The sequence below is a fragment of the Equus przewalskii genome, chromosome 6 (genome assembly GCF_037783145.1).
Source record: "Equus przewalskii isolate Varuska chromosome 6, EquPr2, whole genome shotgun sequence".
Lineage (NCBI taxonomy): Eukaryota > Metazoa > Chordata > Mammalia > Perissodactyla > Equidae > Equus > Equus przewalskii.
The window spans coordinates 69,531,603-69,591,341 of NC_091836.1; the positions used below are offsets into that span (position 1 = coordinate 69,531,603).

A 59,739-nucleotide genomic window follows, 5' to 3' on the forward strand; every position below is an offset into this window, starting at 1 on the left:
ATAGCAAGTACTTGAATAGTGGTAGCTGTTATTAGCCCCACTGGAGACTGGATTTGTTAAAGGGATGTTAGAGGACTGAAAAAGGGGACAGGGAGATAAAAGAGAATAATGAAGCAGAGCTACCTCCCTAGGGATGGGGGACAAAGGAAAGAGGATGGGGTCATCAAAATCTAGAAGTTCAGAGATTGGGCTTGTTCCCCAAATCTGGAAACTGGTACCAACTGCTGCTGTCAAGGTGAATGGCCTTTGCTAGGGTGACACTCACCAGAACAGGAAATAAACAGGAAGGAGCAAGTCCCATCTCCCTCCTCCAGTGTTCCAGTTTTCCTCCCGTGCCCCTTGTAGGGAGAGGTTGATAGAGGACCAGACTGGCAAAGCAGAAATGTGATTTGCAGAGTCCCTGCTCATCGCAGAGTTTGGAAGAGTAAATTTGCAGCTAAGAGATACTAGCACGCTTTCTTCAAACCAGCTGTCTTTAACTACTGTTCTACAATTAGTTAGAGGACAGTTGAGAGCGGTAAAGGGGAAGGGCAGGTGGGAGGAGCAGAGGTGGTAGTGCTAACCCTCACCTTTACTGTCCAGGAATTCAGCTAAGACCCAGACTTGCATACTCCATTCCACAAACAAAAGCCCTCTGTTTGTCTAACCCAGCCTCTTCAGGAAGCTGTTGAGGGACCGTTCACTGTTACTCATCCCCATCAAATTCCTAATCAAAGTATCCCTTACAACGATTAGAGTACTCTGCCCCAGAGTTCTCATATACACAATTCTTCCTAGCTTGTTAAATTTCCTGCGGTATTTTGGTACCCAGAGGTGTGTTGGCACCCCTTAGAAACGGGAGTCTTTGGCAGCTGCTCAGGTCCTTATTCCAGGTGACATCGCCAGCAGGTCACTTTTTGTCTTTCGTCCTCAGTTTCCTCTGGTATAAAATGAGAAGTTTAGGCTAGATTATCCCTAAAATATCTCACAATTCCAGCATCCTATAATTTTGCCTATGTTAAAAACAAAATGAGTCATGGCTCTTCTTTTTTTAAATAATAAACTGAAAAAGGGTTTTTTTAAAAGCTAGATTTTTGATGGCTCTGAGGCTAAGTTTAGGGTTTATTATTATTATTACATTTGGGTTAAAACTGCACCTTGACATTAAAGACTTTGATACTTTGGCCCAATCTAGACATCAAATGCAAATTAAGATTTATTAACGGCTCGTTATGGGCCAAGTTCTCTACCAGAGACCCATAAGAAAGATAAAATACCAACAAGCTTCAACTCTGAGGAGCCTATAACCTTAATAATTAACTAATAAGATGACAAAGCAAGTGAACAATACTTGAGTAATGTACCAACTTTCTGTTCCGAACTGAAATTGACTGAGTGCATTGTAACGGTTTGCTGGCTGGTGGTACAGAGGTAAGGAGGTTTCCCAAAGGGAGTGAGCTGAGTTCTTTAGAATTCCATATATACCTTGTTTATTTAAAAAGAGGGGGAAAACCTCTGGCTATTAACAGGGCAATGAAACATGAGGATTGGCCCAAAGAGACATTAAATGTGGTGGAGGCAGTGAAGAAAAACAAGAAAGGTCCCGCTCAGGGCTGACCTACCACACTGAAATGCTGCGTGGAGTTTTACTGAGTACTTCCATAACGTATCAAATAGTGCTTGGAGCTGACTGAGAGAGCAGATTACTCTCCCCACTCCCACTCTGTGCTTCTAGTGCTATGTTCTAAGTGCTACAAATGTATTTTGGAAGTCACCAGGACACCCAAGAAAAAGTAGCTCTAATTTTCTTTACTTTTGCCACTAGCCCAGCCTGAATGCCCTTCTCATGGCTTGTCTGAATACTTCTCATCTACTGTCATCCTCCAGGACCTACACAGTCTAGCTCAAGCCCCAGCTCCTATCTGAAACCTCCCCAGTGTGTGAAACATTGGCATAGAGCCATCTGTCCTCTCTACTGAAAGGACAGGGCTGACTTTAACAATATCTGACTCTCTGTATCCCATCTCCTATTGTCTGCAATTACAGCCACCCACAGGAACAAGTCACCATCACCTCAAAAGAATAAATATAATGCCTATAATATCTGGGAAGAGGTATGAATACAGATCAGTACCAGGAAACATTTTACCATTGGCATTCTCTCCCTCTGTCACTCTGTCTCTCTCTCTCGTTTTCCTCCCTCTTCTCCTTCCTGACCATTTGCTTGGTCTCTTTAGTCTTCTGTCTCCTTGTGGGGTGGCCCATCATGGAAGAGAGAGCATCAGATCCTTGAAGAGCTATACATCAGTGGAATAATCTCACGTCCTTCAGCTCCTGCTGAATGAGAAACTCACAAGACAAACAAAACCTTCTTTCAAAATACTGGCTATCACTCCAAACATAACTTCATTGTGTTACCATGTAAACAAAGTCTCTGTCTCCTTCCTCCTTGCCAAAGACCACTCTTCTCTGTTGAAACAAGAGAGGAGTAAAATCCAGATTTTCCCCTGTAGTAGGCTGAATAATGGCCCCTACAGATATCAGGTCCTAATTCGTGAAATCTGTAAATGATACCTAATATGGAAACAAGATCGTTGCATGCCTACCTAAATTAAAGATCCTGTGAGGGAGAGATTATCCTGGATCACCAAGGTGAGCCCTAAAGGCGATCACATGTATCCTTATAGGAGGGAGGTAGAGGGAGTTCTGATGATCCACAGACAAGCAGGAGGCAATGTGACCATGGAGGCAGAGATTGGAGTGATGTGGCCACAGGCAAGCAACGCTGGCAGCCGCCAGGAGCTAGAAGAGGCAATGAATGAATTCTTCCCTAGATCCTCCAGAAGGAGGCATGACCCTGCCCTGACACCTTTATTTTGGACCCGTAAAACTGATTTTGGGCTTCCAGCCTCCAGAACTGTGAGAAAATAAATTTCTGTTATTTTAAGTCAGCAAGTTTGTGGTAATTTGTTACAACAACAATAGGAAACCAATATAACCTCACTGAGATTGAAGTGTACCAACTAGTAAGGCACGTACTCAACTCTCTCTGCTGAACTATGGCCTTCAGAGCTGGTACTGCTCATATGGAAGATATCGGGATCATTGGATAGGAGAGAACTGATGCTTCTGTGATTCTTGCTGTTGCTGGCTGGGTTCTTCAGAAGCAGATGCTAAGATGGAGTCTGGTACGCTGGATATTTATTAGAGTCAACGCCTGTGGAGGGAAGGGAGGATTAATATAGCCCTGGGGCGAAACCATAAATGTATATTGTTGCACTGTCCATGTGAATGTGAACTGTTTCTGATGCTCTTCTCTGACTGGAATAGAAAAGGATACATTTGCCAAGTCAATGGTTGTGTATCCATGGACCTGAGGCCCTGTTAATCTATTCTAGCAAAGAAATCACAACTTGCCCAGAGCTCGTAATTGGAGCTACTAGTTGGTTAAGTTTGCTATAGTGTGCTATCACCCTTCAGGATCTACCTGGCATGCTGGCTACAACTAAGGTACTATCTGGTTGAGTTTGTGCAGTTTACTGGCATCCTCCAGTATCGTATTGTTTCTGGTGAATTAAATGGAAATATGATGTGGACCATCTCCCTTGCATCATTTGGATCCTTAAAGGTGGCACTAATTTCCACCATCCACCCCACCTCCAGGGTATGGTATTTTTCTGATTTATCTTGGCTGGATAGGAGGTAGTTTCAGAGACTTCCATTTGGCCTTTCTTCCTATGGTAGCTCTCATCCCACAGGCCAAGGACTCAATATAGGGTTGCATCAACTACCAGGTATGTCAATCTCAATTATACATTTGAGATCTGAGGAAATGAACTCTGAGTATGGCTGCAAACCTCCTGGACCCACTGTAAGTTGGCTTGTCTATTATCTGGTCTCTGCTCTAAGAGAGGAGCCATGATAATGTTTTAGGTATAAATGTCAACTTGGATCCTATAAACAACACTCCCTAAAATATTTTGGTATTCTCTTTTTACCAAAAAGAATTTGGTATTCCCTTTCCAGGGGGTGAAGTGGGGGAGGACTGAGAGAGAATCATTACCATCTATATTTGCCAGAATGTTCTTGAGTTCTTTCTCCTGGGGACCTAGCCTCTTCTTCAGTCATTGGGTTCTGGTCTGAGAAGTGGCTCTGAATCATCAAATTTTAATTGGGGCCATAATTCTCAACGGGTCAAGCCTCTTTGCTTGACACTTTGACACTGTTGCTCATTGTAATAACTGTATCTACCTAGTTTCTAGTCACTTCTATAATCTAGTGGATAAGTACTGCCAACTGGCTTCTATCACTTTGCAGTTCTAACATTCCCATTGCTATTTAGTGTGACTAGTTCTGTAACAGTTTCTCCTACCACTAGCCCTGGTGTACAGAGGAAAGCCACCATTCAATTTGTTAGTAATGCTGGTGCCCCTCTCACCAGCACATTCCTTGTAACTTTGGTAAATGGTGTAAACCTTCTTTGGAGCCTAGTTATCTGATGAGTCTTCTGGCCTCTCATAGTATATTCACTTCCCTGAGCCTTTTTTAACCCTTTCCTCCACCAAATGCTTTGGCGCTTCTGACCTTTTAACTTCATCTAGCGTGGGCCATCATTTCCCCATCTTCTAGAAGCCATCCTAAGAGCAATTTTGCCTATCTACTAAATCAAACGCCCCCCCATCCAGTCTTATGGTCTGGTTCCCTCAATCAAGCCTCCTCAGAGTCTAGCCCCATGTGCATGTCCTAGCTCATGCTAGTAAATGATGGCTGGGCTTTGTAGCTCCTTTGCAGCTCCTTTGGTGAATAGTCCTTTTCTTCCTTTAATAGGCCCAGCACATCCCCACCCGGATTATGCTATGTCTTAACCCTAATTAAAGGCTAGTGGCCAGGAGTACGGAAGGGCACAGATCGTGAGGGAGGCACATTTTGTCTTAAGGGTCTGAGTTCTCTGCATTGTCTTCAAGCAAGCAGGGTGTGCCACCTCTTAACAGGAGGGGGGGGGGCTACTTATGCATGCTCAGAGGATTTAGAGGAGTCTGGGTGTTCAAAATATACTCAGATGTTCCCATCCCATTAACCTTGGCATATCAGACCTGCCTTGGTTGGTCATTTAATCTTCTCTGAAACTTGACTGCTCTGTGAAGTCCCAGTCCAGGTCTTCAGCTTTCTCTGCCCTCCTGTTGCAGGAGATGAGAACCTCTTTGTAAGCTTTCATACTTAGATTTGATTACCTGTTAATTGCTCCAGCTTTTCATGATCTTTTTTCTAGAATATCCATGGATTTGGCAATAGTCACTCAATTCCATTATCCTTGTAGTTACTATTTCTCCTATACTTCTCAAATGATGAATATACTGCACCAGCTAGTGCATTTCCCTCCCTGGGCATACCACCCTAATTCATCGCCAGTGAGAAGTGGACCACCGTCTTGTGCCACAAGTTGTTTTTGCTCCACCTATCACCAGTGATGAGGTCCTCCTTGCCAACCAGGTGATTAGTGATCTAGCTTTAAAATTCCATGTTACCACCAGCTTTTTTGGACCATTCCTGACTCCAATTTCCACAGGTTGGGTTCTCCAGATGTAGCTGCTGATATCTGTATGTGTATGACCTACAAAATATTTATCAGGGGTCCATATGTGTGGAAAGGAGAGGAAGGAAGAAAAACCAGGCAAAGGGAAAAGGCCAAATGCCATGCAGGTCTGACAAAGCTTCAGCCAACCCATGGGAACCTCTGGAACATTTATAACTTATCAGAGTTGTCCCATGGTGGGCCAAAATGACCCAGTCTTTATACCCCTGCCTCACTCAGTCACCTAACTTGGGCTGCCCCAGGAAGAGCAAGACCTTAGGGGAGGTAGCTCTCCAGATGGCTGAGGCACATCCTGAAGGAACTGACAGCTGTAAATTGTCTGCTAGTAGCACTTCTAGCAATTGGGGTGAGTCCTCCTTGAAGGGAGATCTAAGGCAGCAGATTTGTGATGTTAAATTAGGCTGAAGATCAATTTATGCCCAGGGCATTGTTGAAAATAATAGAGCAATCAGCCAGCAATTAGTGGAGCCCAGCATCTGGGTGTGATACCAATGGGGCAGACAGCTTAACAGAGAGATTAGGGAAAGAGACAAAGAGAGCCCTGCTAAAACCACTGTTATCTCAGGGTTATTGTGCAAATGCTTAAGGCTATGTCCTCTGAGGAGTGACATCAGAAGCTTCACACTGTGGGGAAAATAGACTTCACTAAAATAGTTCAGTTCAGTCATTAAACAAAAAAACAAGCAAACAACAAAAACAAGCCCCAGAAAGGAGAGAAGGGAATCAGGATCCAAAGTGGCTTCAACATATTACCTAGTGTCCAGTTTTCAACAAAAAATTATGAGACATGTGAAGAAATAGGAAAGTGTGGCCCATACACTGGTTAAAAAAAAAGCAGGCCACAAAAACTTCCAATGAGAAGGTCTAGATGTCAATTTAACAGACAAAGACTACAAAGCAGCCGTTATGTTTCATGCATTCAATGTTCAGCATCCAAAATTCAAGGAATTCAAAGAAAGACAAGAAGTAAAGGAAGATGTGCTGACAATGTCTTATCAAATTGAAAATGTTAACAAAGAGATAGAAATTATAAAAAATAGGGGCCAGCCCAGAGGCTCAGCGGTTAAGTTTGCATGTTCTGTTTTGACAACCTGGGGTTTGCTGGTTCAGATCCCAGGTGTGGACCTACGCGCCACTTGTCAAGCTGTTCTATGGCAGGCATCCCACATATAAAGTAGAGGAAGATGGACACAGATGTTAGCTCAGGGCCAGTCTTCCTCAGCAAAAAGAGGAGGATTGGTGGCAGATGTTCACTCAGGGCTAATCCTCCACAAAAAAAAAAAAAAAGAAAGAAACTATAAAAAATAATCAAATGGAAATTCTGGAGCTGAAAAGTACAAGAACTGAAAGACAAAACTCACTAGAGTAGCTCAACAATAGATTTGAACTAGCAGAAGAATCAGTGAACTTGAAGCTAGATTGATAGGGATTATGCAACTTGAAGAACAGAGAGAAAGAAGAATAAGGAAAATGAACAGAGCTTCAGGAAAACGTGGGACACAATTAAGTACACCAACATATGTGTAAAAGGGGTACCAGAAGGAGAAGAGAGAGAAAAAGGAGCAGAAAAAATATTTGAAGATATAATGGCTGAAAACATCCAAAAATTTGAGGAAAATCATTGACCTACACACCCAAGTAGCTAAATGAACTATAAGTAGGATAAATACAAGAGATCCACACCCAGATATAGAAAAAATGCTGAAAGACAAAGAGAGCATTTTGAAAGCAGCAAAAGCAAATAACTTGTCATATACAAGAGAATGCCAGTAAGATTAACAGTTGACTTCTTGCAAGAAATAGTGGAAGCCAGAAGGCAGTAGGATGATGTATTCAAAGTGCTGAAAGTAAAAAACTGTCAACAAAGAATTTACATCCAGAAATACTATCTTTCAAAAGTGAAGGTGAAATAAAGACATTCTTAGATCAATAAAAGACCTACTTTATAAGAAATGCTAAAGGAAGTTCTTCAGCCAAAAAGCAACTCACTCCAGTGGTATTTCAAATCCACATGAAAAACCAAAGAGCACTGGCAAAAGCAATTATATTAACTTTTATAATTATAAAAGACAGTATCAATACATATTTCTTCTCCTTTATTCTATTAAGTGGATTTAAAACAATTGTATAAGGCAATATGTATATTCTTTATATATGACATGAAAAGCTAAAACAACAGAAGAAAAAATATATAAACTTGACATATCAAAATTAAAAACTTCTGTGCTTCGAAGTACACCATCAAGAAAGTGAAAGCATAGCACACAGAATGAAGGCATAAAATAGTTCCTTCCACTCTTATGATTCTCTAATTCAAGTTCTATTCTCATTTATTTATTTATTTATTTTAAAGATTGGCACCTGAGCTAACATCTGTTGCCAATCTTTCTTTTTTCCCTTCTTCTTCTCCCCAAAGCCCCCCAGCACATAGTTGTATATTCTAGTTGTAGGTCCTTCTGGTTGTGCTATGTGGGATGCCGCCTCAGCGTGGCTTGATGAGCAGTGCCATGTCCACACCCAGGATCCAAACTGGCAAAGCCCTGGGCTGCCGAAGCAGAGAACACGAATTTAACCACTCAGCCATAGGGCTGGCCCCTATTCTCATTTATTTTTGTTTTTATTTATTTTGTTTGTTTGTTTTGTGAGGAAGATTGGCCCTGAGCTAACATCCATTGCCAATCTTCCTCTTTATTTTTTGCTTGAGGGAGATTGTTGCTGAGCTAACATCTGTGCCAGTCTTCTTTTATTTTGATCTGGGATGCCACCACAGTATGACTTGATGAGCGGTGTGTAGGTTCGCACCCAGGATCCAAACGCACGAACCCTGGGTCACCGAAGCAGAGCATGTGAACTTAACCACTATGCCACAAGACCAAACCCTGTTTTTATTTTTTTATATATATTTATGAATAGGTCATGACTCTCCTTAAGGGCGGAAGTGTGCCTTAGTTACTTTCATATAGTTCAGTGGGTACTTTGATAATTAATTGTTGATAGTAAAGACAGTCTGAACATACCGCTGCAGGGAAAGGAAAATACGAATAGGAGAATGGTTGCAAGTGGACTTGGTAGCATACTTGATAAAGTTTGCCAACCCCTATTATAATCTCCTGTGGGAGCCAGACAGGAGGTACCCTGGAGCCAGCTATGACTCCATCAATGTTAACGGTTACTTTTTTAAAAAAAATCCCACAGCCTAAGGAATCTCTCGTGATAGCAATCTGTCTACTTTAGTTCCTGGTAAAACGCCCTACAAAGCCCAGACAGGAACAAGGGCACTGGCCCTGGCCTCCTGGGAGTATTTGACAGCAAGTGCCATGACTTCTTGGTTGTATCATATCTGCAGCACCAGCACAAGCGTGGCACCACGCAGGCAGGTTTGTGAAACGAATGAATGAATGAAACTCCAAGGGAAAATAATTCAAGGCCAGAAACAGAATCTGCAAGAGAAACTTTTATAATAGAAATATTTCAGCCTACAGGAAAGAACATCCGGAGAAGATAAAATAGTCACCTTCAGGTCTTTATAGCCTGGGGCCAGTTGTGCTGGTAAATGTTTAACCAATTTATGAGAAAAAAAAAAAAAGCCCTCATTTGTAGGTTTGCTGATTTCCATGGTGTAAAGACTTTTACAATGGCCAGTTTCAAACTACTGACATGCACACAATTAGCTCTGAGAGTCAGTATGCTACTGCTTGCACCATACAGTATTTCAACACTGGAGCACAGAGTGTGGCCATGTTATTTTTCTTTTCTTAGTTTATACCTCCCCAGACTCTCTCACTGCTTTGCACTTTGAGCTCCATGATCTCTTTAGCCTCTAGCCTTTTCCCAATGCTTAACTTCCCCTGTCTCTTAAGACTCAGTTCAGGATCACCTCCTTTGAAAGAAGCCATGTTGTGACTATCTCTGCTGAATTAGGTGCTTCCCCTTGCACTCCCACAGTCCCCTGTTGTTCCCATTGTCACTGCACTTACATATCTGTATTGTTTTGTTTGCTTGGTTCCCTTTCCCGCCTCTCCCTCCACGCCTACCACGTAGTCCTGGGTGGAGCCTCCTATTACAGCATACCTTTCCCCTTAGTTAGTCCAGGGGGCTACAACCCACGTCAGATGAATTTGAGTCCTGCCATAGGGGTGTGTGAACTGGAGCTGCAGAATTCAGGCTGTGACGTATGAAATGGGAATTTTGGCCATCAGGGGAAAGCTAATCTGAGAAAAGAAATCCAATATGCAAAGTAAAACAGAAATGGATGGACAGATATGTGATAAATTAAACAGAGCAAAATGGAACAGTTGTAAAATCTAAGCAGTGGTTGATGAATAAATGAAAAGCAAGAAGAAAAGTTAAAATATTGAGGCATATGAGGAAGCCATCTGGTTTAAAACTAATTCAGCCTGACCTTGTTTTTCCAGAAAGAAGTGATATGACCTGCCAAGTATTCACCGTACATCTGCTTTAAATGCTTATAATATCCCAAAGCAAAGAAGGATGCCTTTAAGGATAGGGATGTGTGCCTCCCTCCATATCAGAATTTCTTTAAAAATGAGCATTTCTTCCCAGAAACTAAGGGTCAAACTGACCTACTGTGTACATCTTGTGACCATTGACCTGCTGTGCTAGCACAACATTTTGTGATCGTAGTAAAAAGAGATATTGCTATCATACCTGATGCATGTCCCTTGTTCCAAGATAGTACATAACCACACTGTATACCTTGCTTCTTTGAGGTGCTTCCTTCCTTGGTGAAGGCGCTTTCCTGGGCTATTCAGTTCTCAGACTGGCTCATATAAACTCACCCCAATTTTGATTTATAGATTGATTATTGATTATTTGCATCAACATGGTATATATGTGTACAAATCTTTCACTTTTTCTGTATATAGAAATTTTTTACGATAAATTATTGAAGGAGGGAGGAAGAAACAGATAAGAATTAGAGAATAAGAGAATCCTGGGGAGATTCCAGCCTTTGGGTCCAGTTGTCCTAAGGGCCCAGCTGCTTTCTTGTCTGTCTCATGATTACCTGGGAAAAAATTCCCATTTTTACTATGTAGGTCAAACGGGAATTCTGTCACTTACAATCAAGAACGTCTTACTAAAAGAACAATACAAATGCAACTGTTTTCACACCTGTCTCCTCCACTAAACTATAAACTCTGAGAGGGCAGGGATCCTGTATTATCTGTTTTTGTCATTCTACTCTCCCAAACCAGACAATTTAGTGGAGTGGTAAATAGCATGGGTTTAGTGGTCAGACAGGTCTAGATGTGGTCTAGGTCTGCCATCTCACTGTGGGATAGCGGGCAAATACTTACTTAAATCTTTCTCAGCCTCAGTTTCCTCATTTGCAAAATGGAGATAATATTTGCTGAATAGAATAAGGGGTAAAATAGGCAGTGCGTGCAGAGCATTCAGCCAAATGTCTAGCCTGCAGCACGTGCTTGATAGATGTTAGCGAAACTTACTGTTATTAGGTGACTCATATGACCTCACATTCTCTTATCCTCTGTCCTCAGTGTTTAAAGTTACTAAATTTTCTGTATTCTAAACTGCCATTGATCATAAACCACACCACAGATTTAATAGTAGCTTATCACAAAAATAAGGAACTAATAACACATTAACTATATGTTCGATGGTTTAAAATGTCAGTGCCAGAGACAGAACACCTCTGTTTTAATGATCCTTGATAAATTGCTTAACTTCTCTAAACTCAGTTTCTTCATTCAGAAATTGCAAGTGTTCAATAAACGTTAATAAATATTCTTATTAATATATTCATTGATTTGTAGCATGCGGTCATTTTTCAAATTTTCAATAGGGAGGAATGGCTAGAGTTCACAAGGTACTTTACGGAGAGAAGAGAACGTCACACAGCAAGAACTCCAGAGAGCTACAAAATATCTTACTTGAGTCTTTCAGCTCAGTCATGATCAGTGCACGTTTGTGAAGAAACTACCAAGGCCAGGGAAAGAATCACCCTAACACGCTACAGGTAACAGTGGCCGCTATTGTCCAGGAATAGTGTCTCTTCCCACCAGCCAGACTGGAAAAACTTATATTTCATGGGGCACTGGGTGGAGTAATCAGAAACGTCTTGGCTCAGTAGTGGAAATAATTAGCCCTAGACTGAGCAATACTCTACATGTACCCAAAAATCATAAAGGCAAGACCCAAGAGGATCGAATAGCTTCTAAGTAACTTAACTGTATCCAAGAACAAAACAAGAATATTTATAGAAATACAAAAATATCCAGCATTCAATAAGGTAGAAGTCACTATATCTGACATCTAATCAAAGATTAGGAGGCATGCAAAGAGGCAGGAAAACGTGACTCATAATGAGAATAATATTAACTCATTGAAATTGACCCAGAACTGACGTAGATGTTAGAATTAGCAGAGAATGGCATTTAAACAGTTCTTATAATTGTATTCCATATGTTCAAAAAGTCAAATAGGAGCATGAAAGATATAAAAAAGACACAAATCAAACCTTTAGAGATGAAAACCTCAAACATCTGTGATGACAAATACACTGGATGGAGTTAATAGTAGATTAGACATAGTAGGAGCAAAGATTCGTGAATTTAAAGGCATAGCAATATCCTATACAAATGAAATACAAAGATAAAAGTGAATTAAGAATAGTGAAAAGAACACGAGTGAGCTGTGGGACAACTTCAATTAGTCTAATATACGTGTAATCGGTGTTCCCAAAGAAGAGAATAAAGAGTAGAACAGAAAAAATATTTGAAAAAAATAACAGTTGAATTTTTTTCAAATTTGGTTAAAACTATAAACCTATATATCAAAAATCTCAATGAATGCCAAGCACAAGAAACATGAAGAAAACTACAACGAGGCACAAATAGCCTAATCATTCAAAATCAGTGATAAGGAGAAAATATTGAAACTAGCCAGACAAAAAAAGCAAGTTACATACAAGGGAATAAAGATAAAAATGACAACAGACTTCTTGTTAGAAACAATGCCACTGAGAATATAATGCAGCAACATCTTTAAAGTACTGGAAAAATAACTGGAACCTAGAATTCTATTTCCAATGAAAGTATCAGGTTTTTTTTTAATATCGTTTTCAAAAATCAAAATAAAAATGTTTTCGGACAAAAAAACTGAAAGAATTAGTCACCAGGAAGCAAATACTGAAAGAAATGCCAAAGGATGTTCTTCAGAAGAAGAAAAATAATACCAGATGGAAATATAGATCTATACAGAGGAATGAAGAGGACAAAAAATGTGCTACATGGGAGAATAAATAAGAATTCTCATTATTTGTGTCTCTGTAAAAGAAAATTAACTGTTTAACAAAAAGAACAAGATAGTATAGAGTTTATAACGTATGTAAAAATAACATGTGTGACAGCAAGAGCACAAAGAGCAGGAGAAGAAAAATGGAAGTATGCTATTTTACAATTCTTACAATGTATTAGGAAAAACTCAGTTTTCCCCACCTTCTGTGTGGGAAAAAATCCAGTTCTTCCCTACAGTATTTCTCTCCTATGTGTCTCCTTTACTAGTCACACAGAACACTTCACTTCTGACACTTCTAGTCACTAAACGTGTGGAGGTTTTTCCTCACACCAATGAGCAATTCGTGGACACCAGAGTTGTATCCAAGAATTCAACCCAATTCTGACACTGTCTACCCAGAGGTAGCATCAGATTCCACAGGGTAATGGCTCAGTCACACAAGACTGCACCCTTCCCACTTCAGACACCAGTCACAAGTCCAGGCTGTTACCTGCACTTCTGACCAACTGGCTATAAATCAGAGGTTGCCTCAACTCCTTCTTCAGGTTTGATGAATTTGCTAGAGTGGCTCACAGAACTCAGGGAAACACTTACTTACATTCACCAGTTTAGTAAAGGATATGATAAAGGATACAGATGAACATCTAGATGGAAGAGATGCATAGGCAAGGTATGTGGGAAGGGGTATGGAGCTTCCATACCATCTCCAGGCACACCACTCTCCCAGCACCTCCATGTGTTTACCAACCCAAAAGTTCTTTGAACTTCATACTTTGGGGCTTTTATGGAGGCTCCATTGTGTAGATATGATCAACCATTAACTCCATTTTTAGCCCTTCTCCTTTCTCAAGAGAATGGGGAGCAGGGCTAAAAATTCCAAGCTTCTAATTGTGGCTTGGTCTTTCTAGTGACTAGCCCTCATCCAGGAGCCACCCAGGAGCCCACCCAGAGTCACTTTATTAGAACAAGACACTCCTATCACCCAAGAAATTACAAGGGTTTCAGGGGTACTGTGTCAGGAACGAAGGTCAAAGACCAAGATTGAAACAAGAGATGCTCCTAGTGTTCTTTTCACTTAGAATATTACAAGGGTTTTAGGAGGTCTGTTTCAGGCACTGAGGGCAGAGACCAATATATATTTTCTATTATCTCACATATACTATATGTGAAATGGCATAATATCACTTAAAGGTAGATGGAAATGTAAAAATGTATAGTCTAAACCCTAAAGCAATCATTATATAACAAAACAGAGTTGTAGCTAACAAGCAAACAAAGGAAATAAAATAGAATCACAAAAAATTTTAATTAGACCAAAAGAAGACAGAAGAAGAACAAAAGGAAACAAAGAACAGACAGGTAAGTAGAATACATAGAACAATTAATAATATCAGTGCCAAAGAGGATCACTTCATAATGATAAAGGGAGAGAAAGAGCCTACAGAAAGATGTCGTCAATGGGAAAAACCTCGTGATAGAGGATGGCTAATAAATTAGGGAAGTAACATCTAGAGGACATAACAGAAAACAAATTAGGGAAATAATCATCTAGGGGACATAACAATCCTAAACAGTAATTTACCTAATAACAGAGTTTCAAAATAGGAAGCAAAAACTGATAGATCTGCAAAGAGAAATGAGTAAATCCACAATTCTAGTTGGATTTCAATATCTCTCTCTAAACAATTGATTTAAAAAAAATAGAAGATCAGTAAAGATGTAGAAGATTTAAACAATAGTATTAAACACTTGACTTAATTGATATTTCTCGTACACTCCACCCGAAAACAGCAGAATACACATTTACTTCAAGTGCACGAGGAACATTTTCCAAGATAGATTACATTTGGGGCCATAAAACAAGTCTCAATAAATTTAAAACTATTGAGATCATACCAAGAACGTTCTCTGACCACAAGGCAATTAAATTAAAAATCAATAATAGAAAGATGTCTGGACAATGCCCAAGTATTTGAAAACAAGATACATACTTCTAAACAACCCTGGGTCAAAAGACAAATCAAAAGGGAAATTATAAATTATTTTGAATGAAAAAAAATGAAAACACACAGTATCAAGATTCATGGGATGTCACTGAAGCAGTAACCAGAATGGTATAACTCTAAATATCTATACTAGAAAAAGAAAAGAGGTCTTACATGAATTACATCCGTTTCCACCTAAAAGTAAGAAAAAAGAAGAGCAATTTAAACCCTTAGTAGGAAAAAATTAAAAACAGAAATCAATGAAGTCAAAAACAGAAAAATAGAGAAAGTCAACGAAACCAAAAGAAAGCTCTTCGAGAAGATCATAAAATTGATAAACTTCTAGCCACACTGATCAGGAAAAAAAAAAGATGACAAAATTACAAATATCAAGAATGAGACTTGTGATATCCTTAGATTCTACAGATATTAAAAGGAAAATAAAACAATATTACGAACAACTTTATGTCAACACATTTGACAATTTGGATGAAATGGACAATTTCCTTGAAGATGCAAACTACTAAGGTTCACTCAAAAAGATATAGACATTGAAAATGCAAACCAATCTATGGTGACAGAAAGTAGATTAGTGATTGCCTGGGAATGGGTGAAGGGGTTGGAGGAAGGGATTGCAAAGGAGAATAAGGAAACTTTTGGGGGTGATGGAAATGTTCATTATTGTGATAACGGTCTCTGACATACACGTCATATGTCAAAACTTACCAAACTATAAACTTTAAGTATGTGCAGTTCAGTGTATGTCAATTATATCTCAATAAAGTATTAAAGAACAAAAAGTAAAATGAGCCAGTTCTTCATGCCATATACTGCAGAAATTCAGAGCCCTCCTCCATATCTCTAGGGGCTTGGGAAGGCATGTTACCTTCTTCTCAGTCAGTCGGGGTTGCGCTAAATTGTTGCAGCAGCTCTGTGTCTTGCTTCTGATCATTGCCCTTGGCCCTCGCTTTACTCTGTCTGACCCCCTTTGTCCCACAGTGGACACCAACCTCCCACCTCCCATACTTCTTTCTCCCAAGGAGGTACTAACAAGTGTATTACTGAAGAGTTACAGGTGGTGGAGAGTAATTACATCACAGACAAGAAAGAAGCTGAACGTCAAATGTTACTTCCCTAATTTATTAGCCATCCTCTGTCATGAGGTTTTTCCCATTGGCATCTTTCTGTAGGCTCTTTCTCCCTCTTTAAAGTCCATATGTTTCTCCTCTCTCTGTTCTTAAGCATTTTACCTTTTAGTCTCTGAAGCTGTCCGTGAACAACAGCTAAACTTTCATCATTCTCTTATGCAGTGCAATGTGTACCTTTCTTTGTCTTGCCCTCCCCTTCCAGATCATACCCTGTTCAAGGGGTGAGGGAGAAAGACTCACCTTTCATATCCGAAAGGGCTGATCATGGCGTTTTTCTAGACAAATAAAATCTTATCTCTACTGATGAATGTGGCATTCTCTGGAAGGCAAACATGACTATGGTAACGTTTGTTTTCAATATCCATTTTTTTCCCCTTCTTGATACAGTTCATCAAGATATACTACAATAAACTTTATCTCAGGAAATGCCCTGCTCCAAGAAGCTTAAACTGGCCACTGGCCTCACGTCAATGCTCTGGCTAGAACTTTAGAAACATAGAATTTTGCAGATGGGTAGGACTTCACCAAGCATCCATTCCACACACACCCCCACCCCATTTTACAGAGTCTGAGGCCCAGAGAGTTCAAATGACTGGTCCAAACCAGACCCTGTAGCTGTGGGGCAGGGGCTGGAGCCCAAGTCTCCTGGCTCCATTCAGTCCCATTCAATATAACAAATGCCTAAGTGAGCCCCTGGGAACCGAGGCAAGGAAAAGGAGTGGTGGGGGCTTTCTGGGAAGGGGCTCTGGATGTAGTGACTTCACTGGGTGGGGGCTAAGAACCTGAGAACATCTGATTGTTCCCAGACTGCAGATATTGTGTCCCCATCCACCACTCCCCAGCAGGTAAACTGACTCTGTATGATACAAAGCTAGATTAAATTCTTGTAATCCATGAGGCCAAGCTAAAGGTAAGAGCACATAGGAGAGCTTAATTCTAGCTAAGAATTTTAAAAGGCAGGCAGGATATATCCACAGATGGAGCTGGTAGGGTGTGAGTACTTTAGGCAACGGTCAGAAGCAAAGGCCATTTCCACGTTTGCCAGTTAGATCTGAATCCCAGTTCAGCCATTTGAGCAAATTCGCTTTCCCTCTCTAAGCCTGTTTCTTGAGCTATACAATTGAGATAAACTATCTCCATGCAGAGTTGTTGGGAAGATTAAATAATATAAAGTGCAAAATGTGTTTAGCTAATGCTAAATGGTGGCTCTCACAACTATTATTACCATACGCCAGGCACTTGCCCAGTTAATCCTCAGAACAGCCCTAAGAGGTAAAGTTTTATTAGTATGACTGTTTTGCAGATTAGGGAAGTGGAGTTTGGAAGGATTAAGGACTTTGCCCAAGTTTCTTAGTAAAAACACTGCTAAGGTACCAAACTCTGAGGCATGGCTGCAGCAGAAAGTACATATTGGGGGCAGCAGAAAAAGATAAATTCAATCAGATGTGCCTAACCCTGGAAGACGGGTTGCCTCCTCGAGGCCCTGTACACCTTTTATTGAACTAAATGATGATAGGTCGTGGTTCATCTTTTTGGAGGCCATTTTGACCTTAGGTGGCAGCAGGAAAGACTCCCACTAGACTGAAAGAAGAAATTCTTTTTTTTTTTTTAAAGATTTTATTTTTTTCCTTTTTCTCCCCAAAGCCCCCTGGTACATAGTTGTATATTCTTCGTTGTGTGTTCTTCTAGTTGTGGCATGTGGGACGCTGCCTCAGTGTGGTTTGATGAGCAGTGCCATGTCCGCGCCCAGGATTCGAACCAACGAAACACTGGGCCGCCTGCAGTGGAGCGCGCGAACTTAACCACTTGGCCACGGGGCCAGCCCCCAGAAAGAAGAAATTCTTAACAATGAGAATTGTTCACGGAGCAGATAACAGAAATTTTCTCAAACTCAAGTAATGAATGGGCCCCTGTTTAAATTCTCACAGACTCACACCAAAGTTGACTTAAATAATTTTTATTTTTATACCACTTACATATTTATAAGCACAAAACTCAGTCTATATTCCTTGTGTTTATAACTCTTCTACAACTCTAAACTAAGACGAATGAAACATAAAACTACAAAACCTATACAATTCGAATAAACACTTCACTGTAAGGTGACAGAAGACGTTGTTTTGCTGAAATTAAATCGCCGTGTGGAACCTGACCACAGCACAGTTCTTTTGAGTCTGGGCACCCACGGCACTGTGTGCTGCAGACAGCCCCCGCCATGTTTCTCTCGTCAAGCTTGGGGAAACCGTTATTCTGACAGTGCACCAAGACCTCACTTGACTTTCACTTGGCACGGGCGCATCATTTACATTTAGTCCACCTCCCTATTTTCCTGGTCTGTCTATAACAACCAACATAGCACTATCGGGCATCAGAGGGATCACAAACACAAAGTAAATGCCAAAGTGGCATGGCAGCTGGTGGTCTTTCAAACAGTTCAGAACACGTTTATTTTAATTGTTTGGATCACCAAAGTAAAAGATAACATTTAAAAGATCTCATAGACATGTTTCAGCCTCCTGAAAACACATATATTAGCCTCGAGGGATCTACAGACTCGGGTTGGAGAAACTCTGGTCCAATCGTTTTTAAAGCTCTGTGATGTCTTTACCTTAGACCGCAAACTGTGAGGGTAGGAACTGAGTCCGATCCATTTCTGGTCCTCACTTCCCTACACAGGGCCAGGCACAGGGTATTTGATCAGGTAGGAATACTGAATGGATGAGCAAATGAATGAGTGAATGAGTGAGGTGATCTCTCTTCCAGCTCTGGGATATTCAGCTCTACCATCCAGCTCTGTATTTTCTTTCCTCTCTCCAACTCCCATTGTTCTCTTCAAGGGCTTGAGAAAAGTATATCTTAGACTCGTGGAATATTAGAAATGGAAGTGCCCTATGAGATGAACACAACTAAAGTGCAGAGGGAAAATGACCTGCCCCAGGGCACCCAGCTAGGATGTGAAAGCACCAGACCAGAGGCCATGTGCTCTGATTCCCATTTCTTCCAGGACATTATTTATTTATCATTTATTCATTTATTTATTTTTGGTCAGGCTCCCTTGGGGGAGAGCAATGTTCTCTTGTGACCTCACCTCTCTATGGCAGTGTTTTGGGAACAAACTGGATTCTCACGGTTCTCGAATGGTGGCAGGGTGCCCATGTCAGGCAAGGTATTTTTCATAACGAAAAAGAAACAAAGATAGCGTCAGATGTCGTTTGTAATTTTCCCATAGCAGCCGGAATCTAAAATCTCTTTGTTTTCCTTCTCAGCTTATTATGTTGCCCTCGTCCTTGGTAAAGTGGAACAAGAAAGTGGATTTGGGGGCTTTAAAAAAAATCTGTACTTATTTATTTACGTATGTATTTACTTCCAGAAGCATTTATTTTTGCAACATAGGCCAGTATGGACATCCTGCAGCTCCCTCCCGCCTTTCTTCCTTAATTTAGATAGCTCACTTTCCTCCCATGGCCAAAACCACTAGTGTCATCCCTCACCCCCGGACATCCTTCTTCCTTCCAGGCAGAGAGGCAGCCCGGCTCCTCATGCCTGGCTTTCCCAGGGGGTCGTCCTAGCTTTGACCCCACAACCACCAAATCCTTGTTCAATGTTTAATCACTTCCTCTCTCAACACGCATCCTGCTCTCCGTCATCCTGCCTCTTGGCCGTGGCCCTGGATCCCAGGTGAAGAGAAATCCAGACGGAAGGAAGAACAAAATGCAGATATACAGATCATCCACTGTGTACCTGGGACCAGGCTTCTTTTGTGTGGGGTGGAGGGGGTTTGGCTTCTTTCACTCAGGATATTTATTTATGTATTTTTATTGTGGTAAAATATATATAATATAAAATTTACTATTTTAGCCATTTTTTAAGTGTACAGTTCAGTGGCATTAAGTACATTTACACTGCTGTGCAACCGTGACCACTATCCATCTCCAAAACTTTTTCGTCATCCCAAACTGAACTCTGTACCCCTTAATAATAACTCCCCATTCCCCCTCGCCGAGCCCCTGGTAACCACTGGACGCTTTTATATACATTATTTCACTCAGTTCTCACATCCACCATATGAGGTAGATTCTGTCATCCCCACTCTTACACCTCAGACAAATCCTCAGCCTCAGCCTCTGAGAAATCTGAGGCTCAGAGAGGTGAAGTAACTTCCCCAGGGACACTCAGCTCCTAAGAGTCCAGGCTGAGATTCAACTCTGTCTGACCAGGCTCCTCCACTCTTCACATCTGTGTGCTCTTTCCCAGTCTGTGAGAGAGCGAGAAGTGATGTGGAAGACGTGGTCTCTGCCTTTAAAGAGCCGACTCTTTCAAGAAGATCAAGTTTAGTTTGTCTAAATGTGCGGCTCCACGCGCACAGAGGCTATCAAGTGAGAATAGGGCTGCGGTAAATACCGTCGGGACTCTCTATTACCATCCATTCCTTCAGTATTTACTGGAAAATTGCTCCACATCATCAGGGCCTCTGCTGGGCCCAGAGAGCCATCAGACCCCACCCCTCACCTGGAGGAGCTGACCGCCCAGTGCGGGAGGCGGGGATCTAAACAGAGGTGTACGAGGCAGGGTGCTGTCCTCTATGGAGAGGTCAGGGAAGGCTCTATCCCATATTAAAATGTTTCTATACCCCATATCAAATATTATTTCCTTGCTAAGAATATTTGAAAGGCTTTTTAAAATTTTACTTTGAAATCATTTGGCTATGTCTACTTAAATTATGATAAGATTTGATTTCTTGGCCATCACAGACCATACATGGAATGTTTGTAAAGTGAGAAAAGCAAACTTACAAATTACTTTTTAAATGTAATCAAATGTTTTCGAACACCAGTTCCAGCTTTGGCCTTAAGGTCTACATCGCAGCCAGGGGCAGGGCCACTGCATTGCTCAACGGCAGGGAGCGCCGTTCACATGTACTGCAACGTGAATGTGCCCCTGGAGTTGTCCAATGCAGCAGCCCCGGCCAGAGAATCAGGGGAAATATGAAGAAGAGCCCACATCCAGTGCACAACCAGAAGGAGCAGGTAGCACTCGTACTCACTTTCCACATCCCAAACTTAGTCATATGACCAGGTCTAGCTTCAAGAGGAGTTGGGAAGTGTATTCTTTTGCTGGGTGATCTTGTGCTTAGTTAAAACTCAGACACTCTATTAATAAAGGAAGAAGGGGATATGTGGCAGTCACTGTCACAATTAAATTGAACAACTAATTAAGCTGATAGTAGTTCACACTGGTAAACTTTTAAAAAATATTTATTGATTTAGATTTTCAGTTTTTGTATTTTCGATTCTGTAAAAAAAATGGGAAGGAGCGTGGTCTTAAACATTTTTATAAGTCTTTGAAAAACTTGTCAGGGGCTGGCCCCGTGGCTGAGTGGTTAAGTTCACGTGCTCTGCTTCGGTGGCCCAGGGTTTCGCCAGTTCAAATCCTGGGCTCAGACATGGCACCACTCATCAAGCCATGCTGAGGCGGCATCCTGCATGCCACAACTAGAAGCACCCACAACTAAAAATGCACAACTATGTACTGGGGGGCTTTGGGGAGAAAAAGGAAAAATTAAAAAAAAAAAAAAAAAGCTTGTCAGCTCCAGGTGCTGGGCCTGTGGTGCCTAACGGATACAAGATCTCTGAGGATGGTGAGGCCACTAACCCAGAGAGGGAACCTAGGGTGGGTGTGATCTCTCTCTGCCCCAGCTACCCTCTTAGACAAGAAGGGAGCCCTTCAAAGGGTGTGTGGCTAGATTCCGTAAGCAATTTTTGGGGCCAAGGAAGTGTAGACAATCAAACATAAATATCAACTAACCCTTATGTAGTTGGGGAACAGTCCACGGGAGTAGGGGAGGAGGAAGCAAGAACGGAGTCAGGGGACAGAATAACAACCAGAATGAGGTTCAGGGCCAAGAAATTGGGAAGGGAGACAAAATAACATGGACGGACACATACAATGGTAGGTTTCAGAGCAGATTTACAAAAGTCATTGTGAGTCATCAATGGCAGTGCTGTTGTTTAAAAATAAACACAGCATTTAGATAGCTCCAGGCTCCGAGGGAAAAACAGAGGTTGGGTTACGTAAAATCCTGTCCCAAGGTACCCATAATCTACAAATAAATCTGTGTGAGGTGGGGAAAGTAACTCAAGTGACTTGGTTCCTGTAGAAGAGGAGCCCAGGGCTCCAGCCTGAGGAAGGTCCTGGTGTGAATTGGAAGGAAATCTAGGCTGGGAGACTGGGGATCTGGGTTCATGTTCTGTGTCTAGCACTATTTATTTGAAAATGTGAGCTCCTTTGTGGCAGATAAGGCATAGTTTGATCCCTGGATCCCCACCTAGCCTAGTGCCAGGCACACAGTAAGTTCTTAGTAGATATTTGCATAATGAATGAATGATTTGTTAAATAAATAACCAGCTGTGTGTCCTTGAACTGGGACCTTTTACCAGGTGTCTTGACCATAAAAGGAAACAATGGGTCAAGGTGGCCTTCAGGTCTCTAGGGACCTTAAATTTTCAGGATTCAGGACTGATATTTGCCTGTCATTGCCCTAAAATGTGTGCACCCCATAGCATGCTGAATCGAATCTAAAGTCAACCCACAAGGCTCAGCTCCAAGAGCACCTCCTCCCCAATGCCTCCCCCATCCCTTCCCTCAACAAATTGTCTGGACCTCTGCTAATATGTAGTCAGCCTTGGTTATTGTAAGTTGGGTTCATCACCCTCTCACCCTCCCCACATTTGACCTGTGACCTGAGGATACAGAGTAAAGCTAACACTTATGTTGTGTGCCGGGCACTATAAAAGCTTTAAAATCATCAATGCTTTTAATATCTTAACAACCCGTGAAGGAAGCACTATTATTTTCCTCATTTCACAGATGAAGAAACTGAGTGACTAAATTGCTTACCATTAGGCTGCTAGTAAGTGGCAGAGACAAGATTCAAATCTGGGTAGTCAGGCTCCAGAATCCTTGCCCTTAACGAGGACCCTGTCTTATTCCTCTTAAAATCCCTCATAGTACACATCTCACAGTTTGGCACATAGCAGGTGCCCAGTAAAAATGTTTTCTGAATAAATAAATAAATAAAAGCAGTAAACTGGAAAGCTGGGTATTAGAAGGGTATGTGGTTCCCCTGAGTACCCATCTACATACTGAGCCCCAGCCTTTCCCCAACATATGGGGTTAGTGTGTTGTTCCATCTCTCCCTCTGTCTATCCATCCATCCACCCATCCATCCACCCATCCATCCATCTATCCATCCATCCAATGAATACTTACTGTCCTACCCCACCCCACAGTGGGTGCTCGTAATATAAAAATGAATTGGCACAGAAGTAGAAACAGACACGTCCACAGGTGATGGCAGTACAGCATGACAAGAGCTACAGAGAAGAGGGAGCCACTGACTCTGCCAGAGCACTTCTCATAGAAGAAGAAAACACTTCTTCTATGAGACGGAAATGTAATTGGATGTTTTTAAAATCTGCCCCCAGGTCCCTGTTGGGCCAGGGTCCTGCTTGATCCCAATCCATGTAGCTGGACGCGGAATAGCCTGTCTTCCCCAGCTGCTGGCTGCATTCTTGCTTTGGGGATCCACAGTTCTGTCTGTGGTCTGCATCCTGGTGTTCTTGCTGGCTACTATGCTCCTAGATTGAGCCACATCCCTTTGTACCCTGATTCTGACTGTGGATCCTGACCCTTCAGCACAAGGCCCATAGCCAATTATGGCCCCCTTGCCAGATCCCATCGGCTCCCTCTCCTTCCTCGTTAACAACAGCCTGGGGCCCAGCCTGTCCCTAGGCATGTGATAAGACATAAATGTGGGACCTCTCGGGTCCCTAATCTCTAGTATCACTAACCCTCTCCTCAGCTTCTAAGGAGGCACAGGTAAGACTAAGCAAGGACTCAGGCCAGAGCAGGCCCGTGAGGGCTTGGCCACCCTGTGTAGACTCTGATTGTCAGCGCTGTCTACCAGATCCCTGCCCACACCAAGATTCAAGAAAGGCAAGGGACTTACCGAAGGACATAGAGGGAAAGGGCATACGCTCAGGACTCCTGACTACCAGGCTGTTCTTTCCACTACACTAGGGGTTCTGAAATCCGTTTTTAGTAATGGAAACTTCTCCAATGAAATCTTACACAGATCCCCATTATATAAAGCAGAAAGCCTTTGCTTCTTGGCCTCTCCTTCCCTGTTTCAGCCTTTGTTACCTCTTATTTTTTTCATCATTAGCTCTCAAAAGTGGCAGTTGGTTGGTCCAGTGAGATCTTAAGCCCGTGCACAGGCAGCAGCCACCTCCCTCCAGCCTGTTCCCACCTATCTGACCTTCCACGCTGCAGCCAGGGACGTTTCAAACACCCAGACCTGTCTGTGCCAACCTCCAATTTAAAAAAATCCATTCATCTATTTGGCTATTTGGCAAAAATACTTATTAAGCACTTTCATTGCACAAGGTAGGCGAGCAACGAACAAAACACATAGTCCCTGCCTGCTTGCGGTGCGTGCAGGAGACAACAAACCTCTGGGCAATCACCCAAACCACTGAACAGGATGTGCTGATCCAGAATAAATCAGAATCGGGAGGATGGCCTGAGGCCACAGAGCTGCACAGGTGCCAGTCCTTGAAGAGCCTTAAAGGTCACTAAGGTTATTGGTCTTTATCTGAAGAGCAAAGGGGATGCAGTTGAATGGTTTTAAGCCAGATAGCAACTTGATGCTATTTATGTTTTAAGATCATGCTGGTTGCTACATGGAGAGCAGATAGGGGGAAGGCAAGAGTGGAAGCAGAGAGGCCTGTTAAGAAGCGATTGTTGTAGTCCCAGTGAGAGATGATGGCAGCCTGGGCTGGAGGGGGGCAGTGGAGATGGAGAAAGGAGAGAGATTTATTTTGGAGGCACAATCCACAGGACCAGCTGATGGACTGGATATGGGGGAGTGAAGGAAAAAGGAGGAATCAAGAATGCAATACCACCCATGGACTTGGGCAAGAGGGGTCCCCACCTTGGGCCCTGGGCTTTAGAGGCCTTATGTATCAGACACACACACGCAGTTTAATAAAGAATACACGGTTGCCTTGACACTCGGGAGCTGATGTCCTGTACACTAAACACTCCTTCTCTGCCTAACCCCATTCAGGCTCCAGGGTCACTTCCCCACAAGTCTTGCCCTACATCTTCAGTACAAAAAATTGTATATTTTACATTCAATAAAACACACACATTTTAGTGCATAGTTTGAGGAGACAAATGTATCCACCTGTGTAACCACCATCCCACTCAATCATGGATTAGACCATTTCCATTGCATGGCTGTGTCTGAAGTTCTGTAGCTTGTGTGGCTGCTCACACCAGAGCTGGACACTGCTGTAGAAGATGGGGGACACGTGAGTGGCAGAAGCTCTTGGGTAAGAGAAGAGACAAACAAATGAACTGGTCCCGTGAAATCCTTTCTCTCAGATGGCATGAGCGCAGAGCGCATAAGAAGCATCATTTCCCAGAGGAGCAGGGAATCCATTTTCTTGCCTCTCTTTGTGTTCCAGTTCCTGGCCTAGGAGGAACTCAAGAATTGCTTGGTATTTGCAACAGTTTGCACATGGCAACTAATAAATATTTCGCAATGTTAAACATTTCATACTACTCTTACATTTATCTGGTTACAGCATGTGTGAAGCATGATATGGACTCTTTATACTTAGATATTGCTTTAAGGAATGATAAAAATCACAATATAGTGATTTATATGATGGTAGTGATTTATATGATGAAATTAAAATGTTTTTGGAATATTTTCTGTTATAATGTATTATATGTGAATAATTTTTCTAAATTTATTTTAATATAAATATAATTATGAAATAGATAATTTATTATATGTTCTCATAATATTTAACCATAATATATAAAATTCATGATACTTTTTAAAATCTAAAATATTGCTTTAAGAATTTTATTGACAATTCCAGTTGCTACTGGAAAGTTTTTCTAAACTGAAATTAATAACTAGAAAAAACCCTAAAACATACAATGACTCAACAAAGTTTATTTAACTTTGGACTTTACTGTCAATCAAATAAATTTATTTTAAAATCTTGATTATAACAACATGAGTGATTTTGCTGAAATGAAGGCAAGAAAAATTTTTTTAAGTACATAATCATTTATGAGTTAAGTGTTTCTTCTTATTCTTATTCTGTCCATCAACAGAACACCATTAAATTTAGTCATCTTTGATATTTTACCTACTTTTAATCATAAAAAATCCATAGCTTTTGAGTAAAAGAAGCCATACACAAAAGACTACATAATTCCCTTTATATGAAGTCCTGGAACAGGCAAAACCAACCTACTGTAACAGAAATTAGACGGATGATTGCCTGGGGAAGAAGGGAGGAGAAATTGATGCAAATAGGCATAAGAAAACTTTCTAGGGTAATGGAAATATTCCATATGCATGATTGATTGGTGTGGTGGTTACACAAGTGTATACATTTGTCTAGGAACAACAAAGTTCTTAGAAAGTCCTTGATCATTCTCAGTCCCCTAAGCTAGAAATTTCAGAATCATCTTCGATGTTTTCCTAGTAATTCATTCATTCAGTAAACAGTGAGCAATTACTTTCCGACAATATATATAGTGGAGAAGAGTATCAAGATTGTGAGCAGACATATCTAGGTTTGAGTCTTAGTTCTGCTGGTTACTAGCTGTGTGACTTTCAGCAACCTCTGTAGGTGTCTACTTCTCTGTAAAATGGGAGCAATAATAATGCCTATCTCTTATATAATAATTTGACTAGCCTTTGTCCCTGATTCCTGGGAGGGTGACTTTAAACCCTCTGAATTTCCCAAGTAATAGGAGTGTCTTTGTTATCACAAACTCTTTGGATCATAAATCTGAGTTTCTGCTAAGAGATGGGATGACTTAGTATGGGGGCTGGTCACCAGAAAGATCAACCAAGTGATTAGACGGTTGGGACTTTGAGCCAGCCTGGTCTCCAGGGAGAAGAGGAGGACTGGAGATTGAGTTCAGTCACCCAGCCAATGATTCAATCAACCATGCCAATGTAATGAAACCCCAATAAAAACTTTTAACACAAAAGTTCAGTAGAGCTTCCTGGCTGATGAACACATCAGTGTGCCAGGAGCGTGATGCCTCCTAATTCCATGGGTGGAGGTCATGGAAGCTCTAAATTCAGAACCCTCCCAGGCCCCACCCTGTGTGTCTCTTCATTTAATTGGTCCTGATTTGTATCCTTTATAATAAAACTGGAATTGCAGCTACGGTGCTTTTCTGAGCTCTGTGAGTTGTTCTAGGAACTTACTGAACCCAAGGGGGTCACGGAAACCTCAGAATTTGTAGCCAGCTGGTCAGAAGTGCAGGTGGCCAGGAGCCCCAGCTAGTGAAGCTGGCATCTGAAGAAGGACAGTCTTGTTGGGAACCATGCTTTTATACCTGTGGAGTCTGGTGCTAACTTTGGATGGTTAGCATTGGAATTAAATTGTATTTCAGTATTCCAGTTGGTGTCAGAATACTGTGTCAAAGGGGCGTATACAATTAAATAAGAAAATATACACAAGGGGCTCAGCAACAATAATAGTGACTTCTTCATAGGGCTGGAAGGATTAAATAAGATAAAATGCATGAAGCACTTAGCATAGTCATCATACTTGAGACTGTTGTGAGCTACACACTATGCTACTCAAAGAAGATAGTTTGTCCATTTTAATTGCTGGGCAGTATTCCATTGCATGACTATAACACACCATTTTCTTATTGATAGATACCTGGGCTGTTTCCAGTTTGGGAGTATTATGAATAAAGTTGCAGTGAACTTTGTTGTATAAATCTTTTGCAGTATAAATGTTTTCATTTATCATGGGTAAATTTCTAGGATTAAAACTAGGTCATAGAATACACATATATTTAGTTTCATAAGAAATGCCAGACCTTCACCAAAAGCATTGGTACCATTTCACACTACCACAACAATGTATAAGAGTTCTAGTTGCTCTACAACCTTGCTAACACTTGATGTTTTCAATTTTTTCAATTTTAGCCATTCTGCTGTGTGTATAATGGCATTTCATCGTGGTTTTAATTTTAACTTACATTTCCATGATAATTAATGATGTTGAGCACAGGAAGATAGGAAAAAGAAAACATAAAAATAATAAACAGAGACAACAAACAAAAAAATAAAATGTCAGGCTTAAGCCTTAATATATCACGAATTACCTTAAATCTAAATGATCTAAATATATCAATTAAAAGACAGAGATTGACAGAGTGGGAAAAAGCATGACCCAACCATATGTTGTCTATAAGAAACTCACTTTAAATATAACAATAAAGGCAGATTGAAAGCAAAAGGATGGAAAAAAGATATATCATGCAAAATTAATCAAAGGAGAAAGTAGGAGTGGCTACCATAATAATGGATAAACTTCAGAGCAAAGAAAATTATCAGAGACAGAGAAGAATATTATAAAATGGTCAATTCACCAAGAAGATATAACAATCTTAAATGAATATGCACTGAGCTGCAAAATATGTGAAGCAAAAACCGATGAGACTTAAGGGAGAAATAGGTAAATCCACAATTATAGTTGGAGACTTTACCACCCTTCTCTCAACAACTGGCAGAACAGCTAGACAGAAAATCAGCAAGGATATAGAACTCACCAATACCATTGACCAACAGATTCTAATTAACATTTATAGAACACTGCATCCAACAACAGAAGAATCCACCTTCTTTTAAAATGCCAACAGAACATATACCAAGATAGACCACATGCTTGGCCATTAAAAAAAAAAAAATTAAGAGAATTGAATCACGCAGAGTGTATCCTTTGTCCACAATGGAATCAAACTAGAAATCAGTAACAGTAAGATAACAGGAACACAACATACTTTTAAATAATCCATGGATCAAAGAGGAAGTCTCAAGGGAAACAAAACAAATACATTGAATTGAAGGAAAATGAACACAGAACATATCAAACTTTGTGGGAGACAGCTAAAGTCACACTAAGAGGGAAAAATTTATAGCACTCTACCTATATGCTAGGAAAGAGGAAAAATATCAAAGCAATTATCTAAGATCCCACCTAGAAAACATAGGAAAATAAGAACAAAATAAACCCAAAGCAAGCAGAAGGAAGAAAATAATAAAGATAAGAACAGAAATCAATGAAATTGAAAACAAAAACAATAGAAACAATGAAACAGAGCTGATTCTTTAAAAAAATTAATAAAATTGACAAACCTCTAGCAAGACTGACAGACAAAAAAGAGAGAGAAGATACAAATTACCAACATCAGGAATGACAAAAAGGACAACACTGCAGACCATGTAAATATTGACAGCTGAGATGAAATGAACCAATTCCTTGAAAAACACAAATGACTACAACTCACCCACTATGAAATAGATAATTTGAATAGCCCTATAACTAAGAAAATTGAATTTGTGGTTTTAAAAATCTCAGAAAAGAACTCTCCCTGCCCAGATGATTTCACAGAGAATTCTACGAAATGTTTAAAGAAGAATGAAGACAATCTGCACAATCTCTCCCAGAAAATAGACTTCCCAAATCATTTTATGAAGCTAGTATATTACCCTATAGCAAAAAAGAAAACTATAGACTAATATCTCTTATAAACTTAGATGTAAAAGTCCTCAACAGGGGCTGGCCTGGTGGCATAGTGGTTGGGTTCGCACACTGTGCTTTGGCAGCCCAGGGTTTGCAGGTTTGAATCCGGGGGTGGACCTAGCACTGCTCACTAAGCCACCCTGTGGTGGCATCCCACATAAAATAGAGGATGATTGGCACAGATGTTAGCTCAGTGGCAATCTTCCTCAAGCAAAAAGAGGAAGATAGGCAATAGATGTTAGCTCAGGGCCAATCTTCCTCAAAAAGAAAAAAAATCCTCAACAAAATATTAGCCAACTGAATACAACAATGTATAAAAAGAATTCTACGCCATAACCAAGTGGGATTTATTCCAGCTATGCAAGGCTAGTCAACATTCAAAAATCAATCAATATAATCTACCATATTAACAGGCTAAAGAAGAAAAATCACATGAGTATATCAATCATTGCAAAAAAAGCTTTGGACAAGATTCAACATCCTTCATGATAAAAACTCTCAGGAAACCAGGAGTAGAGGGAAACTTCCTCAACTTGATGAATACTATCTACAAAAAACCTACAACTAACAGTATATTTAACAGTGAAAGACTGAACGCTTTCCCCCTAAGATTAGAAAAAGGCAAGGATGTTTGCTCTTACTACTCTTATTCAACGTTGTGCTGGAAGTTCTATTCAGTGCAATAAGGCAAAACAAGAGAATTAAACGTGGGCCAGCCCCACAGCTGAGTGGTTAAGTTCGCGTGCTCCACGTCAGGCGGCCCAGGGTTTCGCCGGTTCGGATCCTGGGCACGGACATGGCACTACTCATCAAGGCATGCTGAGGGGGCATCCCACATGCCACAACTAGAAGGACCCACAACTAAAAATACACAACTATGTACTGGGGGGCTTTGGGGAGAAAAAGAAAAAATAAAATCTTTAAAAAATAAAAAAAAAGAGAGAGAATTAAATGCATACCCAACAGAAAGCAAGAAAATAGAATTGTTCTTGTTTGCAGATGACAAGACTGTCTACAGAGAAAATCCTAAAGAATCTACAAAATACTCCTAGGACTAATAAGTGAGTTCAACAAAGTGTCTTGCAGGATGCAAGATAAATATACAAAAATCTATTGTACTTTTATATCTTTGCAATGAACACATGGACACAGAAATTTAAAACACCATTTAAAATCACCTTAAAAAGAGAGAAATACTTAGGTATAAATCTAACAAGATATGTATAGATTTGTATGCTGAAAACTACAAAACGCTAATGAAAGAAGTCAAAGAAGATCTAAGTAAATAATGAGACCACACTCACGGACTGGAAGACCCAATGTAGCAAAAATGTCAATTCTCCCCAAATTGATAGACAGGTTTAATGCAAGTCTTACGAAAATCCTATCAAGAGTTTTTTAAGATCCAGACAAGATTATTCTAAAATTTATATGGAAAGGCAAACAACTAAAACAATTTAGAATAACTAAATCAATTTTGGAAAAAAGAATAAAGTGGGAGGAATCAGATCACCTGACTTTAAGACTTATTAGTTACAGCAATCAAGAATTTGTGGTGTTAGTGGAGGGAAGCGACATAGATCAACGGAAGAGAACCCCGAAATTGGCCACACAAATATGCTCAACTGGTGTTTGACAAAGGTGTAAAAGCAATTTAACGGAAGAAACAGCCTTTGAACAAATGGTGCTGAAGCAACGGGACAGCCATAGGCAAAACAAAACAAGAAAACACGACCAAAGTTTCAAAACTTAGGGGAAAACACAGGAGAAAGTCTTCAGGATCTCGGGTGAGGCACAGACTTAGACCAAAAGCATGATCCATAAAAGGAAAAGTGAACAAACTGGACTTTATCACAATTACGTTTGCTCTGCAAAAAACCCCATTAAAAGGATAAAAATACAAGCCATAGAGTGGGAGAAACTATTTACAAACCACTCATCCAACAAAGGACAGACAGTCTACAGAATATACAAAGAACTCTGAAAATTCAACAGTAGAAAAGAACAATCATCAGAAAATGGGCAAAAGACATGAACAGACATTTCACTGAAGAGGATATACAGATGGAAAATAAGCACATGAAAAGATGTTCAACACCATTAGCCATTAGGGAAATACAAATTAAAATCACAATGAAATACCAGTATACACCTGTCATAATGTCTAAAATAAAAAACAGTGGCAATGCCAAATGCTGGTGAGGATGCACAGAACCTGGTTTGCTCATACGAATCTTGCAGATGGGAATGCAAAATGGTACAGCCACTCTGGAGGGCAGTTTGGCAGTTTCTTGAAAAACTAAACATGCAGCTACCATGTGACCCAGCAATTGTACTCTTGGGCATTTATTCCAGAGAAATGAAAACTCATCTTCACATGAGAAACCTGTACATGAATGTTTGTAGCAGCTTCATTCAGAATATCTGAAAACTGGAAATAACCTAGTTATACTTCAATGGATGAATAAACAAAATGCGGTACATCTATACCATGGAATACTATTCATCAACAAAAAGAAATGAACTATTGATACATACAATAACCTAGACGAGTCTCCAAAAAACTATGCTCAGTGAAAAAAAAAACCAATCCCAAAAATTTACCTACTTTATGATTCCATTTATGTAACACAGACAGTGTTTGCCAAGAGTTAAGTAGTGGTGTAGATGAAAAGAGCAACATGAGAGATCTTTGTCATGATGGAAAGGTTCTGTATCTTGACTCTGTCAACATCAATTGTCACAATCCTCATCCTGACATTGGCAAGAAATTACCATTGGGGGAAATGCATACAGGGTATGCAGTATCTCTCTGTATTATTCCTTACAACTGCTTGTGAGTCTGCAATTTTCTCAAAATACAAAATTTAGTTAAAATATTACCTGTGTGGTTTCTCTCTTCTGAACCATAATTGATGCAATACCCTTCATCTATTGGGAATTTCTCTTCTCTTCGCAGTTTGCTGAGAGTTTTAGTCAGAGTAGGTGTTGATTTTTGCCAACTGCTTTTTCTGCATCATTGAAAATAATCATATGGTTTTTCTCCTTTATGATAAATTATATTGTTTGATTTTAGAAAGTTAAACCAACTTTGCATTTCTGGGATAAACATTACTTCATCACAATGTATTAATCCTCTTAGACATTGCTAGATTCAATTTGCTAATATTTGCTTTAGGATTTTTATGTCTATATTTATGAAATGTCTTTTAGATACCTACGGGAGCAATCCAAGTTGTTAGTTTCTAAAATTAAAAGAGACCCGAGAAAAATAGTAAAATATTAAAATTTGACAAGGCTGGATGGTGGGTAAACAGTAATTTGTTACATTATTCTCTAAACTTTTCTGCTTTCTTCTTTTCGTTCTTCTTTTCAATTGCACCATCCTTGGCTGCAGCTTGGAAGACAGATTCGGAGGATAGACTGAAGACACAAAAACTGGGTTCTGTACCCTGCTAGGAATACAGGGGTGGTATAGCCTCCTGTATCCTCTTCACCCAGCAACGGGCCTAACACATAGTACTCAGTAAAAGTCTATGGAATGAATTCAGATTTGTTTACATGACACTCCAATACAATATAATGGATGCTGTAGTCCAGATCCATCCTCCGGACCTAGCCAGTCATTCCCCCAGCTTTTGGGAGTAGGTTGCTCAGGGCTCATAATCCCTCTCTGGGAATTGCCCTCCACGGAAGGAAGCAGCCTTGCCAAAAGTTACAGAGCCTCTCCAGATATAGCCTTTATCTATCACTGGTCAATGCAAGGATACAAATTTCTGGCCCCCTTCTTTCATCTGAAACAACTTTAAAAGGTCATCCCAGGCTCAGATCATTCTTTGGGATTGTCTGAGGCCTCTGCTGAGATTGTTTCGCATTTCAACCTCTCCCTCTGCCTAACCCTGGTTCCATCACTCTCTTCTAGGCATGGTCTTGAAAGTATCTTCTCCCCCGCAAAAAGCTCCTGCAAGTTCATCTCCTTAGAATCTCTTGCTCAGGGAACTCCATCTAGGGCCCCCAATACCCAATTTTATTTTTCTTTCCATAGCAGTTATCAACATGTGAAATAGCCTTATTTATCTAATGCTGTAATGCTTGCTTACTGTCTGCTCTAATAATGTAACTTCCCTGGACACCTCGCCCCCCACCCCATACACTGTACACCACTGTACGAAGCGCCTAGGGCAGGGCCTGCAGAAACAAGGAGGCCCTAAACACTGCTTGCTGAAACGAATGAAACATTAAGAGTCACACCTAGTACCGGATCTTGGGATCAGCCTCTCAACAGCTTGTAACAGGTACTGAGGACTTGCCCCCGAGTCCCCGCCCCCTGGCACGCCCCCAGGCCCGGGCAGGGGGCGGAGTCCGCGGATGCTGAGGCGCCATGCAGCCGCGGGCCGTTCGGCTGGTGCAGCTGAGCCGGGTGCGGTACGCCGAGCTGCTGGCGCTGCAGGAGCGCTGGCTGCGGCGGCTGCAGCCCGAGCCAGGCACTGAGGCGCTGTCGGGGACTGAGGCGGGCGCGCTCCTGCTCTGCGAGCCTGCGGGGCCCGTGTACACAGCCGGGCTGCGCGGCGGCCTGACGCCCGAAGAGGCGGCGCGGCTGCGGGCCTTGGGCGCCGAGGTGCGCGCCACAGGCCGCGGCGGCCTGGCCACCTTCCACGGCCCGGGCCAACTGCTTTGCCACCCCGTGCTCGACCTGCGACGCCTCGGCCTGCGCTTGCGCACCCACGTGGCGGCGCTGGAGGCGTGCGCTGTGCGCCTGTGCGAGCTCCGGGGCCTGTCGGGCGCCCGCGCGCGGCCCCCGCCCTACACCGGTGTGTGGCTCGGCGAGCGCAAGATTTGCGCGATCGGTGAGCGCCGCGGGGCGCGGCCTGACCCCTGGAGGGGAGGGCGAGCGCGGGCGCGGGGGAGGCGTGTCTGGCGCGGGCTTTGAATCGGAGCTACCCGCAGCGCGGGAATTTTTAAGCCTCTTTACTGACATCTCACATTCAGAACCCTCAGAAGGGCCCTCAGGGTTCATCTCGTCCAACGCTCGTCTTTACGAGAAGTGAATTGCCAGGTTACTTCCCGTGAATCACAGTCAGGACAATAAGGGCGCTTAGTAGTTTTCAGGTTTTTCTTTTTAAAGCAACACAATCTTTATGTTAAAGGACGTTTTCTGGAATCTCCATAATAAGTGCAGCTGCTGTGGGGCCTCACGTCCCTCCCTAATTTTGTCCCCCTTCCCCGATCTGTGCACGACTCCTTGGGTGCTCCAGAAACAAAGTTGGAAAACCAGTGATCTACTCCAGTTCCTTCATCACATTGAGGGGGATTGTGAATCCCAGGGACGGAGGGTTCCCATTCTAAGACCCTCTGGCTTGTCTTGCAGGAGTCCGCTGTGGAAGGCACATCACGTCCCACGGCCTGGCTCTGAACTGTTCGACGGACCTCACGTGGTTTGAGCACATTGTGCCCTGCGGGCTGGTTGGCACCGGCGTCACTTCCCTGAGTGAGGAGCTCCAGAGGCACGTCACTGTGGATGAAGTAATACCACTTTTCCTTGAGGCCTTTAAGGAGACTTACAAGTGCTCGTTGATCTCAGAGGATAGCCCCAACTGAAGGACGTTCATGTTACCACAGCTGGGAGGTCCTGCCTTGGAAAGCACCGAGCCTTACTTGGAGTCGCTGACACCCAGATTCTAGACTTGGTCCCATCATTCACTCACCATGCGACTGAGCAAAGCATGAGCTCTGAGCCATTGTTTCCATTTGTATCCTGGTTTATTTATATCTTTTCCACCTCAGATATAGTAGATGTGAAAACATTATGAAAAGCAACACATGTTATATGAATAAATATAATATGAAAAAAATAAATATACATTCGCACTACTGTTGGCATCATTTTTCAGAGAAACTCAGAAAGCATAGAGTGTCATTTCTCAAATATTTATCACTTCCTAAAGACTGTATTTAATTGGGCAGTTCTGGGCTCCAGTTCCTTTCATGTTGTAGGAATCATATCTCTGTATGGCCCAAGTGAAGGTGGTGTTATGTGGTGCTTCTTCATTCTCAGGAGACCTGGGTGCTTTCCACAATAAAGGGAAAAAGGAAAGACCCTTTTAAAGAATAAAATGGGATCCTGGCTTCCTGGGTTGGATTCCCCAAGCCTGATGGCTATTTTTAGTTAGGTAACCTGAGCTAGGCCAGAGGCTGGGGGAAAGACAAGAATAATTTCTCACACTGTACAAATGCCCAAGATAGAAGTCAGTTTATCTTATATGACATCCGTAAGTTTATAAGGCTGTGTATTAATTATCTATTGCTGTGTAACAAGTCACCCTAAAACTTAACGACTTAAAACAGTAAACATTTATTATCTCATATATATTCTGTGGGTCCGGAATTTGGGAGAAGCTTAGCTGGGTGATTCTGGGTCAAGGTCTCTCATGAGGTGCAGTCAGGATGTCAGCTGGGGCAGCTTCATCTGAAGATTTGACTGAAGCTGGAGGATCAGCTTCCAAGGTGGTTCACTCGCATGCTTAGTTGCTGTTGGTTGTTAACAGAAGGCCTCACCTCCTCACCTTGTGGACCACTCCATAGGGCTGCTTGAATGTTCTCATGACCTGGTAACTGGCTTCCCCCAGAGCAAGTGATGCCAGAAAAAGACAAGGTGGAAGCCACAATGTCTTTTAAGGCCCAGCCTTGGAAGTCACACAGTTATTTCTGCTGTCTCCTAATAGGCGAATCCTACTCAGTGTGGAAGGGACTACACAAAGGTGATGAGAGGTGAGGATCATTAGGGGCCATCTTGGAAATTGGCTACCACAGGCAGTTAGGGTGGAAAGAGCCTTGACTGAGAAGTCAGGTGACCTGGTTCCAGACCTGGCTTTATGGGCAAGTCATTTACCCTCTCTGGGCCTCAGTTTCCCCTTATACAAGTATTGTCCAATAGAAGTATAATGTGAGCCACATTGTAGTTTTACATTTTGAAGTAGCCACATTAAAAAAGTAAAAAGAAACAGGTGACATTAATTTTAGTAACATTTTAATTAACTCACTTGACCCAAAATATTGTCAATATAAAAATATTTTACATTCCTTTTTTAATACTAAATCTAGATATTTGGTGTGTATTTTATACTTAACAGCACACCTCACTTTAGCCACACTTCGAATAGCCACATGTGGCTAGTGGCTACCATTTTGGAAAGTGCAGCTTTAGATAATAGCATATCTAAAGTCCTTTTTGAGCTCCTAGGGTTCTGTGGCCTCACTGGCTTCTAGAAAGAAAGGTGAGTCCTCCCATATCTGAGGTTTGGTTTTTGACCCTGCACATAATTTATATCAGTTATCCAAGCTGAAAGGGACTTTACAGGTATATTCCTGTCTCCTCATTTTACAGAGATAAAATCAAGACTTTGGAAGAAACTTGCTCAAGGCCACACAGTAAATTAACAACAAAGCCAGGACTAGGTCCCAAGTATAAGCCCCTTTCTCACACTTTTCCTGCTGTGCACACTGACTTGGAGCTCAGGACATCATGCTTTACATGTCATGGACACTCAGTCAGTATTAGTTGATTGGTGCTTTGTTCGCCCATAATTTACCCATATCCTTTGTAGGCCTTGGTTTCCCAGCCGTGGAGCCAACAGTGCTGTTGTAGGAGTGGGCGAGGTAGGGAGTAGTTGATAATTACTTTGCAGTATTACTGCCAAGAAGAGAAATAATTATTCGAGGAAAAGTGGAGTTAGATGCTCATGGTTGGAAGGCTGTGCACAGTGTTGCTACCCATCTGGTACTCAGCCAGCAACCCTAATAAGTGACTATACAGCCTGTTCTTGAATGCCAGAAACATTTACTCAGCATTTATTTTTAGTCTCAGGTACTGTGTTAGCGGTCTTAAGTACATTCTCTCATTCCGCACCCTCTCCTATCCTTCTGGATCAGTGAGAATCATTCTGCCTGGTATAGTGGCTGAGTTACCTGACCTTCCTAAGCCTTGGTTTCATTAGGCTCAGGGATTGGCGTGGAATAGGCAGCAGGAAATGTAAGGTAGTTATTAATATTGTTCACCAAATATTTCAGGCACATGGCAGAACTATTCACAGCCCCCTTGTGGTTGGGTTGAGCCAGGTAACTTGCTATGGTCAATGAGTTACAAATGGAGGTGACATGCCACTTCTGAGCTGGAGTATTGAATTGCTGGTGTCAAACCCCTTAGGGTTTCTCTTTCCCTCTGGAACAGTGACCAACAACATTCAGGATGGTGGCAGCTTCCTAAGGGACTGCAATGAGCAGAGCCCCTGCTGCTGCTGGACATGTCATGGAGTTAAGTCACCGAATTGTGGGTGTTGTTCCTTACCACAGCATAGCCTAGCCTATTCTGGATTGATACGATATGTTTGTATTAATTAGGACTCTTGTACGGTGTATTTGCAAGTGTAGAAACCCAACTCAAACTAACTTAAGCAAGAGACAGTGGCAGCATTATTGGAAAAGGTCCTGAAGCTCTCGTAAAATCCAAGAGGTGGGCTGCAGCTGGGCTCAAGAACAGAACCAGAGCATGTAGCCCTTTAGGAACTCACATAGTCTTTTCTCTCCTACTCTCTGCCAGGCTTCTTGGTGTCTTTGCTTCATTCTGTCTTGCTTCAGGCCCGCTTTCTCTGTTTCCCAGGCCACGTGGTGGAAGGTGGCTGCTGCTGCTGTTGTCCGTGGGTGTCGGAGTCGAGTCAAGGAAAGTCCCCAGGTTTCTGGCTTGAGCAGCTGAGTGGATGCTAGAGGTATTGCTGGGATAAAGAACACTGGACGAGGACCAAGTTTGGAGAGGAAGATGATGTGTTCCGTTTTAGATAAATCAGATTTGAGACACTTGTGGGAGATGCAAATGGAGAGGCCCAAGAGGTAGCTGGGTGTGTGGATCTGGAGCATGGGCGTGGTGAGTATCAGTTTAGATCTGGGAGCCCAAGGAGAGAGGAGGGAAGAGGACTGATAAATGTGAGGCACAGGCTGAGGAGGAGCAGGCCAAGGAGACTGAGAAGCAGTAGACAGAGAAGTAGTGAGGGGCCCGGAATGAGGCAAGTGACCATCTCATTCACTCCTCTGGCAGCGCGGCAAGATAGGTAGGGTTATTTCATGGATGAGAAAACAGAGGCTGGGGAGGCTGAGTGACTTGTATGAAGTCATACGGTTAGTAAGGGGTAGTGTCAGTCCCGGCTCCCAGTCTGGGTCCTTCCACAGTTGCCTCTGACAGGTGAGCACGGCAGGCGCCCTAGAGGAGACAAGCCTCCAAGAACAGGTGGGCTGTGGGTCGGCAGAGCCAGGGAGGATGCAGAACAGAAGGCCAGAGTTCAGTTGAACCGGGGCCTGTGGAATCGGGTAAGGCCACTGCTGTGGGTTCCTGACTCTCCTTCCTGCCTGGACAGAGCCCACTGCCAGTTTCCCACTGGGTCCCTTCCTCAAGGAAGGAAGCTGAGCATATGAAGGAGGATATTTAACACCCTGGCTTTCCCGCCTGCAGAAAGCCTCTTCTTCTTTGTGTAGAGTCTTTTCCTCATAAATAAACAGACTGTCCAGGACCCGGTGAACAAGTGCTAAGCGTGAAGATATGACCAGCTGCAGTGACTGGTCCAGCATCTGGTTCCTCTGGAGAGGCTGGCAGGAAACCAAGCAGAACCAGCACAGGCAACGTGACCAGGTACACCTTGCTTTGTGGAAAAAGCTTCTCTCTGAAAACCCCATGGAAATCAGATTTTTGCAATCTAAATCGTATTTTTCTTCTTACCAAGTTGTAATTTACCATGCATATTATCATACCATATTATAATACCTATAAAGTAAAAAAAAGCAACCAGCACTTCCATTCCCACCTAACAACACATCCCTTTCATTTGTGTCTCCAGTACTTGATCATGAACAGACATATTTTATGTACTTTTAATTATTATGTGGATAAAATTTTGTGTATTCTTTTAAACCAAACATAATATTACAAACATTTTCCCATATTGCTACATAGTCTTTATAATTATATTTTGGAATGTCTTAATTTTGTTTTCTTTTAAAACAGATCTTTTTTTTAACATAAGTCATGCATGCACATGGAATAAGAAGGTACAAAATGGTAGCATTGAAATGTAAATCTTGCTCCTGTCACTTTCCTCTGTAAACCTAATTCTCTTTCCTGGAGGCCTAAATGATGGTAAATGTCTTTTTGATGTACTTCAGAAATAGTTTATGCATATATAAGCATACATGATTATATACATTCTTTCTCGTCTGTAGCATAATACACACACAGCACTGCCCTTTGGCGATTGTTTCAGATCAGTGTTTAAGGACCATCCTCATTTTTAAAAACGGAGTATTCCATTCAGTGGACTTACCATGACTCATTTAGCTAGTGCCCTATGGAGGCCATTTAGGTTATTAGTAATCTTTTACTTTTACAAACAAGGCTGCCATGAGAATCCATATGTAAATGTGTGTATGTTTGTGTATTATATCTAACATGGTGAGTACAGAAGTTGCATTTCTAGAAGTGATTTTCTGAGTCAAAAGATATGTGCGTTTTTATTTTAATAGATATTGTCATATTGCCATCCATAAAAGTTATACCAATTTATACGCCCATCAGCAATGTACAGGGGAGATGCCTGAATTTTAAATGTTCTAGAATCTTAGATTTTTCATTTTTAAAATTTTTCATCATAAAATCTTTTAAACATACAATAATGAACCCCCACGTACCCATCATGCAGCTAAAACAGTCATTAACTCATGGCCAATCTTAGTTTATCTAAACTGGTGCCCACTTCCCGCTTCCTCCCTGGATTATTGAGAAGCAAACCACAGATACCATATTATGTCATCCATAAATATTTCAGTATGTATTCCCAAAAGATAAGGACTCTTTAAAAAAACATAACCACAGTATCATTATGACACATAAAAAACCTTCTTCAATAATGACAAATATTCAGTCGATATTCAGATCTCTCCAATTGTTTCTTTCTTTCTTTCATTTTTTTACAGTTGGTTTGTTCAAATCAGGATTCAAACAATGTCCACACGCTGCATTGGGTTCATATGTCTTGTAAATGTCTAAGTGTCTTTTCACCTATGGTTGCCCCTCGATCCTTTCTGTCTTTTTCTCTTGTATTTCCTGAAGATTGAAAGGTAGATATTGACACTTGGTCTGATTCCAGTGTGATTTTTTGGGCAAGTCTGCTTCGTAGGTGGTGGTGTGTTCTTACATCAAGAGGCGGGTGATATCTGCTTGTTTTTTCTTTTTTGTGTTGACCATTCCCTAGATCCATTGTTTTATTAGGGGTTTGCAAAATGTGACACTCTGATTCTATCATTCTTTCTTCACTTACTAGCTGGAATACTTCTACAGAACTGGCAGGCTGAGTGCAAAAGAACTCAACATGACCAGTCACATTCGTGTTGTTGCTAGAATTTTATTTGTTTTTTAGTTTTGTTCATATTCAATAAAAGTTTGTATTGAATGAAAATTGTCTATATAAAAGATTTGCTTTTCCAGTTGCCTTGGAGTTCATACTGAGTTTAAATTTGAACATAGTTAGGTTGTCAGCCCTGAGGACCTCAGTAATTTTTTTCCTTTAAAAGCAGTCCATACATTATTCCAGTCCAAGAGACACTGGTTCAAGGCCATAGTGTTACCTTTTTTCAATTTTCCTAAACTGTGAGATTTTCTAAGCCAGAGACTGTTGGCGTGTCTTTGTATTCTAGTACCTAACACATAAAAGGAAGGAGTGGCTTAACGACCCTTACGAGGCATTCCCTATAGCCTCCACATTGGTCCTTTCATTGACAGACATCAATATGCAGTATGTGCAGTGGTCATCCTGGCCCTGCTCACCCAGCCCGAGATATGGAGCAGGCAGCTTCCATTCTTGCAGAGTTCTGCCAGTTAGAAAGTTAGTCCTTATCCTAAGCTCAAACCTGCCCCCAACATTGTCATAACTTTGTGTTCCTGCAAGGCCTCCTCTGAGGGGTCTTCCCTGGCCACACCCTACATCCCCCTCAGGTGGCAGTGGCCACACTGCATTGTAGTTACTTGTTTCTATGCCTGACCCCATCCTGTGAGCTCCCCAGGTAGGGACTGTAGCTGCATCATCTGTGGCCCCCTCAGACCCAGCCCAGGGCCTCCTCATACAGAGAAGGTACCCAGATATGGCCTGTTGAGTCAGCGAATGAATTCTATCCCAGGAGTGGTCTCTTCTTCAAGTTAAACTTTCCTGATGCTTCTGTTCTGCATAGAACATGGGCTCCAGACTCCACACCACTGCCCTCAGCTCAACAGGCTCCAATTGGCTAATGTGCCCTTAATCTGTGTTGCTTGGAATTGAAGATAACATGTCTGATGTGGTCTGGCCAGTGTGAGGTATGTCAGCCTGAGCTGGGCCCCAGGGGACACAAAGATGGATCAGACTTGGTCCCTGGCTTCAAGGAGCTCACAGCTTTGTAGCGGAGACATGCCTGTAAACAATATTCACCATAAGCTGCTACAAGTACCATGAGAGAAGTTTGTACAGGGTACTGTGGGAACATAAAAGAAGCAGTGACAAATCTTAAAAGGGAGGAGGGGCAGACAGGGCTCAAGGTGACATTGGATTAGAATTCTAGGTGGCAAGTAAGAGAAAACCCAGCTCAAACTAGCTCAAATGAAGAGAGTATCTTAGATCTCATAACTAAAAAGACTTGGGATTGACTTCAGGCACAGATTGATCCAGGAGGAGGTAGCATCTAAGGGTGAGTTAGCCAGGCCTAGGAAGAAGGGTATTCCAGGCAGAGAGACCAGCACAGACAAAGGCCTGGAGGTGACAGACAGCTTGTGGGTATTTCAGGAACTTCAGGCTGTCCTCCTACCCCTTTCTAGGGTGACCAGACTGGGCTTACAGCCTCCTCCCACACTGCTTAGTTCTCCTACTCCTCTATACCACCCCTTGCCCAGAGCAGGCTGAAAAGGGGTGGCGAGGACCCCACCCATCTGACTGTTGTCACTGCCTGTACTCATCCTCCCACTTGCCCCTCCATGCACTCACCACCATTCTCCATCCACCACGGGCCTCCTTGCTCTTGAGCTTCTATCTGGGTTGGGGCAAAGGGAGGCAGTGGCAGACCACAGTGGGGAGGGGAAGGAAAAAAAGGGAGAGGAAGGTACTTATTTCCCCAGCTCTCTCCTTGCTGGGTCAGCATGAGTTGGTTGCTGTCTCTGCCAAAGGCCGCAGCTCCAGCCCAGCTGCCCTCTCTGGGTTCCAGTAACCCCTTCCTCCTCTCGCCCTCTCAGCCCAGCGGTGGCTTCCGTCTCCACCCACTGATAGCCAGGCCTACTGCACTATTCTTTGTTGGTTTCTTAAACCCTCCTTCACACTCTCTTCAAATTACACAGTTTCAAGGTGTCATCTGTTTCCTGCCAGAACCCTGACTGACACACGGCCCTAATCTGCAGTCAGAGGCTGGACTGTGGGTGTGCAATGCCCTGTGAAATGTTGGGTGCCTGCAAGGAGGTATTGTTACCCAGCTCAACTCAGTTCCACCACACTCGCCCCTCTCCAGCCCAACCCACAAGGGCCCAGGGCTGTCCTAAGCACTTTCCATGCATTGTTTAATCTTCACAGCAAATAACAGGCCCACAAGCTTGAATTACTGACAGTGTTTTGAAAAGGGGAAACTGGCTCAGATGAAGATTTGCCCGAGTTCCTGTTGTTAGTTAGAGGCAAATCTATGGTTTGGACTCAAGTCTGGACTCCAAAGGCCATGCGGTAAACAGCACCCCTGACTCCCGCTCTGCCCTCCTCACAGGACAAGTGAGAGGACCAAACAAGGCAGCGAGCGTGAAGGTGCTTTTGAGACCCTGAAGAGCCCCCACCCCTGGTTCCCCTGAGAACTGTGGTGGGTCCTGTCCCTCCCAGGAGGCCAGGTTGAGTCTTTCTTTAACAGAGCATTCGCCTTAGAGAGAGAAGGCGTCAGGATCAGGATCGGGGTGGGGGGTGGGGGGAGGAGCTGATTTCTGGACCACAGAATTTCAGATTTGGGAAATGAAAGGGATCTCAGAGCCGATCTAGAAGGCTTCTCTGATAGCCACTCTGAGAAGGAAGCTCTGCTTGCACACCTCCAGTGATGAGAAGCCCATTCCAGCAGAGGCAGCCTGTTCCATGCTCCCGGTGAGCAAAGATCTGGGTCCTGTGACTGCCCCATCCTCAAGCCCACTTGGTCCCAAGTCTTCTCTCTAGGACTCCAGAGAACATGCCTGCTCCCCTGCCCCAGATGCGTGAGTCGGGCTCACAGCACACTTATTCCCCTCTTCTCACTTTTGCTCAGCTCTGAATCTCTGGGGTGCCTTCCTCCCTCCTCTCTGCCTGCCCAACTCGTATCTGTTTTCCACAGCCCACCGTAGAGAACACTTGTTGTTTCAGACTGCACAGCCATTCACCCTACTTCTGATAATAGTGTCCAAATTTTCCTTAGGGAATCATACCCCCTCCCCGCACCAACTTGAAGTTTATGTGTTTTTTTTTTTGAGGTATAATGTCAATTATACTTCAAAAAATTGTTATAATTGACATATAACATTATATTAGTTTCAGGTGTATAAATGATTTGACACTTGTATACATATTGTGAAATGATCACCACAATAAGTCTAGTTAATATCTATCACCACACATAGCTACAAAACCATTTTTTCGGGGCTGGCTCCGTGGCCGAGTGGTTAAGTTCACGCGCTGCAGCGGCCCAGGGTTCGGATCCTGGGCGCGGACATGGCACCACTTGTCAGGCCACGTTGAGGCGGCGTCCCCCATCCCACAACTAGAGGGAGCCACAACTAAGATATACAACTATGTACAGGGGGGGTTTGGAGAGAGAAAGCAGAAAAAAAAAAAAGATTGGCAACAGTTATTAGCCCAGGTGCCAATCTTAAAAAAAACCTTGTTTTCTTGTGATGAGAACTCTGAAGGTCTACCCTCTTAGCAACTTTCAAATATGCAACAGAGTTTTATTTCCTATAGTCACCATGCTGTATGTTACATGGCTCTTTCTTTTATAACTAGAAGTTTGCACCTTTTGACTCTCTTCACCCATTTCTCCCACTCAAGTTTATGTGGTTTGAATAGAGATGATGCCCCTGTCAGCTTCTGTCCATGGCTTCTGTGATTGGTGCAAGGATGGGCACTGGGCCTGTATCAGGTCAGTAAGAGTCTGACCCAGGACTTCTGTCAGGAGGGTTTGGGGAAAAGAATTTCTTTCTACTGGTTTTACTGACAGGATAGAGTATACACATGGACCTGAAAGCAGCCATCTTATTACCACAAGTGGTATCCTGCCTGAGAATGGGGAAACTATGAAAAAAGGAGAGCCCAAAGATGCATAGAGACAGCTTCCTGAAGACATCATCTAAGCTCCTGGATCCAGTCATACCTGAATACCTCTGAATTTTGTAATTACATGAGCTATTAAAATTACCTTTTCTACTTAAGTCAGTTTGAGGTGGGTTTTCTGTCTGTTGCAACTAAGATTCCCGACTGATACACCCACCTCCTCTGCAACCCTAGTCCTCACCTACGCCACTTTTGCCTGCATTCCAATAGCCCCTATTGTTTAAACCATAAGATTCGAAAGTCCATACTTACGTGAGCATGAACACACATGCCCTCATTAATAGTTATTCTTTATGGAGCATTTTCTAGGTGCCAGGTACGAGGTGAAGCACTTTACATGCACAGTCATGTATCACTTAATGACAAGGACATATTCTGAGAAATGCGTCCTTAGTGATTTCATCACTGTGCAAACATCATAGAGTGCACTTACACAAACCTAGATGGCACAGCCTACCACACAGCTAGGCTATATGGTACTATCTTATGGGACCACCATCGTGTATGCGGTCCGTCATCAACTGAAACATTGTTATGTGGTGCATAACTGTAATTTCTTACTATAATCCACACAACCATAAGATGTAGGTATTTTATCCCCATTCTACAGATAAGGACACTGAGACTCAGAGAAGTTAAGCTCTCACAGCCATTAAGTGGCAGGGCTAGGATTCAAAGCCAGCTCTGTTGGACCCCGAAGTCCGTATTCTGGACCACTGTGCCACCTCACTTACCACAAGCAAGGACACAGTGTGTGTGAGGGTGAGGTGAGAAGAGGCCACCGAGGTCTGCAGTCCCCTGACACCACCCCACCCCACCCCAACTTTGTTCCACCTCTTCCAGTGCTCTTTCCACAGCTCTGTGCTGCCTGCAGAGCAGGAGAAGGGTGAAGCGCAGAACAAAAGGACAAAGCATTCTGAGGGTCAAACTGACAGGCCAAGAGGAGATAAGATCATGGCAGCACAGGCACAGCCTCCTGATGAGTAATGGAATAAAGTAACATGATGTGACCGTTAAACTTCCTCTGTGATTCATGCTGTTTTTTCCCTGGTGACCCAGGCTTCTGAGACTGTCGGCAGACACAATCCATGCTGATCCTACCTCCCAAAGCTTCTCCTCACCTACGAGACAGACATCGAGTTACATCCGGGGTATTCTATGGTGAAGAAGATACCCCTGGTCTGTGTTCTCGTAGTGCTTACAGTCTAATGGGAAAGGCAGATCCCAAATGAGTACTCAGATAAAAAGAAGACTGCGTTGAATTCTATGAAGAAAACATACGGGGAACTGGATGGAACAAGAGACAATCCCTATGTTCAAAGATCTCACAATCTATATATAACTGAAATAAATAGTCCTATAAAGTCAATGCAATGCCCTGGCAGGATGTGAGAAGGAACCCTAACTGAGCCAGGGCTGATCTTCAGGGCTGGTCTCAACAACCACTCCAATCAGAATCATTAGGGAATCCTTTTTCTTTTAAATGCTCATTTCTGGGCTCCATTCCAAATCTCCTGAAGCAGAACCTCTGGAGTGGAACTCAAAATCTGCTTTACTGAGAGGAGCTCCAAGATGATTCTTAAGCAGACTGAAATCTGAGACTGCACGCCCAGGGTCAGGATGACTTCCTTGAGAGGTGACATCCAGACCAAGAAAAAGGAGTAGCTGGGTCAAAATAAGTAACCACAGAAATAACAAGGAAGTAACGTGTTTTGATGAAGATTAGCAATTTTGGACAACATTCCCTCCAGTGGTAGGTCTTTTTACAATGATAGCACTTTTTAGATATAATCTGAGATTCTGTGATTGAAGGAGGGTATGTGCCTCGGATGTTCTAAAACAGATCTTTGTTTGCAAGGGAGCAAGAGCTCGCCTCGATTTGTTATTAATTATTCTAAGGCTGTAGGCCGGTAAAGAAGGCTCTGACAGGGACTCCCCCAGAGTCCCTGAGCGGCTGTTCCCTGCCCCCCGTCCACTCCCCTCCCACAGCCTCCCATTTCCCAGCTTTTCTTTTAAATGCTAAAAGAAAAGGCCCTCATTTCCCAGCTGTCCCTGGCGGCCTCTCTTTTCCTGAGCCTGCGGTGTCACCAGCAAGGAGGCAATAGTTTGAGTGAGGGCCTGGTGGCCAGAAAGTGAAGGAGTCCTGGGACAGGGACCAGTGAGGTGTGGCTGGACATCGGTTGTCTGGGCATGTGAGGGACTGCTGAGACTTGCAGGGAGGAGACATCGGTTAGGGTGAAGGAGAGAGTGGTGTAGTGGATTCTGAATCTGAGCTCTGCCACTGACTTCCTTGAAGCCAGTCCCTTCCCCAAACTGAACGAAAAAGAGAGTTTGTGTTAGAATCAGATGACTTCTCTGGTGACCATCGGGCTTTAATACTTTGGATTCTAAGATCTCATCTGACCCTAACATCACTGTGGAGAATGCTTGCAGGAACTGTACCCATTTTACAGCGAGGAAGCCACGGCCCAGAGAAGCAGCGACTTGCCCACCATCACACAGCCTCTTAGGAGCAAACCCTGATTCCACCAGCACCCAACGCTCAGCCTCGCCTTCCGGAGATCAGCCTAGCGCCGGGCAAGCTGAAGTGAAGGGAGAGGCATTTGGTCTCAGATCCAGGAAGCGGGCGCTGCAAGGGACGGAAGGGTCGGAGCCCACAGCCGGGCGAGGCCAGGCCGCTGGGCGGAGGCGCCCGAAGCCAGCCTGGGGAGGAGGAATGGGTGTGCTGGGGGCCGGGCGGGGCCGGAGGAGGGGACGCCCCGGGGAAGGAAAAAGGGAGCCGACAGAGCGCAGGTCGGCGCGCAGAGTGCAGGGGGCGCGGGGCGGTGCTGGGCGCCGGCGGCGCGCGGAGAGGCCAGCGGAGAGCAGAGAGGTGCCCTGCAGCGGCACCGCGAGCGAGGGCCAGGTGTCCGACGAGCAGACCGGCGCCCCTCGGAGTCTTGCCGAGAGATAGGTAAGGCGCACCCGCAGAGTTGTCAAGGCTGAGTTGCAGCGGCGGGGAGAGGTGAAGGAGCTTCCCGCCTCCGTTGAGACCGCCGACCGGAGGTGGGGGGCGACTCAAATCCGAGCTGATCCTCCCCAGGACTGAGCCGCAGGGATCCCGCGGCCCCACGTGGGAGTGCGGAGCTGGACTCCTGGCACACCCCGCCTGGAAACCGTGGAAGCTTGCTCCAGCACTCACAGGTCCCTGGACGGCGCCACCAAAGTTCCTTCCACATCCACAAACATGCAAGCGATCACCTGCGGGTCCCCAGCCAGCGCACACGCGGAAATGGCCCACCCGGACCCAGCGCGGTCTTCTTGCTTGGCGGAGCCAAGCTCTGCGGGGTTTACTTGCCCGTTCGCTGCTCCATTGGGCCCCTCATCTGGGGACTCCCAAAGGCATCTTCTGCTGCTAATGACATAGGTCTGGGCTGGGAGTCGGGAGACTTGGGTTCTAGTTTACAGGGTGTGTAAACTTGTGGCGGTCCCCCACCGGCTCTATGCCTTGTGCTTTCTCTTCCTAGGTCACCGCCTGTAAAATGGGCCTCCTGGGCCTGTTGCTCTTGCACTTCGTGTGACATGCGGGGAACGGGGTCTGGACCTGGGAGTCTCTTGTCCAGAAAGTGGATGAGTTCAGACCCTTGTGTGAGGACCTATGGAGCATATCTCCTCCCATCCCCCTTCCCTATTCCTCACCAATTTGTAGAGGGGGACCCTGAGGCCCAGGGAGGTGATGGCTTGTCACACGAGGGACCAGACAGAAGTAGAATCCAAGTCTCTCACTCCTAGCCCAGGGTGCTCTCCACTTCACCTACAAAGGTGCATTGTAAATGTGTGAGCTCCCCATTATCTCCTGGCATCCAGCCATGCTATCGACTCCAAATGGAGAAGTCTCATGCTGGAAGCATGGAGACTGATTTCAGATTTCCTTGACGCCTTGAGATGATAACCAACAACCTTCTTCATCCCTCACTCACTCCACACTTCCCAAAACACGTGTCTATCCCTAAACTGAATGGGTGGATGCTCAAAATACCTACTAAGGGGGAGGCAAAACAAAAAAACCCATCTTACTGATGGGGAAAATGAGGACCAGAGTGGAGAACCGACTTAACCAAGACACACGGTTAGATATGTCAGCAAAATAGAGACAGGTCTCTTGATTCCAACTCTGGCGTGTTCTCCATCAACTACAGGACTACAGAATGGTACCCCTAAATGGCAAGAGACTACAGGGCTGATCAGAGAGGACTGGAAACAAGAAAGGCTCCTGAAGGAGGTAAGTGTGTCTGAGAATCACAAAGAGTAAGAAGAATCTCCTGGCTTCTTCTGAGGGTAGGAGAACCAAGGGTGGGGAGAGGGGACATGGGGATGGCTGTTCTTGGTAATATTGGGTGAGGGGGCTAGGGAAATAGAAAAGGAAACAAGGTGACTAGCCTGCCCGATAATTACCTCATGTTTATATAATTCTTTGCAATTTCTAAAATACCTTCCCATCTGTTGTCTCCCCCAGTTCCCATGTGAGGTGAGCAGGACAGGGGTGATTATCTCATCTCAGAGATGAGTTCCAGACAAAATAAATACAGTGCTCAAGGTCACACAGCCAAGCATACAGCCAAGATCGGAACCATGAAAGGCACACTTGAAAGGCAGAGCACAGGCTGCGCAACTGGGAGTTGGACTGTGTGTGTGCAGTGGGTCGGGGGGTGGCCACACCCTGGGTAGGTACACAGGAAAGAGGATTGCAAAGCCACTGCCGGTGTTTTGGGGCCAAGAATGTTTGCCCTTTGGATTGAATGGGGTTCAGGTGCAGGGAAACTCTGGGCTTCCAAAGGAGGCTTAGAATTCCTCCTCCTCTGACTCACCTCCCCACCTGGCTTGTCTTTGAGCCTCCCCTTCCTCGCACCAAATGGAACCTGTTTTGGCCAGCCCTTGAAGTTGCTTTTTTAAAGTACTGTAAGCTGTTTTCATGAATGTGTATGTGTGTGCTGAAAGGGGGATGGTCTAATAAGAAGAGACATTGATTCATCTATTCTTTTTTTTTATTCTTTTTTTTTTTTTTTGGGAAGATTAGCCCTAAGCTAACTGCTGCCAATCCTCCTCTTTTTGCTGAGGCAGATTGACCCTGAGCTAGCATCCGTGCCCATCTTTCTCTACTTTATATGCGGGACGCCTACCGCAGCATGGCTTGCCAAGTGGTGCCATGTCTGCACCCGGGATCCGAACCGGCGAACCCCGGTTTGCCGAGAAGGGGAACGTGCGCACTTAACTGCTGCGCCACCGGGCCGGCCCGATTCATTTATGAGTGCTTGCTATGTGCTCAGGCCCAGGGAATAAAGAAAGGTATGAGGCACACAGCTCCTTGCCCTCACACCTCACAGCGCACAGTTTAGCATTTATGTCTATCAATGTCTATATAGATACACACAATTTCAGTACACCATAGCGCTCTAATAGGGTTTTATGCAAAGCACTTTAGGAACAGACAAGAAGGAGAGACTGATTGGCTAGGGAGTGGAGAGGGGGTGTCTCAAGAGAGGGTGTACAGAGGTGACATTGGAGCTGAGTCTTGAAGGATGAGTAGGAGTTCACCAGGCAGATAAGAAGAGGAAGGGCATTCCTGCCTAAGAAAACAGCATAAACAAAGGCAAGAGGTGTGCAGGTGCAGGAAATGTTTGGAGAATGGCCTATAGCTCAGTGTCATGGGGCACACAGCACTGAGGAGAGCTGTGGTGAGATGGGGCAGAGGCAGGATCACATCCAAAGGAGCTTGAACAATAATCAGAGGAGGTTAGATTGTCCTACAGGCAACAGGGATCTTACAGTGGAAATATCTGTGGACAGGATACCTGTCTCCAGTCCCAGTTCCACTCCTCCTCGCTGTGAGAACTTTAGCAAGTAATTTCCTCTCTGGGGGGCCCTCTGTTGTCCCACTGGTTGAATGAGGGAGTTGCACGAACGACATGATTATTAAGATCCCTCCCAGGTCAGATTCTATTCCTGTATCTCCTTCCTACTATATGATAAGGTCCATTGCTTCAACTCCTCTCTCACTCCACCGGCCCCCAGTCCATGGTGGTGATAAGACCACCAGAGGGACTAGTAGCAAAATTGTGTGGTCCCAGGAGGTGTCTTTGCATCCCCTACCTGCTTTATGTGACTTTTTCTCCGGCTTTCTCTGCTACATTTCCAGGCACATAAGACACTCATTCTCAAAGAGTAGCTGAAACAGAGCAATGGGGAAACCAGAAGAACCACTGGTGGAGTTTCCCTTTTCCCCAGAAAAACCTGAAAGAAAATCTCACTAAGATACGCAGCTCATCCTTCAGATCACAGCTTTACACCTCCACCCCCTAGTTAGAGGTCCGATGAGTTCAAGTCAAGAACATATAGGGAGAACCTGTTAATGTGCAGGGAAAAGTAGCAACAGAATGTGGAGGACGAGAGTGCACCTGGCTTGTTTGGGGGATGAGGAGCAGGTCTGGAGCAGAAAGGGCCGTGGGAGATGAGAATATAAAGGTTATCTCCTCCTCCAAAACTTACCGACTTCCCCCTTTACCAGATCCTCAATTAAGATTGGCGAGAATCTGTTGTGCAGGGAAAAGCAGTAGTAATGGAGTTAGAGGAGATGATGCCCCAGGACATGAGGAGGCTGTGTTTGGTGTGATATGCAGCTCCGATGCCAGGGAATGTTGCCATCTGTAGTGGAAAGAGCACCCGAACAGCATCCCCAAAGACCCGAGTTTTCACCCGAGCTCTGCCATTTACTAGCCATGTCATTCTGGATGAGTCACTTTCCCACCCTGAGCTTCAGTTCCCCCGTCTACAAAGTGAAGGGGTTGGCCTAGAATTTAGATTCTAAATGATCTTCAAAATCTCTTTCAGCTTGGTCAGTCACTGTTCACCTTCCTTCCTAGCTGGTCAACCTCCTGTTTCAAGTCAAGGACTCTCCAGGGCAGAAGCTTTGTCTCTCCCATCCAAAGAGCTTCATAGTCAGTGACCTTCCTGGAGAGGGAAGTCAAGGAGCTCAGAAAGAGGAGCAAAATTCCCAATGTTGCCAACTGCCAATCCCTGGCTTGGGACCCAGAGGCAGGTCATAGAGAACCACCCTGACCCTTTATCAGCTCTCTGCCTCTCCTGACCCAATAGGATGCCCTTGCACCCAGGCCCTCACTGCCACCCCAACCCAGCACCTAAAGATATGTAACTATGGCTTCTTTGCTCCCCACATGAACCACAAACATCCAGGTCTATCCAGAGAAGCCCCAGAAGGAGAATCTGGGGAAGAACAGTTTCATGAATCCTTATTTCCCTCACTGAACTCTGCTTCAGAGCCCCCACCGTCCCCCTACCCCCACTTTCTACACGGAGTCTGTCTCCTCCTCAGGCTAGATCACCCTGGCAGATGAGCTGTTATGAGGAAAAAGGAAGTCAACTGTTTTGGCTCTCAGCTAACCAGATAAACTTATCTAGGCTGGACTATGAGGTACAACTCTGTCCCAGGGCTCGGAAGCATCTTAACCTGTGAGGGAAAAATCTGCAACCTTCTCTATCTTGTGATTTGAGGGGCTCTAAAAAGCCCCCCAAATGCCTCCCCTACCAGCCTCTCCAATCTCCCATAATCTCACAGTACGGCTTTGGGATTCGTACCTTCATGGGATGTTAGAGCTGACTGGGACCTTACAAGATTACATAGTAGAACCTCTTCATTTTACAGATGGAGACAGAAGCTGGAGCCCAGAAAAGGGAAGTCACATGCCCAAAGTCACACAAGTAGCAGCTGAACCAAAACAGCTCCTTGGGTTTCCATTTCCTTCACTGTAACATGAGGGAAGTTAGACTACATGGACTCTGAAGGCCCTGCCAGCTTCTGCTCTACAAAAATAAAACCACTACCACGTCTGTGGAGTGCTTGGTGGCACGCACTGTATAATTTTCTCCTTGATTTTTATAGTGAGCTATGCTATATACAATGTTGATGCTGTAACCACATTTGTACCCTGTCTATCCAAATAGATTGACTGGGAACAGCATTGTTCCTATGTAAAATATCAGCCCCACTGCCAACTGCCATTCTGCTACTTGCATCATTCCCTTGGGTCTCAGGCCCTTTCAGCCTTTTAGAGGCTCCTAATAAGATACCAGTACACTTGGGAAAGGGAATGCGTTAGGCTGCACTATGAGCTGGTCCCTGAGCAGGAGTCCACATGTTAAACTGAGATTTCTCATGAAGTCAGCCAATGGAGACACTGCGGGCCTGGAGTCAGGGATAGCAGTCAGATGTCCCTTGGCCACTGCACAGTTCCTGTAACTGCAACCCTAGGCTAGCCTGACCCAGATGCTGCAGGAAGGGGAAGGGAAGCGGGAGGGGGTCAGGGCCCACAGCAAGGCTATTGCACAACCCTTGGGGCCCAGCCTTGGGTGATCCACCCTGGTTCTGAAGTTTTTCCTGTGTGTCTGGTTCCTTCCTTTCTGCCCCCTCCTCTGCTTTCCAGCACTGGGCCTTCCCAGCTTCTGAAGTCCACACTGAGCCCCTGGATGTGTCCAGAGGCATCCTGAAGAGGCTGAGGGGCTGAGAAGCCTAAGGCACCCACAGGGAGATTCCTGAAGCTGACTTAGAGCCAGCGGAATGGCCTGCTGTTGGGGGGGTCTTCCGGATTGAGTTTGCCCCCCTTCTGCCTGTCAGATAAAACCCTCTTGTAAGGATATCTAAGAAAACTGCCAACAGTGACTGTCCCCAGAAAAAGCCCTGGGCCATTTGAACAGAGAAACTTCATCTTCATTCATGCTTCAAATTTATTATCATTATTATTTTTTACTGTGTAGACATAGTTACCTCTCAAAAATGAAAAATAGATTTTCATTTTAATAAAAAACATGTTTTTCATTAAAATATATTTTAAAAATCCTCTTCACCATAATAAAAGTGCATGGTCAAGTGAGCCTGGAGGGAGGCAGGGCAGGGAGGATAATCTGTTTTTTCTTTTAAATTGTGGTAAAAAAACGGATAAAATAAACTTTACCATCTTAACCATTTTTAAGAATACAGCTCAATAGTGTTAACTATATTCACATTGTTGTGAAACAGATCTCTAGAACTTTTTTTATTTTTTAAATATTGGCACCTGAGCTAACAACTGTTGCCAATCTTTTTTTTGCTTTTTCTCCCCAAATCCCCCCAGTACATAGTGGTATATTTTCATTGTGGGTCCTTCTAGTTGTGGCATGTGGGACACCACCTCAGCATGGCCTGATGAGTGGTGCCACGTCCACGCCCAGGATCCGAACCAGCAAAACCCTGGGCCGCTGAAGCGGAGTGCGCCAACTTAACCACTCGGCCACGGGCCAGCCCCTCTAGAACTTTTTTATCTTTCAAAACTGAAACTCTATACCCATTGAACAACAACTACTGGTGATAATCTTTTTTGGTAGATGATGGAACTGAAGCTCCGACAAGGCAAGAAACTCATTTACCTCAAAGGGGGCTCCTCCAACACTTAAGCTATCTGCCTGTCACCATCTGTCTGTCGTCTATCTGTAAAACTGTCTGAGGCCCCTTCCTCCCTCAATCCTCGCATTAGCCCTTCCCTCCCCAAAATGCCTGTCACATTTCACATCTCTTCCCGCCCCACCTTGTCATCCCCTCAGCCCCAGCTCAGGACTCAGCATCTTGCACCTGAAATATTTCAAGACCCTTGTCACTGGGCTCCTTCCTCAATTCTTGCCCCCTCCAGTCCACACAGCGGCCAGAGTGTTCTTTCCAAGCACAGATCTGATAATTTTACCCCTTTTTAAATGCCGTTCCATGCCTCTTCCCCAACTTCAGGATGAAGTTCCAACTCTGCAGCTTGGCACTCAAGACTCTGCATGATCTGGCTCCTGCCAGTCTCTCTATCCCACATCCTATCTTGTCCTTCCATGCAACTCCTTTATACTACTTTCCATTCTTTTAAATGTTTTATGTGCTTCCTTGTTGTCATGGCTTTGTTATCTCTTTTCTTCCCTTGCCTTCTCTACTTCCTAAAAACCATTCAACGTCCAAATCAAATACCTCATCACTATGAACACTCTCTGAGCCCTGATCAGAATTCATTACTTCTTCCTTTAAGTCCCAGTAGCTCCTGGCTTGTTCTTTGCATTATGTGAGAGCTGGCAATGTACCCCTGAGTGCAGGGACTGGGGCGAGCCTCCCCAAGCTCCCAGCATGAGGTCTGGCCAAGAGTGGGCCTCCGGAAATGATGACTGGCTGAATGATTCATTGAGCCATTAATTTCATTGTGCTGCTGCTGCTTTCCATTGGACATTGGATCGTGAGGAAAGAAGAAGGCACAAATTTCTTGCCTGACAAGTTAGGTATTAGATGAGAACCTCCACCTCCTAGACCAACTCAGTGAGCTCTTGTTCTCTTCCCCTCCTCCATTCAGACAAGGTAGCCCAAGTACTAGATGGCAGGGGGCCCAAAGGCTTTGCATGATGTCGGCTAGTCCTGGGTGACCTCTGTATTATTTCGATTCTTCCCTCTAACTTCTGCATTCATAGAGCCATTCATGAATATTTATCACAGTCATAACTAACCGTCATCTTTTCCAGGGAAGAGACTTTATGGTTAATAGTCATGTTTATCAACTCTGGTTGGTTGACACCTCTACCTAGATAAAGGAGGGCTTTGGAACCAGTCAGTGAACTCTGAGTGCTTGGCCTATGGAGAAGTTCTTGAAGTGGCCATCTTTACTGGAGACCATTGAGGGAAGGAGAACACCCAGCCAGTCTCAGGGTAGACACCTGAGGAAGAGAACACCCAGCAAGTCTCAGGGTAGACCCTAGGGGAAGGAGAACACTCAGCCAGTCTCAAGGTAGTCTGCTAGACTTGGGGAACGCAGCCTTACTGACCAGGAGCATGTAATCTGCTGATACCTTTATCAATAACAGGAGGACAGCCACACATTGCCTCTATGTAAGTGCTGGGGGAAAGGGAAGGCTGTGAAGATAAAGCTTGTGGAGTATGGTTAAGGGGTGGGGAGCACTTAATGAGGCTTCCTGAAGGCAGTGAGTGTGGAGACTTGTTTAAAGGGAATGACCTATGGTTTTTCAGAGACTGGGATACAAGGTTGTCTTTGGCTGTTTTTCAATATTGTAGACTAAGGATTTCTGAGAGGAAGGAAAAGGAACATTTCTTATCACCTATTATATACCAGGTACATAGTGGCTTTGTGTGGCAAGGCAGGAGAGTTGAGGTGCCTGTGTCTTCTCTCTCTGGGGCAGGTAAAACCCCAAACCAGACTGAGTGCTCCTTTCACGCCCCTGTCCTCAGGCCCAACCCTGTTCTTCTCTTCTCCAATGCCTGCAGTGGTTATCAGCCTCTCTCTGCTTCCCCAGCCACCTCCTTTCCAACAGTGTTTCCCCCAAATAGCTAGGAATACCTAGAGTGACTGGGACATAGGATGCTTGAGAGGTCAAGTGACCCAGCCTCTGGCCTCCAGGTAGGGTGAAATCTAAGCCATCCACAAACATCTTCTAAAGGTGTCTGTGGAGTATTAAAAAGAACTGCGCTGAAGGAGAGTTCTGAGGGATGTCTTCTAATGGTGCCACTCAGTCCTGCTGAGAGCTGGCATGGAAGCTGAAGGGGCTCTGAGCCGGCCATCAAAGAGAGGGGCTCTGTCTTGGCTCTACACCTAATATTCTCTGGGATCACAGACAAGCCATTTATTCTCTCTGGATCTCAGTTTCCCTGTGTGTAAAATGGAAGGAGTTAGATTAAATAATCCCTAAGGTCCTTCTAGCCGAAAACTCAGTCATTTATAGAATCCAAAGAAAGGAGAGATCAGCATAGTTTGCGATGGTCAAGGAAGGCTTTATTCCACAAGTACTAAGCACCTACTCAGGGCTGTCAAAAGTGCTCGTATATAGCACTGAGTAAAACAGACATAGTGCCTCCTTCACTGAGTTTGCAATCTAGTGAAGAAGACAGAGAAGTTAACAAGTAGTTAGAATAAACTGCGATGCTGGGACTTTAGCTGGGGTCTGAAGGAATGGGGAGGCCATTCAAGCTACAGGTAACCAAAACCATCCCCTCTCTTTTGTCACCACCAGAGCATTCTTCCATTCTTCCCTCACCTCAATCCCTGTTGCTATGGAGACTACCAATGGGACGGAGACCTGGTATGAGAGCCTGCACACTGTGCTGAAGGCTCTAAATGCCACTCTTCACAGCAACTTGCTCTGTCGGCCGGGGCCAGACAACCTGACCAAGGAGCTGCAGGCCAGGCTACCTGGCCGTGATGACAACTCCTACATGTACATTCTCTTTGTCATGTTCCTATTTGCTGTTACTGTCGGCAGCCTTGTCCTGGGATATACTCGCTCCCGCAAAGTGGACAAGCGCAGCGACCCCTATCACGTGTACATCAAGAACCGTGTGTCTATGATCTGATGCTGGGGGGCCCAGGCAGCTGAAGATCAAGACACCTGAAGATTGTCTTCTGGAGCCTCCAGAACTCATCCATGGACCACATTAGGCCTCAGTATGCCTGTCTGTAAGATTAACAAGAAACAGTGCTAAAGGAGATCATCATTGGGCTGGGAGGACAGGGGCAGACCTGGGTATAAGGATTGTTTTTTGCAAAGGTCGACTTTATAGACAGTGAGAGCCTCATGAATAAATATATACAAGTAGCAAAGGATAATAACCAATGATTGGTCCTGTGGCTGGCGTATGGGTGCTGGGGGCTGGGGCTGGAGGAAGGAGAAGTTGTAGCAGAGGGACATGGAACAGGAAGATGCACTGAGAACACATTTTTTTATGTGTTATCTTTAATGACCATGAAAAGCAGTGATGATTATCCCATATCACAGATGGAAATCTGAGTAATGTTACTTATTTATATTTGTTCATACTTTATGTTTTTCAACCCATTTAACATTTGGGATTTTACCCCATTAGGGAAGCAGGGCGAGTGCTGTTCTGCCCATTTGGGCCAGAGTGGGGCCATGACTGGAACCCAGGAACTATGTTCTCCTTGCCTAGTGCTTTTCAAAACTCTGTGCCACACAGGAGTGGGTCCAGGCCTGAAACTTACACAATTCTGGGGGCCCTCCTTAAGAAAAAGAGTTAAAAAATATCTTACTTGTGCAAATATTACAAAAACATATTACCACATTAATACATTGCTAGGGCCCCTCCTAAGACCCTAAGAAGGGGCCATGCAAGCGCAGGGCCCTGAATGTTAAGCCTCCGTATGTCTACGGTTCAAGTGCCTCTCCAGTCATGTCACAGGGCCCTTCCCAGCCACATCTCCAGTCATGGGGACTTCACTACCTCTAACTCAGCCTCTTCCGATTTGAGTACTGTGAGAAATTTTCTGATACCAAGTTGAAATTTGCTTCTAGAAGATTTTATCACACTTAGAAGATTATCTTAAGAGAAGCAGAGTGTGAAAGGCAGGTACCTGATTCAGTGGAAAGAGGATGAGCCCTGATTCTACCACTAATGTGGTACATGAACTGGCCAGTCACTTCTCTCTCTGATCCTTTTCCCTCTTCAGCACAACAAAATAGCCTTGAAAGTCTCTAAGAGCTCTACCATTCTTTTTCTTGCAGTTCTGACATTCAGGGCTTCACATACATTAGGCTGAACCATATAACACTGCTGTGCTTGTAGGACAAAAGCAGATGAACATCAATAGTTTCATATGGTTCAATCTAATACATGCAATATGGCAGGTGAATACTTTACAAGCTACAAATCCCAGTTTGGGACCTCCTACTGTTCTGTTTGATTCCTGTTCACAGGGTCTCCATGGGGTCTCCAGAAGGCCCTGTTGAAACTTACATATCTGTGTATAGCAAAAACTCTGAAAAATATTTTGATAGCAGTTATCTCTGAGGAGGATTATGGGTGATTTTCCCTTTCTACTTTAAAAATTTATGTAATATTTGATTTATTTGACCATAAGTATGTTACTTGTATAATAAGGGGGAAAAAGGGGAAAAGCTACTTCCAATTTGAAAAAATAAAAATGAATGCCTATGTGTTTCCTGAATGGAGGATCACAGACCACATTTGCTCCCGTGAGCGGTTAGTTATGTTGACTCCCTGCAAATCTGTGCTGAGCCCCGTGTCTGCTCAAGCCTTTGCTCATCTTTTCTTGAGGGAGAAGGTGGAGACCTGCTTAAGGAGATGTGACATATGGAAAGACAACAGATTTAGAAGTCGACAGCTGGATGCGACTTTAGAGACCACCCAGCCCAAACTTCCAAATAAAATATGAAATGCAATCAAGTGTAATAACAAATGGTCAGGTGACGGATGGTATCAGGGTTTTGAGAAACAAGATTGAGTAGATCTAGAGGAGTCAGGGAGGTAGAACTTGAACTAGGCTCTGAAAGATAGGACAGATCTCAGCGGGCAGAGTGAAAGAAGGGAACGAGACAAGGAAATCTTGGAGGCAGAAATGTGGAGAGCCGTTGGCTGGGGGACGGAGCAGCAAGCAGGCCCAGTGTGGCTTCTCTGGGACTTCAGTGTCCCTATCCATGTAGGCAGCTCCCTTCATACAGTCCTCATACTCAGAGGGCTTAATAATGAAATAATACAAATTTCTTTTGTTTGCAAGTTGCAGAAACCCAACGTATATCAGCATAAACACAAAAGGGGATTTACTGAGGAAAGTATGGGGTAGTCGCAAGTTCAAAAGAAGAGCTGTAGATACCAGGGCAACTCCAGGGATCTCAGGGCTTGGGGCTACTTAT

At 43.7% G+C, this 59,739-nt stretch overlaps 2 protein-coding genes across 3 annotated transcripts; both read left to right on the forward strand.

Moving 5' to 3' along the window:
- The first annotated feature begins 32,902 nt into the window (after positions 1-32,902).
- LIPT2 (lipoyl(octanoyl) transferase 2) lies at positions 32,903-35,494 on the forward strand. 2 transcript variants are annotated; one of them, XM_070624176.1, is made up of 2 exons: positions 32,903-34,473; positions 34,995-35,494. In XM_070624176.1, the coding sequence occupies exons 1-2, from the start codon at positions 34,008-34,010 to the stop codon at positions 35,222-35,224; spliced, it is 696 nt and encodes a 231-aa protein (XP_070480277.1). In that variant the 5' UTR covers positions 32,903-34,007; the 3' UTR covers positions 35,225-35,494. The 2 variants fall into 2 exon arrangements, with proteins under 2 accessions (XP_070480277.1, XP_070480278.1); XM_070624177.1 differs by having other exon boundaries at positions 32,903-34,437.
- Positions 35,495-47,808: 12,314 nt separating this feature from the next.
- Positions 47,809-59,033, forward strand: KCNE3 (potassium voltage-gated channel subfamily E regulatory subunit 3). Its single transcript, XM_008526142.2, has 3 exons — positions 47,809-47,965; positions 49,191-49,273; positions 57,085-59,033. The coding sequence occupies exon 3, from the start codon at positions 57,125-57,127 to the stop codon at positions 57,422-57,424; it is 300 nt and encodes a 99-aa protein (XP_008524364.1). The 5' UTR covers positions 47,809-47,965; positions 49,191-49,273; positions 57,085-57,124; the 3' UTR covers positions 57,425-59,033.
- Positions 59,034-59,739: the final 706 nt, after the last annotated feature.

What these genes read in the sequence shown, in the direction of transcription:
- LIPT2 (XM_070624176.1), top strand. Translation starts at nt 34,008, where the DNA reads ATGCAGCCGCGGGCCGTTCGGCTGGTGCAGCTGAGCCGGGTGCGGTAC. An exon ending in GCGCAAGATTTGCGCGATCG is followed by an intron (nt 34,474 to 34,994) that starts GTGAGCGCCGCG and finishes CTTGTCTTGCAG; the next exon opens with GAGTCCGCTGTGGAAGGCAC.
- KCNE3 (XM_008526142.2), top strand. Translation starts at nt 57,125, where the DNA reads ATGGAGACTACCAATGGGACGGAGACCTGGTATGAGAGCCTGCACACT.